This window comes from Calidris pugnax, unplaced genomic scaffold (assembly GCF_001431845.1).
Source record: "Calidris pugnax isolate Ruff unplaced genomic scaffold, ASM143184v1 scaffold183, whole genome shotgun sequence".
Taxonomy (NCBI): Eukaryota; Metazoa; Chordata; class Aves; order Charadriiformes; family Scolopacidae; genus Calidris; species Calidris pugnax.
In genome coordinates this window covers 617,515-689,603 of record NW_015090930.1, presented here as the reverse complement: position 1 = coordinate 689,603, position 72,089 = coordinate 617,515, and the positions used below count along the sequence as shown (strand labels likewise).

General features: G+C 40.5%; 1 protein-coding gene across 9 annotated transcripts; it reads left to right on the top strand.

Annotated features, from left to right (window-relative positions):
* The first annotated feature begins 11,911 nt into the window (after positions 1 to 11,911).
* On the top strand, positions 11,912 to 71,791 carry ANO5 (anoctamin 5). Of its 9 annotated transcripts, none has more exons than XM_014951625.1 (24): positions 11,912 to 12,088; positions 23,291 to 23,335; positions 25,869 to 25,939; positions 32,492 to 32,539; positions 37,018 to 37,062; positions 38,185 to 38,298; positions 44,275 to 44,343; positions 45,521 to 45,805; positions 46,122 to 46,235; positions 48,481 to 48,540; positions 49,093 to 49,148; positions 50,169 to 50,303; positions 51,722 to 51,827; positions 51,917 to 51,977; positions 53,595 to 53,746; positions 58,016 to 58,090; positions 58,741 to 58,963; positions 60,981 to 61,150; positions 62,397 to 62,494; positions 62,761 to 62,891; positions 64,431 to 64,636; positions 65,687 to 65,868; positions 66,992 to 67,097; positions 67,992 to 71,791. In XM_014951625.1, exons 1-24 carry the CDS (start codon positions 12,028 to 12,030, stop codon positions 68,211 to 68,213), a joined length of 2,835 nt encoding a protein of 944 aa, XP_014807111.1. In that variant the 5' UTR covers positions 11,912 to 12,027; the 3' UTR covers positions 68,214 to 71,791. The 9 variants fall into 9 exon arrangements, with proteins under 9 accessions (XP_014807111.1, XP_014807110.1, XP_014807105.1 ...); XM_014951624.1 differs by lacking the exon at positions 49,093 to 49,148 and adding an exon at positions 49,216 to 49,261 and having other exon boundaries at positions 48,481 to 48,550; XM_014951619.1 differs by having other exon boundaries at positions 48,430 to 48,540.
* The last annotated feature ends 298 nt before the right edge of the window (positions 71,792 to 72,089 follow it).

The following is a 72,089-nucleotide window of genomic DNA, read 5'->3' as shown; positions in this document are numbered from 1 at the left end:
CTGTTTGATTAGTAATCACTTCGAGAACGGCTTGTAGCCTAATTATTCTATTGAGCATATAAACAGGTGTTTGATATCCACAGCAGCCATCCTGTGCCCATGTTGCTGGGCCATAAGTTTCTATGATGCATTCATCCTGTCCCCATTTTTGAGTCCCTCCTCTCTCGATAGTTGACCATTTCTCCCTCAATCCATCATATAACTGGACACCCAGCCCAGCGGCCTGTGTATCAGACAGCAGGAAGAAGAAAGGCATTATGTATCCAACATAAGATATTCCTGACCAATTTGAGTGTAATCTCCGATAAGCGTGGTTCCCACAAATCCAATAATACTCCTCTAAAGCCCAAGCCCCATTAGCAAATGGACGGTCCCATGTTTCATCATCTTGTGGTGCCTCATAATACAGTGGGTTTCCAAGGCCCAAAGGTCCTCCCGATATGCTTCGATCTCCACTGGAGTCACAGTAGGCACATTCAAAGGCCTCTGCATCTGGATCCCATTTACAGTTGCATCCCTTCTTTTTTGTTCAATTTGTGGCTGACCAAAATTTGGTGAAATATTTCCTAGTCCCATTCGGATTTTGCCAAGCCCATTGATAAACTTATTACATGATTTTTGCTAGTAGTGTTGTCCCTCTGGCAAGCCAAGAACAAAGAATCTTTAAACCCTCCCTTTTTGCCAACTTCTCTACCTGCCACCCTGCATCCTGCATGCCAAGGTTCATAGAAGGAACACCTTACCCAAGTACCATCTCTAAGTTTCACATGCGTTTGATTCCATCTTCCTCAGTACCTTTGACAATTATAGGGGGTACACAGTGAACTGTAACAATCCATTCCTAACAGGTATTCCCACCTCTGTACTTTAGGGAGCTCTGTGTAATCCACCTGGATACTCTGGAATGGTCTGAAGGCTAATCTTCACCCTCCACTAGGGCCTTTTCTCGTTACTTTCTTATTTACTTTTTGGCAGACTATACAGTGATCTCCTATCTGTTTGGCCACAGCATATACATAAAGCTTGTGTCAATTTCTTCTGGTTTGTCCAAAGCTTCCAGTACTTCTGACACCAGTTTGTCATGCGCTAATCCTTTCCCCCTAGATGAGACTAACCCCCTTTCCTTCCATATCTTCCCAAAGGTATGAACTACTCCAAAGGCATATTTAGAGTCTGTGTATATTGTTCCATTTTCCCTTTCCAATAACTTCAGAACTCACTTTAAGGCATATAATTCACACATCTGAGTTGACCAGGTGTTAGGCAGTCTTTCTTTCTCGACAACACCGTTTTGCTCACCATCTACAATTGCATATCCACCGTGATGCTTTCCATTTATACACTGAGATGATCCACCTATAAAGATTCTTTTTCCCTCAGGCGATGGTTTCTCTCTTAAATCCTCCTGAACTCTAGTTTGGTATTCTATGATATCAAGACAATTATGTTCTGGTACCCCCTCTTCAATTTGCCCATACAAATATTGAGAAGGGTTGAGACTTTTGTTAGTCACTTTTTCCATTAAGATGGCTTCATATTTCAGAACCCTAGAATCAGTCAGCCACCTTCCGGACTTCTGGCTTAATATTGTTCTCACTACGTGAGGAGTGGATACTATCAATGTCCCCCCAAAGGTCAGTTTCCTGCTTTTCTCCACCAGTACAGCATTTGCCACCACTGCTTGCACACAGGTTGGCCACCCTCGTGACACCGGGTCCAATACTTTGGATAGATAGGCTACTGGTTGTTTCTGCCCTCCCCAGGCCTGAGCTAACACTCCATAGGCTATCTCACTCTCAGCATTTACACAGGGATGAAACAGCTTCTCTAGGGAGGGAAGAGACAATACAGGTGCCTGTATTAGCTTTTGTTTGGATCCTTCAAACTGCTGCTCCTCTGCTGTCCACTCAGGCCTTTCTGCCTCTTTCTGCAATTTTTCATATAAGAATTTAACATGTTGGCTGAAATTATCAATCCATAATCTGCAGTATCTGAGAAGGCCCAGAAATTTTCTTATTTCTTTTTTGCTTTTTGGAATTGGGGTTGCTGCAATACCAGAAATTCGTTCTGGGTTTATTTTCCTTTCCAATAGTAATCTCACTGCATTACTCGGAGCACTCCATCTTCCCTCTGCCTCACTGGACAATCCCTCCTAAAGTGTCCCTCTCTCCCACAATGAAAACACTTTCTAGGACCTGCTCGTCACCCGTGAGGGTTCTCTCTCTCAGTCAACTGAGCCCTGTATTCTCCGCGACAATCTCTCTCTCTTTCTCTCTCTGGCTATTGCTCCGCTTTCACTTTACTTTCTCTTCACCTTCACTTCACTTTCTCCTCATCCCTCCCGAAATATACTTTCTGAGTCCCTCACAACAAATCATTCTACACTGTTGTCCACGACTGGGACCTCTGCCATGATCTGACAATCTCTCTCTCTGGCTGCCACTTCACTTTCATTTCACTTTCTCTTTACCTTCGCTTCACCTTCTCGTCATCCTTCCTGATACACACTTTCTGAGCCCCTCACAACAAATCATTCTACACTGTTGTCCACGACTGGGACCTCTGCCATGATCTGACAATCTCTCTCTCTGGCTGCCACTTCACTTTCATTTCACTTTCTCTTTACCTTCGCTTCACCTTCTCGTCATCCTTCCTGATACACACTTTCTGAGCCCCTCACAACAAATCATTCTAATCTTGTTGTAATCAGACATATGATTCCTCCCTTCAACATTATTCTGATTCCAGGCAGGTCTTGTCTTAGGGAACTTCTGTTCTGCTAGGATTCCCCCTGGGACATCAGGAGGGTTTTCTTGTTCTCAAATTCTAATACTAGCAGTTCGGATTGTTTGCCTTTCTTCTGGTGCGAACAGGCCTCCTAAAATAAACTGCATTTTGTCCTAAGTGTAAATATTAGAACCCAGAAACTGCTCTGACAACCTCAAAGGGGTCCTCTAATAACTTTTTCATATCTTTGTTAAATTCCGTACCTCGGTGCTAGTCAGAGGTACATTCACAAAGCCCACCCCTCTCCCCATGGCTCCCAGCATGGGTACCTCTCTTAAAGGGGATATAACTTCTCTGAATTCCTTTTTAGGGTAGGACAAAGGGAAATCCTGAATAGCCTTCATAATCTGATTTAATCTTGTTGTCCAGACCCTCTGAGTTTCCTCAAGTGGAGGAGCACAGGGTCTCTCAGGGTCAACTCGCTCTTCCATATTATCATATTTCTTCTCCCCCTCACAGATCTCATGCTACAAATAAGGGGTGAGAGATTCTCCAGCACAAAGCATATTACAAACCAGTCCAGGCTCATACAGCCTAATTCCCTTCTGATTCACAGCAGCAGCCCATGCTGCCACAGCACGGCTGTGAACAGCGCTGTCTTTACGCATTGCGCTCGGCCCAATGCCACAGGCTCATTAATTTTTAGAGCCCAGCATTCCCAGTTCTCCACTGGCCTGAACTGTGGCCAATACAACCGGTCAGATCCAATGGGTTCTTTCACCCATTCAAACAACAGTACTGTATCATTGTTTTCTTATCTTTTCCCCAGGTGCGACCTTGTCCCCAACTTCTGAGCATCACCCCTAGAGGACTGTCGGGTGGAAAGCTCCAACCGGGATTATCAGATCCCGATTCAGCGCTGAATCGGGCCCACCAAAAATAGATGCAGGCTGATCTTTCAGCTTTCAGGTATTTTATACCCTTATCCCGGCTGCCTGAGTTTCTGTCTCTCTTCTCACAGGCTGAGAAGTCAGAGCTCACATTCTTCCCAACCACCCGACCTATTACAGGTTTAGTTCACACCTTTTCCCCATCTAAGGCGCACACACACCTACTCTACAAAATCATTATCCTTTGATTATGCTACATGTTATTTCACAGTCTTGCTACCATCTACTTGGCAGATTTACTGTCCAAGACTGGTTGGTTTTTTTTTGGCCTAACTGATACTCCCCTCCCCTCTGGGTTCCTGTGTTGAAGGCCATGTTCCAGTCTGTTTCTCTTCACCTAAATAACGCTCTGCTAACACAGATCCCTTGACAGACCAGGAGCATTTCTGAGGATTAACTGGATACAATTTATTAGACTCTACTATCACTAAGACTCCTTTGTTAGTACTGACACACTAAAAAGAAACTATCAATTAGCTGAAGCAAAACTCAGCTCATTTCCCACACTACATAACAACAGCATATGTGGAACATTATTTAAAGCTTGCATTGTAACTACTGTTATTCTTCACGGAGAATTTTATAAACAGCAGAGAAGACCACACTCATCAATACTGCCCATAGGATTGGGCAATCACTTGTACCACAATTTTGATTATTCTCACCAGCCTGCCAGCTAAATAAGTTGTGGTTGAATATCTTGCACAAAATAAGTTGTGCTTGAATACCTTGAAGGGCTTTTTCTGTATTTTTTGACAATGCTGCTAATCTCTTGATACAGTTTTTATACACTTTTAAATAAAATATGTAATCAAGGACAATTCAAATTTGCATATATGACAGATGCACAAAAAAATTAAAAGGTGTATACAAAAATTTGTCATTACCACAAACTTATTTGTGATGACACAATATTATTTGTGTGCATCTCATACGTAACTGCATTTTTTTGTTCTCTTGTACTTTTATGGTGCCTTTATCATTCAGTTCTGCTTTACTGTCTAAGCTGGTTAATGCACACTGAACTGAACAAAACATGGTAATATTTTTGCTACAGCTGCTGAGCTCCCTGCATCATTTCAGTGCTCTGCCTTTTACACATCAGCCTCATTTATTCAGTCTACAATTATCTGTGTTTAAAAAAAATATATAATTCGGTTTTATTTATCCATTTTTCATTCTAGGATAATCAACAGATACAGCTAAAAAAACCCCAAAATTAAGCATGAGGTGTCAGTATATCAAGTTTCTCAGGAAACATATCACCACCAGAGGGCACTAAACCCTGAGAAACTAAATCGTCTACAAAAGCAGAAGAGAGAAAATGGATGATCTCACTAGAAGCACACAAGAATTTACTAAGATGATGCAACTTCTTATCTTAACGTGGTCATTTAAGTGCCAGAACTGACGAAGTGGCTTTATCCCAACCCTACCACATTCAATAATCTTTTATGTGAGTGTACCTATCAGTGCACAACCCATCAGAATCAAATAGTGATCTTCACTCATGCTGTTTAGAAGCAGTTTAGCAAAATCAATGGAACTATATCCACGGAGATATGATGAGAGTGAAGAATGATTTCTCAGACATTGTCAGTGAATAGACTTTGTACATATTCAAGTACCCTTAAGAATGTCTCTACCAGCAGGAGAGAGACTAATTCTTTCTACTCCCCAAAACACACCAAAGTAATTTTTTCTTGTCATATTTTTTGTGGTGTCTTTGGATTACTTTTTTAAGAAGGCTTTGATGGCAGCTTTAAAGCAGGCAATCCAGTTTGTGGGAGTGTGACTGCAAGATTACTGAAAAAAAGAACTAAAATGTCTGCTTGTGGTTGAAAGGGGATACAGGTTTCTGTTAAGATTACCTTGATCTCTCAAACTTGCTGTTGCTCACGCAGAGCCAGTGTCCCCGGTCTCCTCAGGCTTTCCTTCTCCAGCAGCTGGCACGGCCAGGAGATGGCTTGGCTTAGTGGGGACCGCACCCAGGCAGTTTCCTTGCCCTGGGGAGAGTGCAAACCGGGTAGTGTGTTTTAGTTCTACTGCTGCAAATGTGTACTAACTCCAGCCAAGAAAAAGGTAAAGTCATCTGTTTGTTTAGACATCATAGGTGTTATTCTTACTCGCACTGCTTTCGATAAACAGCTGACTAACTGAAAAGTGATGGAGTAGCAAAAAAATGCAGTGAGTAATGATGAACTTTTGCATACTATGTAAAACTTTTTACTTCCTTTGGAAGTGTTTGCATTCTGCTGCTCTTTATGACACTTTCATTTCATTTCCTGACAGCTTTAGTGCTGTGTGGCAGCACGAACAAAGAATCAGCTGTCCTGGTATACAAATTCAAATGCCTGTCCCATCAGCAAGCACTGCTGCATTTCTTAGTGCCTGACCCTGGAATGGTATTCAAGCAGCTGGGTTTAGCTTCAGGAACTAAGCGGGAGGGGCAGAGTCGGATGTCAAACAGCCCCTGCGTAAAATGCAGAAAGAGTTTAGGGAGCCCATATTACATTTCCAGACAGTCACAACCTCCCTTGGGCTTTCGCTCTGGCCAGTGACTGTTATAGCCCTTTCTTTGCAGTGGCAATCCTCACAGGAGAGCACACAGCACTTCCCCAGCACCCCTGCTTGGGGCTCACTCCCTCCCACACCTACCCCAGCCTGCAGCCTCACACCAGGAGTACACCAGGAGAGGCTAAACCCCCTCCTTCCAAGTCACAGTCACACTCCAGGCAGTTGCTGAAACTTTAACTGCTGTTAATGCCTGGGATACAGAAACTGTGCTTCCTTTCCAGTGCTTCTTAAAACAAACAAACAAAAAGCCTGTGGAAGTTCCAAGTTTACGTGATAACTGAACAGCAGTTTTGGGTAGCATAATGCTGGATTTGGGCACCTAACTTTCATCTCTTTACCTTTCCAAGCCTGTTTGGTATCTGGCCCTACTGATCTCTAAAAGATACATTTCTTTCCAAATGACACTATTACTTATATTCTAAAGGGCTACTTCAAAGACAGGGAAAGAAATTGATTAGCTCTTCAACTAGAAAACCTTAACAGCCTTTAATGGGCTGACAAGAGCACACTCATGAAGATGTGGGAGGCAGCAACATTTGTTTCTGGGATGCAGCCCCCATGCACTGAAATTGCACAGCAAAGCGACCACCCATGCGGTTGTTCAGCCATCGGAGGGGAAAAAGCAGGTTGAAGAGACTGGGAAGGAGATACACCACTTCCCTTTGGTTCCTGTATTGGCTTCAAGTTTGTGGTTTGTTGTTGTATCTATTTCTAACTTGTCCTCACGGCCTGATTTGAAAACTTACGAAAACTCAGAATGTATATAAAACTTTTTTAAACAAAAGGAGGGTATGCAATACACATATCTTCAATAACAGAGAGTTGCTGCACCTTCTGAGACTGTGACATGGATATATGGCATGCACAGCATAGGGAATCCTGAAAGCATATGTTATCTGAACAACTTATAGGTAAGTACCCAAATGGTAAATTCAAAAGCTGTATATACTAGAAGACCAGAAGACAGATAATAGAGAGTGAAATTTTTCAAAGCATCTAATTGACAGACACAAAAGTTCTGTTTTCCACATCATTTAAGACTCAGGGTCATATTTTCAAAGATACTTTGGTGCCAGAAGGTTTAGACAATCCTCTAACAGGACTTTCAAAAGTTTGGATCTCAGGTTGTAAGTTGTGAGTGGTTTTGAACAGGCCCTGGGGTACCTACCTGAGACAGTAAAGGGTGATGGGATATCTTTAAAATCTGGCCCTCCAATCCCACCAATTCTCTGTGTTTAAATAATAACTATTTAAAATATGAAATCAGTTCCATGCTTTTGAAAAAGCCCAACAGTGGAAAGCAAGACTTTATAAGAGCTACTAATTATTCACTCTCCTTTAGCACACACAATTAAGGATTATGCTTTGGTGCTGAACATCCTAAGTGTGATCACTGCTAGTAATTTCTGGTGATGCTTGTTACCTACACTCATAGCCTTCTAGGTATTTTTGCTATTTTTAGCTTTATTAGAAACAGTATTTGAACTTCAGACCACCAAAAGCAGAAATACTACGGTGTACCTGGTTATCATGTTGATATTTCAGAAATAAAATGGTTCTGCTGTTGTGTGGTTCTCCTTTTCTTCCTTTTAGAATCACAGAATCATAGAATTGTCTAGGTTGGAAGGGACCTTTCAGATCATCTAGTCCAACCATCAACCTAACACTGACAAAAACCATCACTAAACCATATCACATCTACCTGTCTTTTAAATTCCTCCAGTGATGACAATTTCACCACTTCCCTGGGCAGCCTATTCCAATGCTCGATAACCCTGTCAGTGTAAAAATATTTCCTAATATCCAATCTAAACCTCACCTGATGCCACTTGAGGCCATTTCCTCTTGTCCTATTGCCTGTTACTTGGGAGAAGAGACTGACCCCCACTTCTCTACGACCTCCTTTCAGGTAGTTGTAGAGAGCAACTCAGGCAGTTTGAGCAGTAGCTGTTGCCTGCAGCGAATCATGGAACTGAAAACACAGAAAAAAAGAAAAAGATCCATCAGTGTAACAGTTTGATGTGACTCATTGTATCGCCTTACAATCCATCAGTAGTAAAAATGCACGGTGGGAGGGAAAAAGGTCTGTGCCTTTTGCAGGAGGCATGGTCCTGGATCACTTAGGCTTACTGTGAAACCACCCAGTCAGACAATAGCTGCTTAAACTCTGAAACCTCATACAAGAAATATACAAGAAACCTCAGGGCCTGGTATTGCATGGACCTCCACGTGCGCAAGGCCTTCCACAGATGGCTCCTGCTGGGAGAGCAGACCTCTGTCCCCACCCTGACACAGGCCACCGTGCCATTTACACAAATTCAGTGCCTCAGCAAGCCATGAGCCTGTCCAATTACAGAGATCCCCAAAATAGTCTTTGGCATCCTAGAAGTGGCCCTTACACAGCTTTAGGTACGGTTGGCTTCCCCGCTGCACGTGCTGGGGGAGCTGGGCAGAGCGAGCGTGTAATTAGAAGGCAAAACCCAGCCATGGCCGCTGCAATTGCTGCTGTTCCTGGCTCCTGTTGAATACCGTCTCTAATTGCACCCTCTGCGGGCATAACAGCATTTATCCGAGATATATAATGCTGTGAGGAAATGAAAGGCCTAGAAAATACAACTTTGGAACCGAACCTTGTATGTTGTGTGCAGTTACAAGCTGCTTAAAGGTGTCCTTTGGAGCGCCGTGCCCGGCCTCTTTGTTCCTGCCACCCTGCAGCGTGAGACTGAAAACCAAACTCAACATTTCTGACTTTGGAAAGCAACCAGACACATTTTTTGGTCTTGCTCCTGACTAAAAATATACTTCTCGCAGCAGGAATGCAGCATGATGTGAATAAAGGCCGAATACTGCACGTAGATCTAAACACAGGCCCAGCACCTGACTGACTCACTTTACTTGATTAACTTCGTGATTAAGAAACCCTCTCATGAAACCTCTGTTGTGTTACAGTTGCCAGAGTAACAAAACTCTCTATCAGTTTGGTGCATTAAATAGTTACTTAGGCAGTAAAAGCTGAATATACAAGAAGTTAATCTGAAAGAAGGCCCGAGACGATATTAACGAACAAAAAACATGCAAAATAGGGGAGTTGGATTAGATGATCTCTATGGTCCCGTCTAACTCTAAAAAAAATTCAGTGAAATTCAGTGAAATACATACACCAAACAAACAAGCCTGTTGGAAATTACCTCAGAGGATTGAAGGCAGCGCTGAGGAGAGGCGGAAATGGCGCCGGCCTCGGGAGAGCAGCTGTGACTGGAGCCCCACGTCCTCCCTGGCACCCCTGGATCCTGAGGGAGCCTGCCTTGGATTTGGCCAGACTGGCGGACCAAGATGGCGTCTCTTTCCCCACACCTGGAGTGAAAGACTGATCTTTCTTCCTCTGCCCCCTTTTCAGGCCTCATTTCCCCTTCCTCAGGCTATAGTCTTATTTATTTCTCTCTCCCGACTACTGTAAAGGACCCAAAAGCAATGTTTTCGCTAGCTCTGAGCCTGTAATCAGGCCAGCGAACGGCATTATCCTTTATTGCCTGACACAAGCTTAATTTTGCCCCGTGGGCAGGAGGAACTGCCTGCTGCTCTCAGCGTCCCTGCAGGGTCAGTAAGAGCAAGGAACAGCAAATTTATCCTCAGTACGGAAGAATCAGTGACTGTCCTGGTTTTCAATGAATTTTTCACTGAATTTTTAGAGTTGGAAGGGACCATAGAGATCATCTAGTCCAAATCCCCTGCTGAAGCAGGGTTGCCCAGAGCTTGTCAGAGCATGTTAGTCAGGATGGCATCCAGGCGGGTCTTGAAAATCTCCAAAGAAGGGGACTCCACAACCTCCCTGGGCAGCCTCTTCCAGGGCTCTGCCACCCTCACCATGAAGAATTTTTTTCTCATATTTGAGTGGAACCTCCTATGTTCCAACTTGTGCCTGTTGTCCCTCGTCCTCTCACTGGCAACCACTGAAAAGGGTCTGGCTCCCTCCTCCTTCAACCCACCCTTCAGATACTTATAAGCATTGAGAAGGTCTCCCCTCAGCCTTCTCTTCTCCAGGCTAAAGAGTCCCAGCTCTCTCAGCCTTTCTTTGTAAGGGAGAAGATCCAATCCTTGAATCATCTTCGTTTTGATTTGGATAGAGGTAAATTTCTTCACAGTAGCTTGCGTGGGGCTGCCTTCTGGGTTTGTGAGGAAAACAGTGTTGATAACATGCTGATGTTTAAGTTATCGGTGGGCAGCACTTGAGCTAAATCAGGGCTTTTTCTGCTCCTCACACCGTCCCGGCCGTGAGGAGGCTGGGGATGCACAAGAAGCTGGGAGGAGACCCAGCTGGGACAGCTGACCCCGACTGACCAAAGGGATATCCCATGCCATATGACACCATGCCCAGAAATAAAACCCGTGGGGGTGGAGGTTGGCAACTCACCATCAGTGAGTTGGTGGTGAGCAGTTGTTTTCTTTTGCATCACTTGCTTTTCTTGTTTGCTTTTTCTCTCTCTCTGCGGTTTAGGTTTTTTTTTGCCTTTTTTGGTTTTGGTTGGTGTTTTTTTTTTGTTTGTTTGTTTTAAAATTATTAAACTGTATTTATATCAACACACCAGTTTTCTCAATTATACTCTTCAGATTCTGCCTCCCATGCCACTGCTCACTCGCTGGGGGCTCTGTGGGACCCAGTTACCTGCCAAAATTACGGGGCATGTTTAGTTCGGAGAGGAGGAGGCTGAGGGGAGACCTCATTGCCCTCTACAACTCCCTGAAAGGAGGGTGTAGAGAGGTGGGGGTTGGCCTCTTCTCCCAAGGGAATAATGACAGGAGCAGAGGAAATGGTCTGAAGTTGGGGCAGGGGAGGTTTAGATTAGATCTTAGGAAGAATTCCTTTACTGAGAGGGTGGTCAGGCACTGGAATGGCCTGCCCAAGGAGGTGGTGGAGTCACCATCCCTGGAGGTTTTTAAGAAACATGGAGATGTGGAACCTCAGGGCATGCTCTAGTGGCTGAGATTGTTAGTTTGTGTCTGTTTGTGAGGGTTTTGTTTGGTTTGGGTTTTTTTCTTTTGTTTGTTTGTTTGTTTTGGACGTGATGATCTCAAAGGTCCCTTCCAACCATGAAGATTCTGTGATTCTGCAATTCAACACCGACCCACAAAGGGTGCATTGCTTTACCCCATTTTCTTTCCCCTCTCCTCTCCTGAAAGATCAACATTAAAAGCATATGCAAACTATCAACTACCACAGGATAGGCCAAAAAAAAGGCGCACACACACATTAAAAAAACCCAAAACACAACCTACATCTGAACGGACAAATAAAATTGTACAGAGGAGTTGCTCTTGCCAAATGCCACTCAAAGGGGCGCCGAAACGCTGGAGAGTTAATCAATATTCACGTTTTGGACGTTTTCCCACTTTGTCTTCGGTCATTGCTCTCTGTGTAACGGAAAGGCAAAAGGTCTAACGGAGATACACCGGGGTAAAGACCTTCCCGGGGGCAGGAGGCGCCCGCCGGCCGGTCGGGCGGGGTTCCCTCCCGGGAGCGGCGGACGGGGGAGTCCCCAAGGCGGGAACGGTCGGCGGGCGGCCTCCGGTTTCCCCTCCCTCCTCCGGTCCCCCCTTCTCCGCGCTCCGCCTCTGCGGGCAGTGCGCATGTATGGGGCGGCCACTCCGGCCCTGACTCACCCCCTCTTCTCCCATCCCTTCCCGGGAGGCATCATCATCACCCTCCCCTCCGCACCACCACCACCACCTCCTCCTGCTTCTTCTTCCACGCCGCGGGCGAGAAAAGGCGGCCACCATGAATCGTTTGGGGAAGAAAGCCAACGAGACCCTTATCGAGATGGCTCTGTCGGGGGATGGTAGGAGGTGGTGGGGAAGGGAGGGGGCGGCTGCTTTGTTTCGCTTCTCCGGTGTCCCGGTGGAGAACACCCGCCTGACGGTAGTGGGGTGGTGGTGGGGGTGGTGGGGGTCGGGTTCCCCCCCGGGGGTCCGCAGGCGGGCGGGCCGGGAGATGGGGATGATTCTCCGGTTTCCCGCTGAGAACGGCGAAAACCCAACCCCGTTTGCAGGAGCCTGAGCGCGGTTTGATTAGGTCTTGATGAACCCCCGAAAATAAACCTTGGGAAAAATGGCTCCTCCATCCGCACGCCGCTCAGAACCAGCGCCAAGAGAGAGCCCTTCGTTTTTATTTTTAAACAAACCTAGAAGGCAAAGGCTGCCTTGGCCCGAGCAGCAAAGTTTTAGCCCCTCGGAAAGCAGCAGCTGGGGCCGGGCTGGGAGGAGTCGGTGGCTGAGATTGTGGCGACTGGAAGGGACAGAGCGGGTCGCCTCGCTGCGGGAGGTGGGAGCTGCCCCTCTCCTCCTGCCCGGCTCCAGCCCAGGGCGAGTTGTGCTGGGGCTTGGCTTTTTGGGTTTTTTTTGGTTTTGTTTTTGTTTTTTTTCTAATGAGTCGTGTCAGTATGTGATGTCATTATAATAGTGTGGTTCCGTAAAGTACCGTGGCTCAAACACAAAGTGTATGTGTGTGTGTTTATCGGTTCCTCCACCTGGCAACACCAATCAACAGTCAGATGGAAGGTAGTGCTTTGATGCTCTCACAAAGATGATGAGATATTTAAAAACAGAAGAAAAATGGTGACCTAGGAAAAAAATTCTATATGAGAATCATGCTTGGGTGAAGTCCTAGAAGTGATGTAGTTTCCTAATGTAGGAAAGAATCGCTAAGAGCTGCTGAGTTGGCTGCTTGGGATGTGTGTTTTCCCTCGCAGCATGAGTACACTGCCTCTCTTAGAAAAATATATAAATACTAGTGTAAAATCATGATTTTTCAAAATACTTGACAATCTTGTTTCAGGGAGCTATGACAGCAGCTAATAGCCATGAAAATTACCCGAAAAGAAACTGTTTACATTGACAGCAAGGAGCAGTGACCACCTGCAGCGAGGCGGGCGTCCGCGGCAAGTGTCAGACGAAGATTTGTCCTCTCGGTGCGAGCCCGGTGGAGCTGGCAGGCTTGCCCAGAACCTGAGCAGATGGGTGTCCCAGACTCTTGGCCAGCAAAGCCCTTCCAGAGGCTTGTGGGGAGACCTGAGTCATTGCCTGTCCCGCTGCCTGCCGGCAGGGAAAAAAAAGTGCTCAGGACCGAGCTGTTCTAACCAGTGGTTGTTCTACTGAAGTACTTGAGGCTAAAAAATATTTACAAAATACAACCACTCGGGGGCTGATGTTGGAAGCTAGCTTTGTGCATTTAATTCCACAGCATTCAGCGTTCCCATGAGCGTCTTGAGGGTTTTTTATACTCATAAACATCAAATATAAGGAGATTTGAGGGGTTTCAGTGAACGAGGATGATTTAGTAGGATTTCCCATACGGCAGCACATAACTGTGCACGCAGGATCTTGCACCACAGAATCTTCTAGGTTGGAAGGGACCATAAAGATCACCAGCTCAATTCATTCTTTTTAATCAACCACTTTTCTCAAGCAGAAACAAATGGAATGTGGGGTAAAGTGAGTAGACTTTTTGAAGTTTATTTGTTATCCAAAAATCTCTCAAGGTTAGGAAAAAAAAAAGTCTTCCTTAAATTATGGATTAGAAAAGTTAACAGTATGCATATATTGCCACTAGGACTTCTCAAAGATCTAAACATCTGCTTTGTGCTTTTAAGAAAAAGATTGCCTCTTAAGCAGGCTCTGAGCTACAGATGCCTGACATGCAGAAGCAGGGTCTGTGTGAGTCGGTAAGAACAAGGCAGAAGAAAAAACATCTGTGACTTATTCTCCTTAACGATGTGTATTTAATTCTGGATTACTACTGCATTTCATTAAACCTGAAGGCTGAAGAACAGGTTGTGGGTGTGAGAAGCTACTTAACAGCGGTGGAAAGTTTAGCTTGCAGAGTCTGTGTTCAGAGACTGTGCGCCAAAACTCCTACCTTGAAGGAAGCTTTCTGGCTTCCTGTTGAATTACACCCGCATGAGGTAATAAGTTCCATTTTCGTGGGTGATTTTACTTTCAGTTGGAAGCTGAGTGGTGTTTACCTCAAATATTGAAAACTAAGGCAAGTGAACTTGCTAAATCAGAATGTAAATATCAGAAGAAGAAGAAGACCACAGTGTGTTAGGAATATTTCTTTATGTCTACAGTGTCGTTCAGCGTTATTTTTGCAGCATGAGATGTTAATACTACACTGGCTGGTTGTGGGATATATCCCCAAGGCTGTGGGTCTTCTGGAAACTCGTAATTGGCTCCATGCCGTGATTTGAAATACACTACCTATATACACATGGCTCCTTTTTCAAAACTTCCAGTAGTGTGTTTTGAACTCAAAATGCTCTAAGACTGATGTAAATTCAAATGCTTGCTTAGGTTAGTTGTCACCTTGCTCATCTTCCCTCTGAGAAAGCCTTCCTGGTGTTTTTACTGCCTGATGGCATGATGTGCCTCAGTACTCAAGACCAAATACTGTTGTCGTTTAATAGAATGATACTTCACTTATTTAGTCAAAATGATTATGATTCATATGAGTAACATAAAATACAGGCTTCTGTTCCAAACTACATTTGTCTTTAATTACCGGAGAAACGTATGTAGTAATTTCTGATCTATTTGTGGAAACGCTGAATGGGATATCATGTTCCCACAGGGCTGAAGCAGAGGGTTTCTTAACGTGGAAGCTTTTTTTTTTAAAGATTATTCCTAGGTAATGAAATAAAAGCTCTGAGAAATTTAAACATGGTTCAGAATATAAAAGGTAGGGGAGAAAATACTCCCCTAGCCCAACCGACGTGCAGTTCCTGAGTGGAATTTCTTTACTGGCTGCGATGCGTCACTGCGAGGGCACAGTGTAAATACAGGTTGGTTATTGGAAGGTAAACCTCATTTTAACCGAAAACTCCAGTTTGGAGTAGGAAAGCCTGCTTTTGGGAACCGAGCCCAACAGCTTGCATAGTATCCCCTTGTATACATCCTGTGGTGCTTTTAATGAGAAAATGAAAACATCAAGTCCATTCCACCACAGCTGTTAAATACGGATTTAACCCAGAGATTGTGTCAGTTTAAAAAATAAAAAAAAATGACCCTTGAACCGGAGACTGAGAGTTTTAACTTTTCTTTTAGATAAGAGCCCTGTGTGTGATGTTAAAGTCACTGTTATACCCTTTCTCTGCGACCTGGTGAGTGGCAAAGCGGGGCAGCTCCTGAGGAGGGATGAAGAGTCCCTGGCATACCTCGTCAGCCCAGTAGCAATTATGTGGGAAGTTCAGGCCACACTTGGGAGAGCTGGGCAATATTGCTGAGCTCCCTCGGGTCAAGAACTGAGCGACCGTCCCGCCCAGCGCTGGTGAATGCTGATTAACCTCTATTTAATAATGGATCCACAGCTTCACCTTTTTGCTGAGAAAATGGAAGGAAATGCTCAGCAGCTGATCTCCCTCGCACAGGTTCCTGGAGGAAGGGCTGGGTTCCAGCTGCGGGCAGAGGTTCTGGGCTGGGAGTGCCAAATAAATGCTAAGAAAGGAACTGAAACTGTGCTGCAGTGTAAAGCAGAGGGATGTTCTCTCAGGGTTTCCTTCTCAGGCAGTTTTTAGCTAAGGTAGTGTCTGGGGGGGTGTCCCATTCTAGGTTCTAAAGGGTTAAAGGCAGGCTTCCAGCACATAAGGGTTTCCCCTCCTTTTTTTTTTTTTTTTTTTTTTAATAAAAATTTGGCTTTTGATCTGAGTAAAATTCAAAATTTTGAAGGTATAACTGCAACTGGAAACTTTCCAGTCTTTGCTGGTTAATGAAATTGTACTGTAAATATGATGTTGCACCCTGGAAGGTGTTTGTAACTGGTTCTTCCCAATTTCTAAACAAAATTCAAAGTTACTTTGCCTTTCAAGCTTTTTTTTTAGCAGGTGCATTAACAGCATGTGTTGAGAACTGAAAGCTGTGTTCAGATGTGAGTGTTTGCACTTTGGAAAAGTCTACAGAAAGGAGATAACTGTATCATAAACAAGAAGGGCCCTTTAACAGCTATCTACAAATGATTAATGATTACTTCGATGCAAGGAAAAACTAGGATAAGATATCAGGGCACTACTGAAAATGTGCTTTTAAAATGATGCTGAGAACTGTTGGCAGATACTTTGTTAAAAAAGCCCATTCATTGTCTTCATATTTCATATCTGTAACCTAATGAATGAGTTGTAAATGCACATGGAGGAGGGGTACAGTCATCTAATACAAACATGTAATTAAGAAGGTATAGGTAATGTAAAAATGCATCAAGAGTTGCTGTGTTAGATGCTAAGAGGCAAGGTAATAACACAGTGGACTTTTCCACTAGTTTTTCATTGTTATCTGGGGGTTGAACTGAAGAGCAATGTGTTCGCCAGGTTGTGCTTCGTTATCTGGCAGTAATTTCAGTGTATGTGGTAGTAGGTTTTCACGTGTGCCTATGTATAAATGGAGAAAGGGGAAGGAAGATCCTTGTGCCGTATTGTTAGGGATAGCACTTGCAATTATAATGTAGATACAGAGGATTTTGAGGTGTTGACTCTCTGCAGAAAGCTGAATAACATCAGAAATTATTTATAGGTTATTGTTTGGGGAAGAGTTGATTCGAGGTTGGGAGTTGGTTACTTGCGTTGCACTATAGAGACGTGTGGTTTTCTTTGAAGGGCCTCCTGCAAGACCCTACAGCTGTAAAACTTTGGCTGTTCATTGCTTTACTTGATGCATGCCAGGAGAAGGCGTGCTGGCAGACCAGTTGGCTGCCACTGATAAAAAGGTGCAGAATAAGGCAAGACACCTGAACTGATGCTTGAAACTGCACGTCTTGTGCAACTGCACTGACATGCATTGTAAGCAATAATTATCTCTCTGAATGTAACATAATACAGGATCTAATTTAACTATCTCATGGTACATTGAGGGCTGTAACATGAAAATCTACGTGTAAGCGTGGTTTTCCGGAGCAGCTGAGAAAATACGTCAATTCCATACTGTGCTCGTATTGCAGTAACCCAGTGAAGGCTTCTGAATCTGTTTCTGTGCATTCAGAATACATGCACGTGTAAATTTGGATGGCTCTTTCCACCCCATCAAGGCAGAACTAGCATTTACTCGCACACACTGTAGGCCTGCCTTCGTTGCTCTCTCTAGCCCCTGTCTCCATCATTTGTTTCTGCTTATGTAGGGCTTCTGCTTTAGCTGTGCCCAAGAAATGAGGAGAGAAATTGTCTTAGGTTTCCTTTGCACAATTGTAATCTGGAATTTTCAATAGATCGTGTTAGAGCTTCTGGTGGATGAAGAGCTGGACATGAGCCAGCAACGTGCGCTGGTAGCCCAGAAACCCAACCGCATCCTGGGCTGCATCAAAAGAAGCGTGGCCAGCAGGGTGAGGGAAGAGATTCTGCTCCTCTGCTCTGCCCTGGTGAGGACTCATCTGGAGTACTGTGTCCTGGAGATCTCAACTTGGACCTGTTGGAGGAAGTCCAGTGGAGAACCACGAAGATGATCAGAGGGCTGGAGCACCTCTGCTATGAGAACAGGCTGGGAGAATGGGGGATGTTCAGCCTGGAGAAGAGAAGGCTCCGGGGAGACCTTCTAGTGCCTTCCAGAACCTGAAGGGGGCTTATAAGAAAGATGGTGACAAACTTTTTAGCGGGCCCTGTTGCGATAGGACAAGGGGTGATGGCTTTAAACTAAAAGAGGAAAGATTTAGACGAGATATAAGGCAGGACTGTGTTACGCTGAGTGGTGAAACACTGGCCCAGGTTGCCCAGAGAGGTGGTAGGTGCCCCATCCCTGGAAACATTCAAGGTCAGATGAGATGGGGTCTGAGCAACCTGATCTGGTGGAAGATGTCCCTGCTTATTCAGGGAGGTTGGACTAGATGACCTTTAAAAGTCCCAACCCAAACTGTTCTACGGTTCTGTAGGTTAATGGGTTATGGGATTTACAACTACCTTTTTTTTTTTTTCATTTGTAATGTAGTAGCCTGTTACAGATCTGTCCATTAAGAATAGACCAACATTTGATGTTACTTGTGTTAAAAACTTCATTCCAGGCTACTGTTCCAAATCAGAGGTTGTGGAGTCCCCTTCTTTGGAGATTTTCAAGACCTGCCTGGATGCAGTCCTGAGTGACATGCTCTGACAAGCTCTAGGCAATCCTGCTTCAGCAGCGGAATTGGACTAGATGATCTCTATGGTCCCTTCCAACTCTTAAAAAAAAAATAAAATCTTACTCGTTTACACATAACAGTATAAGTACCTTATTATTTAATCTTGTCTGGTTTGCCTGCGTATTTTGGTACTTTCAGAACCGTTCTCCACTCGTTTTCGGTGAGGAGCAGTAGAGGTGGTGAAGTTCCAACTGTTGTTTTTTCAGGAAGTGAGAGTATCTTTGAGTGGAGTGCAGTTTTATAACTGGAAATCCCAAGTGATCCCTTTGTCTTCTTTAGCAGGCTTCCAAGGGTAAATGTGAAATGTGAGGCCTTTGGCAAGAGAGAAGCCCGGCAAGCCATGTGGGTAGGGCTCGTGATGCAGATGGCTGGCCTTTAATTTTCTGCACTAGCCCAAAATTAGAAAGGGCCCTGTGGTTTGTTATTCGAAGGGGTTTTCTTAACTATCAGGTAAGAAATCAGAGAGCCTATGTTTGGAAAATTTATGGTGTGCTAGAAATATACCGTGCTAACGAGTAGTGGCTATCAGACGTGGCCTGAGGCCATGGGCAAGTTGGATGCCTTTTAGTACATACTTCAGTCCTGTTAATTTACTGGGGCTTCCATAAAAAACTCTTAAGTGGTGGGAGCCATGGTCCAGTGCTCATTTTCTTGATTGAAAGGAGCTGTTTCTCTCTGGGGTCAGTATGACTTGCAGAGTTATCCTGTTGTCTTTAAAATAATTTGGGCAGAAAATGTCTTGCAAACTCGTACTTCAGAAAAAAAAAAAAAGATTTGTTTGTAAAAAAATTTCTCTATACTAGTATATATTTATGTTCCCACTGTTTTTTCACTGTTTCCCCATCATTAGTTCCCTGTTCCTGTAGCACTTTTCTCTTACAGCATCTACAGAAGGTCTCATACAAGGGTGGGAATGTGCTGTGTGTCCATAGAATGGATAACATATTGGGCCCTCCACCAGTGTGTACAATTTGTATATTGCAAATACTGAAAGAAACCAGAGATTTTGTTGCTTCAGGGTTACCTTGGTGATTTCAGTGGAAGTTGGAAAAATGCTTCAGTGAATTATTCTGTAAGATTTGAAGTGTGCCTCTGGGAACACTGGGAAAGCAAGTCTCTACCTAACACTTTGTGAAGGGCTTGCAATTCCCTCGGGCTGTGTTGAAAAGCAATACACCACTCCCCTTTCTTCATCTGATCTTGAAGGAGATGTGAGAGCACCATTCACATACTTGCAAGGCCACTGCCCGAGCTGTTTGTCTGCCTCTGCATCAGATAGTGCTGATGAACTCTGGCACTGCACATCTAATTAGTCCACGTGCCAAAAAGCACAGCCGGAGCACTTCATGAGTTGTCTGCATTTCTGCAGTCTGGTGTTTCACCACCCTGCTCTGCTGAGGTTTATTTGCCATTCAGTTCCCCTTTACTTAACATGCACCTAAATACTACACAAAATATCTGATTTTTATCCAGCTCTCACCGGTCTGGGCCTTCTTTCTTTTTAATTACATTTAAACCTATTAATCATTTTTTGTCTGTCATTCTGCAAAGTGATAATACCTAAAAAGTGTAAGTGCTAACTTCAGTGCTCACAGTGTGCTTTAGGTCTTGTCTATGCTGGTATGTACAACACAGTAATGGTTATTGCCTTAACCACATTAAAATGCCATTCCGGTTCTGTATTACAACACTATGCTTGTGGCTTTTTGCTAAAAACAGATTTACACAACTTTGTTTTTTTTTTTTCCTTTTTTTAAACCTGGAGCCTTTTAATCAAACAGGGTGTTTTATGGTTCTTTAAAACGATGGCAGCTCAGGGTAAACCTCCATTCTGATTTAAAATACCCTTGTGCTGTATTAGAGATTAGGACTGAGGACTTCATGTCTTTTCCAAATGCTAAATGAGATCTTATTGTTAGGAACAGATTTCTCTTCTGTATATTTCTGGCTATATAAAATACTGTTGCTTTTTCTTTTACTTTCTGTGTGTTGATAAATACCTTTTCTCTAGAATTGGTTATTTAATAATAAAACACATTCTGAAAATTAATATGTCCATGAAGCAGACTATACTTGAATGTAATTTTTTTTCTTTTTTTTTTTTTTTAAGGGAGTCATAACATTCTTTTAAAATGTTCCCAATAAATTTTCTTGGATTTACTGAGAATTTAATGTTTTCATTTTCAGGAATAGTTTTAAATTTTTAGGAGCTGCGCTGAATGTGCATAAACCACCACTTCAAGTGTAATTTTGAGGTGGAATTTTTGGTTCAGCAGTGCAGTTATTACTCTTCAGATGATGCCAGATGAAGTAATAAACTTATTTTACTTGCTCAGGAGCCAGCATACTAGGTGGCTCCTCAGTTCCCCTTGGCAACCCAGTCATCCAGCTCTGGGAGGATATGGCCAACATATGCATAAATTTAGTTATTAAGTCATTTTAAAGACATATTTTTCTTAGACATGGAAGAGCTTACAATACTCATCATGAAGCTTACTTGGAGGAGTGACCTTATTGTGGAGAGGTCTTTGTTCATTATGCATTTTTGTTAGTGACTCAGTGCTGAATCAGATTCCTTATTAAAGATGGAAATTGGTCAGAGTAGATCCCACTGCAGCAGGGATCTCACAGGTATCTTTTGGGAGCAAAGGACACAGTACTGTAAACAGCACATTGATTTAGTGATAAATAATCATGTTCCAAATTGAATTCTCATTTCTGTCAGGCAGGCCAGGTTATTGAATAATGGCAGAGCTTTATTAACATGGTAACTTCAAGACATCTAGAAATAAAATCTAGGAATATTAGGAAGCTTTTTATAGTGCAAAGTAGCTACTTCATAGCGACTGCCATGTAAGTTTGGTTTTGTTTGTTTTCGTTTTACCTGGACTATCAAAAATTTGCTCGAGGGATATGTGTCCGTGTAAACTGATACGCGGAAGGCATCAGATACGTGTGGGACAGTATGACAAGTCTGAGAGTTATTTTTACCTGCTTGGTTTTGTTGACTAACAGGGATGCTGTTACTGTGTCTAAGAAAATCGTGGCAATAAACGGAAGCAGTATTTTGGAAACAGTACTGAAGTAATAGCGGTACCAGCAGTGATACTGTCTTACTGCTGCTAAACAATAAACAGTGTTTCAGCATCTGCATGAGAATCCTAGCTCTGACTTTGCCTTTGGAATAGCTCTGTCAGAGGTCTTAGGTGTGCTGGTCTTAAACAGCACTTGTCAAAATAAACAGAATTCATTTTGAGCTGCTTGTTTTGATGCAGCTGACTTTAATTTTTAATTTTATAAAGCCTCTATTACCATTCTAGTCGTCAAAGAGAGTTTTCCACTTTGTCATGCTGTGGTATAAGGGGTGAGTAGGCCATGCTGTGGTCTCCCATCCATTTATCTGATCTTAAGCATGTGATGGTCAGTTGTACTTGAACAGCTCATGTGGCAGTTCTGTAAGTTGCAGATACAGTAGTGTCTCTGTACCGCTGTGAGCATGTTGGCATCTGGACCACTAAAGGGTTTGTATCTTCCATCATGGAATGAATTGGAAGGTCTTGAAGGATAACTTTTTGATTCCTGAAATTTCCTGAAATTCCCTAATCATATTTAACCACTTCTTTTAACCATTAGGTCCAGATGTGAAATGAAATTCCTTTTATTTTTTCATAAAATGGCAGTTTTGCCATGTAGATCAAAGAAAGTAATGCAGCGTGAACCAAGCTAAGCTATTGTAGAATGACTAATCCTCTCATTACACAAGGAGCCACTTTTCATGCCAGTTACAGACAGCATAAGATTGCACTAATAAAAGTACCTTTTTTTGTGGGGTAAACGACTTACATTTGAAGAGGCGAAATCTGTCTTGATCATGTTCCCCAGTCTTCAGTTCTGAATGTTGATTTCTGTGAGCTGTTTTGGATTACTGCTGATCTGATCATCTGGATCTGTAATTGAAATAGAAAGGCTCTGTAATTCCTAGGGGTGGCGTACCGAAAGTTTATAAGTAGGTTGGTTGCCCTGTGGTACAGTGTAGTTTGGGACAGCATATGTTAATATTGCAAAATTATAGGCCACGTGAAGTTTACTTACTTCCAAGAATGTGCAAACTCCCAAGACATGTGTGTTTAAGGAGTTGCAAATAGCTGTGTGCAGAACTATAACATTACATTGGGAAAGAGGTATTTCTTTCAGATGGGATATGTGCATGCCCATAGAAGGCCACTGATTTGAATGACTACTAAAATTATGTGAATCTTAATTAAGATTTTAATGAATTGAGATTCATTAAAATGAAATGAAATTCATTAAAATGAAACAATTTTAATGGGCTTCGATAGTCATAGTGCGGTTCTGGGATTAATTTTGAACAAAAAATTCGCAAGGAGTGACTGTAATCTGTACAAACATATTTTGTATTGAAGGGCCACTTATAGTTAGTAGATGTCCTCATTCGTTCCTCTTGGTGTGCAGAAGTTTCCCGATCTCCTTATGTACACTAGAACATGTAGTGTCGAAGAACAAGGCCATTCCCTTAAATGTGGTGGTTTTATCAGAATATGATTGATTTACTCTCATCTTAAGATATGAAGTTGTAATTACTTGAAGAATTTTAATGGTGTTTTCTTGGCTAGCAGAAACTATTATAGTCCTTCCTGCTGCTGGCACAGGAAAAGAGCATCCTTGTTTGTATTGTGCCTTGACAAAAAAGATGAATGATGGTGTTTCAAGAGGAACCTGTTCCGTGCTTTTGTCTAAGCCTGCTTTCCAGGGCTTATTCTTTTATTGGATATAGTGGCCATATTGTAAAGGACAGAGGAGAATTATTAAATGGGTTCATGTTAAAAGTGGATTGTACTTCTGGTTCTTACTGAAGTGTTTTTTCCTTTTAAAGATGACATTGCGATTCTCACCAAGTTCAAGCCCTCACGGTCAGAAGGTATTGTACTAACCAGCGTTACGCCTTCGTCCCTTTTGTGTCTGTCTGCTGTCCTAATTTTTTTTCATTCTTCTGAGAGCCTCTTGGAAATCAGACTTCAGTTTATGAGTCATGGATATCACATATGAGCCAAGCTTTTTGCAACGGGATTTACAAGTCAATTTTTAGCTATCTGTGGGCAGCTCTCTTGGTTAAGAACTAACTGGTGTCTCCATTCCTGGTGCTTGTTGCAGTTCTGGGTTGTGGCTCTTTTATACCTTCCTACGTGACTTTGGCGTGCATTTCTTACACTGCTTGGTGTAAGAAATGTTTATGTGTTTTTCATCGAGTGGCCGTATTAAGTGTGTTGTACTTCTCAGTGAATACATGTTTTGCATTCTCTTTTTGCCTTCTTGTGTGCTGCACTAGGGTTATTTGGTTTTACTCCCCTGGATCAGAGATACCAAGAGGATTTCCATCCACAAGTTGCCTAACTAATCTGCTGTGATACTGGGAGAGTATTTAAAATGTAGAAATCTGAATTGTGCTTGTTCCTGAGGTTAAACTTTCACAACTCAGAAAGGAAATCCAGAAAAAACAACCACCAAGGCTGCTGTTGTAGGCCAGGGAAGTGGTTCGAGTCCTCTCAGCAGCACAGACAAATTGAATGTTACTGCTCCAGGGATGAGGTGCCAAGCTGCTCTTGCCACGGAGGGTTGCCAGATGTTTGGGCTTTCTGCTCCTGGGCTGGCTACCTTTGGCCAAAGCTGCAGCAGCCACCTGCTCCCCAGGGCCATGGGCAGCAGAGCCTGATGGTGAGGACCCCTTTCTTCTGGTGGTCTACTGGCCTGGGCAGCCCTGTATGAAACCTTCTGTTTAGGAATATTCTTGCAGAAGCAATTTTTCAAATAAATTAATCTGAGTATTGCGATAGTTGTTTTTTTGAGTCGAGATTCCTGTGTTCTTACTATAATATTCTCCCATTACGTGCCATTTGTTTCTCGTACATGTTGAACGCTTGTGCTGTGTTGGGGGTGAAGGGAATTCAGTTCTGTGCTGAAGCTGTTCCTGTAAACCTTTGCTGTGTTTGCTGGTCTCTCTTGCAGCATAGTCCTTGTACCTTTTTTAGTACATTTGGGTAGGCACAATGATCCCAACTTGTTTATTTCCATGCTAACTTTTTAGAGGTGACTTAACACTGGTGGTATCTCCCAACGTGTATCAGCGTATGCAGACCTCTTTCTGCAGGTGCATAAATAAAACAAGTGTTCAAATTATATCAACTAATGCAGATTTTGCAGGCATAGTTTGCTTTAGCAAAATGGCATGCAACAACTTGGAATGTCTTAGCATTCAGAAACCTCTTCATTATGTGTTCTATACTATTATATACTATTGCCCAGTTTCTCATCACATCGTACGTACAGTTATAAATTACAGAGACTATTTTCTGTAAGTGATCTTAAACACAGCTTGAGAGCATTTTGTTTCCTCTAGTGTTTTTCTTTCAATACTTTCTTGGCTGTTTGATGGAGAAAAGAAGTATGGTTAATCCTTTTTTTGGAAGAAAGAGGCAACTTTATTAGATGCCTGCTCTAAGTTGTGGTGAGCTGTTTTCAAAACTGCTTATGCCTTTACATTTGTGGTAGGTTTATTTAGATGCCTGATTTAGGAGACTGGTCTGTCTCTCTAATCAGCACAGATGGTTGTTTACAAAAACTTTTTTGAGCCAGGAGCCCTGCTTATGGGCTCCGAATTGCTCTTCGGAGACAATTGTTGACAGAGTAGGTTCAGAGCCACAAACCCAGCAAACTTCTCAGTATGATTTAGGGATCTAAAGATACTCAATGTGACTTTTCCCTAAAATGTTAACATTTAAGTAACAATGTCCTTGGTGGACTGACTATATTTACAGTCATATTCAAGTTCAGTGCTGGTCTTAAAATGATGGCAGGGATTTTTCTTGGTTTGGGTTTTTGTTGTGTTTGTTGTTTTTTTTTTTAACAACAAGAAGCTTGTTAATTTAATGATATTACTATTCCTGATCCTGCCATCATATCTCCATTATGTGGGAGATCTCTAATCCTGTGGTTATGCACCATTAATCCCTTGGCAACAAAAAGAATTAATTTAATTTCTAGCAAGCAACCCCAGAGATAATTGAACTGATAATTGAAGGTAATTCATAACTGAGGCAGCAAAGCTCCAGGTGTGAGACTTTCATAGACAGTCACCTATCAGACAGTTGAGACAAGAGGGAATTTTATCTCATCAAATATGTGATGATGACATTTTTGTTTGCCACATTTAAAAAGATATTTCTGTGACTTCAAGGTTACAACCAGGTAGAACCACAGGATACTTAACCTGTAAGAGTATATTGTATCTAACCCTTCAGAGAACCATTCTTGAAGATTTTACGTAGCTGAGTATTATTTTCCAGCTTTTGCTTGTTCGTAGTTCCATGCCTTCAAGGTTCACTTCATTTTCAGATATAATCACACTTTAAAATAAGGAATGCATTTATTTGAATCTTTCTTTCAATGTTCCTTAGGGGAAGAATGCAATGGACCTCTATGTGAAACTGTTTCAACCACAGGATCAGAAGCCCCAAGCAGCTCTGAGGTAAGGTACAATGCCAATGGCGTTAATGTACTAGTGGTAGGAAGAAAGAGGACTAGTTGCTGTGAAAAAGAGAATTAGTTTTAAAAATATTTCCTTTAGGTTATATCATACTTCCTTTCTTATCCATGTGAACGTTTTCTTCCTCTAGTGTTCTGAAGGAGCAAAACCACAGAAGTAATACTGCTACCCATTGAGTTTTATAAGAGATTTCTAGGTGTTAGTGCCACAACACGGTAGAGGCAGAAGACAGGGTGGGCCTAACAGTGTTTCCAATATCAATCTTGAAAAGAGAATCACAGGAGAGTGTTTTGGCAATTGGAAAAACATAATGCTTTTGCACAAACCCAACACTTTGTTTTATGCTGCATTTTATATTGCTGGCTTAATAGGGAAATCAATGCGCTCTTGATTTCCTGTGCTCTGGGAGCTTTCTGACGGTGCAGCAAGATTTATGAGAAAGCAGATAAAGATTCGAGTTACAAGGAAACCCCTTCCTTGCAATGTGTGCAGTATGAAAAGCATCATCATCTCTTCATTTTTTCACAGTACCTCATTTCTTAAGATGTACAGTACACAGTATCTTAAATAGACAGCAGTGTGTGGTTAAAATTCAGTTAAGAAACCGAGTTAAGAATAACATTGAAATTGTGCATTCTTAAAATTGGTATTTTATTTTAATTTCTATCGTCTGATTTCTTTGTTATGGTTATTATATGCTTAGAGGAAGATAGGAAGAATTTTATATAGGAAAAGAAATAGTTGCTCTGTCAAAGTAGAGTCTCATACTGGCCATGAGCCTCCATCAGAAGTGAAATCTGTTGAATTGAGTGCTGAAAAACCCTAGCTGTTCTGCAGAACATCTTAGGATTAAAACACATCCTCACCTATCTCTAAGAGGAAAATTTAGAGATGGCCCTGTGAAGACAGAACTTGGAAGTGCTTCCTAGATTACAGAGATCTTTATTTTGCTAGCATATGAAACCATGTCATCTAACTGTTTTCATAAATCTGCCAGTTCCATCTTAAAAATTGATAGTATGTTCACCCTGCTACGTTCTCTATCTATTGTAGGAGTTGTAATTTCTTTCTCCAGGAAAATTTTCAGTGAAGAGCCATATCAAATACTATGCTGAACCCTGGGCAGATATGATTTCAAATTATAGCATATGAGTCATCACACCATGATAAGTGTCAGAGTCTGGGGCTGATTCTGAGTTCCTTTTGAGTGACTCTGAGAAGATGGAGAGGACCTATTTCACCAAAGCCTGAAAGAATTCACTTCATGACTCAGGACACAGGAAAAGACAGGAAACATGGGAGAAAGGGTGCAACGCATGTGTCTTATGGAGAGACATGGGATTTGTAGAGATGTGGGATATGAACCTTGCTTGAAGGGTGAAAGATTCATGATGGGGTAGAAAAGGAGGCTTTGATTTTCAGCACTTTCTTGTCTGGGACATGGTCTCCTTATGAAACATGTATCTGGTTACCCTCTCAAAAAATCTCTCCTTGGTAACTTTATGCTGCCTTTTCTCTTATTTTGTACTACATAATTTTTTTTTTCTTCATGATTTGTTCTTAAATATCACAAAGTATTGTTATATTAGCCACATTAGTCCTTAGTTGACTTGATGACTCTGTGGTTTTTGTTCTGTTATTTTCCCCTCTCCCCTTAAGACGACACTGCTTATTTGGTCTTAGATACTGTGTTTCTCCAGATCAGCCAGTTATCTGGTGCTTGCTTACATTTAAGTTAGTATTTTTCTGGGCTTTGCGTTATCCCACTCTGTGTCTGCTAATACAGTTACATTTATCTGATTTTTGCTTTTTATGCAGTAGCCAGACATAAAGTTACACTTAATCTTCTTGCCCAGTTTCACACTCTTATCAGCCACGACAGGCTTAGTTCTTGATGATTAATGTCTTAGATATTCAGGTTAAGTCTCTCCTTACAGTTTTTCCAGGAGTTCATTCCAACAGTAAGACAGCCCTCTTTTTTTTTTTTTTTTTTTTTTTTTTTTTTTTTTTATATGAATAAATCTCTCTTCTTTTAGTTTTGTGCTCACCTGATAAACAGAAATTCAAAACGTCACCAGCTTCTTCATCAGTTTTTGAGAAAAAAATATTTACACCCCAGCTGAACGAAGCTGCTTTGCAGCCGAACCCTGGCAATTTTTTTTTTTTTTTTTTTTTTTTTTTTTTTCGTATAATGCTAATCCTCTATCTTCATGTGTTGTCACAACTTCAGTTTTCTTCTCTACAAGCTGGAAGAATTTCTTTTCCTTCAGTTCTTCACTAGGCTGCCTTTTGACATCCTTGATTCATTCCTGAAAGAATTGAGCAGGGTCATCTATCCCAGCATGAAAGACAATCCATGGTTTCTCCACTTTTAACCAAGACCCTTTTGAGCTCAGGTCTTGTTCTTGTTTTGACAGATAGCACATCACTCTGTTTTATAATTTTACTCTGGTAATAGGTTGGTAATTTTCCTGTTACTTAACGATGTACTTAACTTTGTTCCTGCAATGGGAAAATATGAACACTTTGAAGTCTTAAAACAATTTAAGTCAGGTAATTTAAAAACGGAAATAGAATTCATTCATAAAAAGACCATTGGGAAAGAGTTAAATGAGTTTACATTCAGGTCACGATTTCATTATGTTTGGGTTGTCTTTTCTTTTGGAAGAGAAGAAATGTAACATACAATAACAGTATGCTTCTGCTCAGCAGTGGGGAGAAAAAGCTATAGCCTTATGGTTGATTTACCAACAGAGGAGGACAGAAAAAGAAGTCTATATTAAAATATGGAGAGCAGAAAACATTACCTATCCGTAATTCAATGGCTTTTTTTTCCTTTTGTAATCTATAAGGGAATATGTGATTTGTACATAAAGAATGATGCAAGTAAAACAAAAATGAAGGTGAAAAGTAGCCTGGAGTGAAGCCTGCCAACATATATACAAAAGTCGGATGAAGTCCAGGACTCAAAAAGCAATTGCATCTCTAATCGACAGTGCATTTGGTCCTTCCCTATGATTTTGCATTTTTGCTCGAATCCACTGCTTCCTTCTTACTTTTATCCTGTTGTTTTTTTATTTGCTTCCTCTTGAGTCTCCTTATTTTTTTGCTTTTTAATCTCCCACAGAGGCAAAAGAAACAGGATCGCTTGGAATTCAACAGCTTTTCCTATTAGAAGCCTTCTAGCGTGCATCGTTTCTAGATGCTTTGTCATGCAGGGAGGCAACAAGATGCTTTCAGCAAAGAGCAGACTGGAGAGGAAAAAAAAATAAGCATATCATAGGCATGTTTTCCAATAGGTGCTGCAGTGGGAACTGCTTCAAATTATGTTGTTGTTAAAGCAATAATTCACAGACAGCTGCTTCCGTTAGGGATAAGCAACTGTCCTAATTGAGTCTCTGGGTATAATCTATCTGAATCAGTCTTTATGGAGTTCTTGTTCCAAGAAATACATAAATGCCTCTAAAAGTCCTTTCAAACAAATTGGAAGATGAATGAAATTAAACCTGAGAGTCCCTCTTTTCCTCTGTGCTTTATATTTATGCAAAGTGAGAGCTAGAAATATACATAATGGCACAATTCTGTTTTGATGGCACGGTACATCTCTGTGCCCTGATTAGCCTAAGTTGTTCAAGTTGCAGATTAAATGAGGATGAGACCCACTGACAAAATAGAGTTCATATTCTTAAGAGGGAAGAAGGTCAGATAAATAATTCATGATTGGGAGAAAGGTTACAAAAAATAGAATTGATATTAAATTTCCTGATAGTACAATTTTAGGACTTTGAAGTGGGATAATTGTAAAATTAGTACAGATTTTTTGGAAGATTAAATCACTAACTAGTTTGTCATTTATTGATGTCTGTACGAGGTGTATACTGAGGACTGTTTGTCTGCTATTCCAATTAAGTAGTACAGAGTCACTTAAAATGTTTACTTTGCATGTAAGTGACCCTGGGTTTCTCACCCTCATAAAAGGCAGGTGGTTGCACTGCTCCCTGAGTAAATCTGCAGGACTCTGCCCTGTTCTAGCTCTGGGAAGGCAGGAATTAACTTTGCACACTTATATATGAAATTTTCACCTTTCCTGTTAATTTCACACCAATGAAATGCTCACTAAAAAGTCCTATTAATCAGGATTTTTTCCATGTTGTAATTTGATCGTGAGAAAAACTGAGAACAGTCTTTACTTAAAACAGGTTAGCAGAAGTGAATTGGCAGAGTTCCATCAAATGTATTAAAGCAACGCTTTTTACCAAAATTAGGGGTATGACACATAGATTTTTTTTTTTTTTGGAAAGTAGCAGGTGTTGCAGGTATTCCAAATAAATTGTTTGTTTGGTTTTTTTTCTTCTGAAGAAGCACCATCACAATGTACATTACTTTTCGTGCTTGTTCACTTTTTCAGTTCAGACCAGTGGGTTTCAAGTAGAGAGAAATGAAATACCATTATTAGTATTGTGAAGACAGACCAAATCGGTTCCAAAATCTAGAAGCAAATACAAAAAGGCTTCTTTGAAGTTTAACTACAAAACACAATCTGAGAAATATTTTGGAGAGAGAGAGCGAGCACGCGAGAGCAAGCATTAAAGATTTACGAGAGTGGATTTCGGCAGTATGAAGGACCAGCCCAACACTGCTGCCACCACTGCCAACCTTCTGTAGTCTTGGTTTTCATCACAACAAAGTTGGACTATTTGAGTGTTTCTGAAAGCACTGGTCGGTTCTTGTTTGTGGGGTCACGCGTTATCAAGATTGGAGCACCTTTGTGCTGTACGTAGATTTTGGCATATAATGAAAAAGTGGTGTCTCTCCATGAGAGTTCTCACATTTTTAACGTGCAGGAAGAGGTGTGGGAGGGGGGCCAGCTTGGAGGTGGGGGGAGCCTGCAATGGAGAGGTCAGGAGCCACAGAGCAGTGAGGAAAAGCAAGGCTGCGCTTTCATTGATGTCAAATTTGTACAGTACCTTAAATGGCAGATAATTTCAGTGTGTAAGTGGAGAAAAACTTGCCCCTTAAGCGCCTCAGCCCTTAGCTCTCTACAGATAGTGCAGGTTTTTCCAGCAGCACCAGTGACGTGAGGATTAGACTTCTAAAGCCAGTTCAGACTATCTTAGGGTAAGAGCACAGGGCAGCTATTTATATTTGCACAGTTTGTGGATTCCTTGCCAAGAACCGGATCGATCTTTGTTTATTTGACTGAATTCTGAAAAAGGTGTTTTTATCTTATCCAGATAAGAAATACTCAGAGATGGCATCGTTAAGAAAGAATGTGAAGAAGTGTGTATGTGATGTAACGCAATGTAAACAGGAACAAAAATAGCATGTTTGTTTCAGAGAATTACAGGAATGGGCCTGTGTGGTTTCTCTCAAATAAAACGGTAATAAAAGTGAAAAATATTCATTTCTAATTTCAAAAATCATAGACAGTAGTTTATGAAAATTGAATTTTGGGACATACACTTTTTAAAACTCTAAACCAACAGATGATGATACAATCATGAAATGAAGTTAGCATTCTGCTTCTGTGTAAAGTTAATTTAATTCCATAGAGAACTGTCATTTTCCTAATGCGCTCACCCTGTTTGGTTGCACTATTTTAACTTGTGTTTTGCTTTCAGTTGCAAAACAACAGAACAGTGGGAGAAATACTTGACTAACAGAATTAGATATTGAGAAACAGCTTAGGTATTGCAAACCGTTCTTCATTCCAGTAGCAAACCCTGATCTCAAAATCCTTTTCTCGTCCAAGCCCATGGATGTGTCTCTGGAGGATAACTGGGCCCTGCAGGGTCCTCTGCTGTTGGTGTTCCCGTCACCCCTGTGTAGGGTCAGGCTGGAAGATGTTGCAGCTACCTCTAGGTCCATATACAGGAAAATAATGAGCACCCAGATCTTGTGCAATTAAAATCAGGGCAGAGCCTCACCAGGCATGGATCAGAACTGGAAGCTGGGAAGCCCTCACTAGTCTCATTAGGCGTGACAACTGCAATTACTGATACCAATTTGCCTTGTCTACACTATGAGATTAATGATTTATGTCCTGGCATTTGTGTTCCTTCAGTTCACATGGTGTAATTTCAGCTTGTCTTGAAAAAATAGCTAAGTGAGGGATGTCACGTTTGTTCTGAACGCAGGTGCAGCCTTCTATGCTATGTACATTTTCTCTCTTTGCTATTAAAATAATAACAAGTACTGTTAAAAGTTGTTCTTTATCAGCTTGTAAACAGAGATCTGTGCCAGGTTGTTTAGTCTTTATTATGGAAATGCTGAGGAATACTGTGTAGTTTTTATTAAGAGTTATTAATATCCAAAAATCAATATGGGCCATGTTAAAGTCGGTGGTGTAGGCTAGAGACCCGGCTCATCTGAGGAAGTAGAGGTTTGACTGAAAATCCAGTTGTCCCTCAGCATAGCTTGTCAGCAGCTTACAACCAGAAGCTGCCCTGTTTCTTCTGAAATAGCCTTTTATTTTCAAGCATCCTTTGCATCATCGCTAACAACATTATGTTTTTCCCGTGATGCCACTGGCAGGGCCTAAACAGCACTGAGACTACTTTACTCATCCCCGAACATCAAGTGGTAAGCAGTAAGCAATATTCATGCTGCCTTGCATGAATTTGTGTGGCGTCTTCTATTACCGTATGCCAAAACGTCCCTCACCAGAAAAATTTTCCAGTTTCAAGGAAGCCATCCTTCCAAGAAGAATTGTCTTGCTAGTGCGTAAATACGAATGTGGTTTTTGAGTTTATTCCTAGTGATGGCTTAAACAATAAATTCAAGCAAATCAAAAGGATAAGAGACAAAATTGAACGGTTAAGTCTTGGTGGAGTAAACTGGAAAGTTTGCTTTTTTATCATTGTTTTGGTTTGATGGGATATAGGGTATATTCTGACTGTGGTGTTATTAACAAATGTGGGATTCCTTTTTATCATAATACTCTGGTGGGCTCTCTGAGTCAGCATGGTACTTTAAAATGTTTTAAAGAGCAAGAAACAAACACTGACACTTTGAAATGTGTTGCCTTTTTTTTCTTATTGTAGTAAATAATAAGGAAAGGCTCAAAATATCCTCTTACTGAAATTCACAGACAAGATAATTGTATTAATTACCAAATACGTCAGAAAACCATTATTCTTTTATGGAGAAAAAAAATTACACAACTCATTTAAGATAATTGAAGAAGTACATGCTGAGGTGTATTAAAACTGTCTGCTTGCTTACATGGGGCTCTGGTGTCTTACATTAACACATATGCTCTCAGCATATTTTTTTATTTTCCTTTGTTCTGTTCTTGTTTAATGTGTTCTTTTATGCAGAGAGACTTTTTCTGCGCATTTCAATTTCAGTGCAAACATCTTGGTGTCTTAAACAGCTTTGAAATGCATGTTTTCAAGCTTTCAGATTTTGATGTGGTTCAGAATTAAAATACAAGTGTGATGATGGCGCAAAAAGTAGCTTGCAAGTTTTAGCTACAAGAAATACACGGAGTTTTGTGTTTCTTTGAATGGGAAAGGTTATGGTTCTGTGTGCAGCTTTGTAGCCTGCATGAAGCATAACTGGAAATGAGAATGTGTGGTGTGAAAAGTGTTGTTAATGCACTTCTCTGAAGTGGGTAAGTAAGGACTTCAATTGCATGGATTCCTCCGAGGAAGAATATTGAAGAGAACTTCATGCCAAGGTGATCTCTGGTATAACGGGAAGGGAATTTGCTGTGCATAGACCAGGAATTTGCCTTTTTGATTTTCAGGAGAGTGCCTGTATATTTTCATATGTTGTGGAAATGCATTTCCAGGAGCTTTTTGCTTTAGGAAATAAATTTTATCAAATGGTTATTTTTAGTACAGTGGCACTTTAATCAGCATGTTTCTCCTACAGCTGTAAGCATGTTTAATTATGTGAAAAGGGGAGTATGTAGATATTCTGTGTGAACTGGGGATCTGAGGGTGATAATTTTGTTTTTAAGCCATTGAATGTTTCCCACCCATGTACTTAGGGAGGTTTTTCTTGTCTTTTGATTCAGCTTTCAAACCCTTATGTTTTTGTCCATATCTATATTCTGAAAATTTTTCTGCAGTGGGTTGTTAATTCAGAAGTTAACGAATTGCTTTGTAATGTATTCTGGTTTATTACGTTGTCTGTGATAAAAACTAATTTGCCTGTATGCTTATCAAAGGTATGCAGTAAATGAAAGAAATATTTGGTCTGTAGACTGTATCTTGTAAGTAAGCAAAATGTTGCAATTTGGTTTTGTAATTTCAGGAAATTTCTTGTCTGCTAATGTAGGATTATGATAATATAACTCCGTGCTGGTGGGGATCATGTTGTTGACAGAACTCAGAATACCCATTACTCGTAGCCAGAGATTCTTCACTGTGCTATAACTCTTAATGAAGTTAATTTATGGGGTTCCTCTATCTCAGGTTAGTGTTGGTTAGTGCTTTGTTACTGAAATTGCTGCTCTAAACCTCTTCCCACTCTGAGGTACAAAAAGCAGAAGGTGAAGGTGAAGGCCACTGAGGTCTGAACCTCAGTCCCAGGTCTGTGAGGTTGGACGCTTGTGAGAACTTGAACTCTGGGGAGTAGAATTTGGGAAGGGTGTTTCTGAATGCAGGCCCCTAAGAAACTTGCAGTTTTCTGACTGAATATTAATCTGAAAAGCATTGCTGTAAGCCAAGTTCCTCCAACTTTGAAGTATGGATATGGAGAGGGCTAGGATATGTACTAGCAAGATGTATTTGGAGGAAGCTCCAGGGCCTGCAAGGAGAGAGCTGTGCTAAGTGGCCTGTAAGGACATAAATTTCCTCCTACGTGGATGACCAGAAATAGAAATCCCACTGAGTCCTGTGAAAATATACAGGATTAAATCATTCAGGTATAATCTGCAAAATATATTTGCTTCTCAGGCATCGTGATATCATTAGACCACTGAAGGCCAGCTGATTGTGCTGCCCGAGGGCAGCTATCTGGGTGCTTTGGTGGGTGAGCAGGGCCACAGAAATGTGGACCGCAATCTATTCAGCTTCAATCCAAAGTCGTTTCTCTGAAGCACTTTCTGTCAGTGTTTAGCAGTTGGTGCCACATCCAGCAGCTCGTTTTCCCATCTCCTCTTTGCGGTGACTGGCTTGCTTGTTTTGGCCCTGGAGAAACCTCTCGGAGCCACCTGTGGAAGTGAGGTGGCCAAGGTTTGCTCATCAAGTATTCAGCAGTGTGGGAGAGTTTTGCTGGGTTTGAATATAGCATGATACCACCAGCCAGCGTTTACACGCTTTACCCAAACCAGTTTGGGCAGAACTGAACGTGGGGTGTTCCAGCCTTATTTCATCTTCAGCTGTGCTTTGTTTTCCATACTGACGTCTGGGTCTTCCCTGTAACCTCTCCTATTTGCGTCAGGGTTTCCTACTGCAGAGTTTTAGTTGGTGTCTAACGTGAGGATTCCAAGTCCAGATACTTAGAGGGTTGTTCAGTGCAACACAATACAATCTCCTGATCTGGATGTCTAGACAGAAGATAACAATGATGGGATAACTAGGAATGTTAATATAATTCTGTATGAAGCCACTAGGTTTGCACTTACGTAGCCACATGAAAAGAAAGTGTAGCTCTTCATGATAGACCATGACAGCGTTCAGTTAGCAGATTTATCTGCAGGCTGTGAAATCACCCACTTCTTAACAGAGACAATTCCACTACTGAAAATGGAAAGTTACTGCAGGAAAATAGGAAGGTAGTATTTGTTTTTAAACATGTAGTTTTTAGTAAACCTGCTTTGTAACTAATGGATTTATATAACTTTTGGAAGCACTGGTAGATGCTAAACACCTGTGGTAACACCATTTTATGGAATCATATAGTGACTTGGATTGGAAAGCACCTCTGCAGGTCTCCTTGGCCAACCTTCTGCTCAAGACGAGAGATTCAGACTTGGATCAGGTTGCTCAGTCAGGGCCTTGCTTGGTCAAGCTGACTGGTCTCTGAGGATGGAGATTATGCAGTCTGTCTGGGCAACCTGTTGTACCTGTTCCTGCTCACCCACACCCTCCCATCCAGTAGGAATTTCCCTTGTTGCAACTTGTGGGTGTTGCCTCTCGAGTTTTCACCATACGCCTCGGGGCTCCATCTCTTTTGTAATTCCTCAGTGGGAATCCAGTTATTCAAAAGCTTCTGTTTGCTATCTGTGCTGCCTTGGAAATTTCTAATTTGGTTACTTGTATTCCAGAAGGTACAGGTCATAGAATATCTGCTCTGATGAGGTGTGACTTTGTTTAATAACTGCAGGTTGTCTAAGATCAATTAATTTGAATACAGTTCTGGAAAGAGCTGTTAAGAAATAAGATGTACTAATCTGTAATGTTTTATGATTCACTGATGCAACCAATGCAAATTAGTAACATTTTATATATTTTAAACCTGTAAGTGCACATTTCTGCACAGAACTGCATGAATATGCAAGGCTGGTCTTGTTCTTCTTGTGAAATCTGAATGCAGCAAAACGGAAAGGAATAATTTATGGGTTTAATAAGTAGGCCTGTCACTATCCATGATGAATAATCCTATGTACAGAGGCAGAAAGAAGTGATGAGTATTCCCCTACCCAAAGCAGATCCAAGGATGACTACTGCACCTTCTGAAATTGCTAGTCAGACCCTTAATGACTGAGCAGGATTCTGCTATAGCTTAGAAAATGAGCAAACTTTGATGGCACTAAAGATAAAGTATTACTTCAATTGTATGGAATAATCTAATTATAACTCTGCTACCCAAAGAATTTGGGAGACGCCTTTGGCAGGAACTATGTTCTGAAGTAAATATTACTTAAAAGTACCTGAGCTTATTATCAAAATGGTTGGCAGCACAGCTTTGCCTTTGATAAAAAAGACTTTATAGTCATAATGTTTGTGGCTGCTTGTGTTTTTCTAATAGTTGGTGGCTTTTCCTGGCTTTCTTAAAGAGACAGATTTCTCACTGTCTCTAGTTCGGGGGGTATGTGCTTGAAGGAGTTGGTTTGGGTCTTGGAGAGAACAGTGGGCTTGCTAACTAATTGTTGTTGGTTATTCCAGCAGAGAGGAAGGAGATATAATCTGTTCCTGAAGCAACGTCTCAGGGTAAAACAGTGATGAATGATATTGCAAGTGGCTTGGATGGCTGCAGTAATAACATGCTTCACTGTGTGATGCCTGTTGGTGACTGGGAGCAAGGTTCACGGTTACAAAGTTCTTTGAGAATATTTTTCACGTGCATCCTTGCATGGCTTAAGAGAGAGAAGAGGGAGGCATATCCCTCTGAGTTACTCTTTTTTGTTCCTTCACTAACAAAATGAAAACCTAATCCAGTCCTACAAAAAACCAATTTTGCTGATGGGTGTGGTTAAAAAAAAACACCAACAACCTCCCTTAGCATAGAGTTAAATTTAGAGCAGAGTATTGGCATCTACAGACAGTACTTCGCTGTATGAACCTCTTGTCTTGTAAACAATATTGGGAGAGCTACATATTGATATGATAATAAATAATATTACCTAATATTATATTAACGTTCCTAGAAGAATAAAGTAATAGATGTTTTTATTATGACATTCTAACATGCTGATAAATGAAAATATGACCTTTAATAGATCAATTTGGATACTAATTACCCTATTCCTTTGGTACATTTTATTAGATTTTTTTTTTTCCCCCCAAGAAAGTAAATACTAAATTTTGAAATGTAACCCCTGTATCATTTGTGTGCATTTTCATATGTAGTCATTGCTGGGACGTATTTCTTTGTGGTGGTTGGTTTAGTGAGTTATGTTATGGAGAAGAAAATGCATGGAACTTACTTTTTGCTGCCTGCTTCAAATCAATGAACTGTGCCCTAGCTGGCTGCTGTGCTGCGTGGCATTTTCCTGCAGAAAAAAAATCATGATGTCAAATAACACATCATGATACTTTATGACACACTGTAAAGACTGTGAAAGAATAAATGGTAGCATTGTTCACAGGTATTGCTACACTAACATATATTTATTCTTCACATACCAATTATTTACATGTAGTGTTCATGTATATAAGCAGTTGATTTGGAAATTATTTTAACTGGATATATAGCCCTTGTTAAAACTTGCACAAGTGTATGTTCAACTATGAAGAAACTCAAGAAATGGGGCAATTTGGGGAACTTCTGTTATATTGTAGAGCAACAACAATACTTGGGTTTTTTTAATCATATGCCTGTATCTTCCACAGATTGATAAAAGACATCAAAGCAAAGATTCTATTTTCTTCAGGGACGGTGTCAGGAGAATAGATTTTGTTCTCTCCTATGTGGATGATCTTAATAAGGAATGGGAAAAAAAGTTGGTAAGTTTATCTTTTTGAGGTCCTCTTAATTCTTACCTATCATAACCTGAATATCAATTACTAAGCCTTTCAAATCACTACACTCAGTTGGAACGGGACTTAGCTAAACATTTTGCAGCTGTGTAAAAAGCCATTCCAGGTACTAAAATTTCTGTGTAATTTACTGTTGTGCATTAGGACCCAATTTTATTAGATTTTTGGGGCTTTATTTACTGAGTTTATCCTCTCCTTTACTTAGACTCCTCAATATATTATACAATCAATGCAAAGTAATCTAAATGATTTTGCTTTCTTCATTAAACAGTCTTGTAGTTAGCTGTGGCTTTGGTGAAATTATGTTTGCAAATACTGTTAAATGAAGGAGGTTTCTTCTAAATAAGCAAAAACCATTATCCAAATGAGATGTAATAATAACTATTTTTTCCCCTGTCCTTTGACTCGGAGCAGAATTAGATTTTCAGGTCCAAGAATCCATGCAATTTTCCTCTTAAGACTTTTAAGACCTCTTTTTTTGTATACTCTGAGTAAAACAAACATTGTCTCCTCTTTGAGCTTTTCCCTGTCCTTGGCTTGCTCTCTACACGTGTGTATTCATTCTTCTAGAAGAATACTTAAAGTGACTTTGATAAGAGACCTCCTATGTAACAGAGCCCAAAGCACAGGCTTTCTCTATAATGCCGGTCAGTGATCATCCCTGCGCTCCCCAGTGAGACCCAGTTGCTTAAATGGTAACAGTAGGTCAGGCAGAATCGGTAAAAGACATGTATTTGGGCCTTGCTCACACTGATACTCGAGTTCTAACTTGGCTAATATGTAAATTCAAGCTATTTAAATAATCCTGTACTAATCCTAGATGCAGTCAAGACAATAAACTTTATTTAAAGCATAATATTTTTAAAAAGTAATAACTGCAGGAATTTTAATTATTTTGTTTCCTCTTTATTCGCTGCCTTCTTCCTGAGCCAGCAGACGTTACATTTACAAACTAGTCTCTGCAATATATATCTCCAAAGTTTGTTCTTAAAAAAAAAAAAAAAGACCAAAAGACTTGTTTCTAATGTAATCACATTATTTTGAAAGACAAGACTTTCTGAAGAAAACTGATTATACTGAGGCTCATGGCAAAATAACATTGAAAACTAAGTATCTGTGACGTAAAGTACGTTTCTTATCTATATCTTGTCCTATTAAAATGTTTCATAATTAAAAATTATCATGTCCTTTGAACAAAAACTACAAGATTAGGCTGTTCAGAAAAATGCTTACTGCTTAAAACTGCTTTATGAAGGAAACACTGTTTTCATTAAGGACTTATGTTGCCTATATGCAAATATCATCCAGTGCAGAACGCAGCCCCTGCATCATCATCTTGTTACCTTAAAAAAAAGCCAGAATCCCTGTCATATCACTGCTGCTTTTCCCAACTGAAGCATCTCCCAATCTGCTTCCCCGGGCTAGCCACGTTCAGGAGGTTTGCTTGGGAGACCAGGGCTAGGTTATAGCTACGGTACCATAGGTTTATATAAAGGCATTCCTTTTCACACCCACACTGATTGTGTGCCAGGCAGCAATCCTAACTGCATTCCTCCTTCTGCCATAAAGCCAAACGCATTTAAAAAAAGAAGGAAGAGGAGACGAATTGGTGTAGAGAGAAGAAAAAGATATCCATGCAAAATATGTGAAAGCAACTCTTAAAATAAACTTTTCCATTAGTCATATCTAAATAACATAAGGAAGAAAGGGAGGCTATTTATGTAATGTTTCAAGTGGGAAGGAAAACAAGCCAGATGCTTACTATTGTAGGTAAAAATGCACGTAGTTAGGAAGAAACATCTCTCTCTTGCAAGAGAGTAGAACATCTACATCAAGTTTGGTGAGATTTAATTCTGTATATGTCTGTTACTCGCACAAGAGTTTATGGCCCCACGGAAGAAGGCGTTTGGTCTGTGTCCCTTTAGATTAGCTCTGTGGTCGCAGGACAGACGGGCATAAAGATAATCGATGTTATGACGCATCAGTTTTCACACAGTTCCTGAGGAATCTGCTAAGAAAATTAAACTTGCCCAATATGTGTGTCATTTATACAATGATTATGCCTGAAAATCAATGCAGACTTCTTAGCGTAGCAGTACTATGCTGTTGGCTTTATGGAAATAGTGATGCACTGCAGCCTTTGGAATTTGTCTGACATACTGTACTTGCTGTTGTACAGTCATGGCTGGAAAGAAATGTGAATTTCTTTTACTGTGGTGTGATGAGACAGCAAAATGCAACAGCTAAGAATAGAAATGTTCACAGAAACAAGAATAACAGTTGTGACAAAGGGGTTTATTTCCTTGTCTCAAGGAAACAGCTTTATTCTGCATGTATAGGAAAGGGAAGAATAACTTGTGTGCTTCAACACAGCCCTGATACAGATGTAAGAGGCGGTCTGCTCATCTTCTCCCTTCGCTTCATGCAGAACAAATGCATTAATTTCTTTGATGTTCATCAGAAACTTTGCAGCTTAAACTCTGTTTTGAACTTGCCTTCTATAAGCTACATGAATAAATCCTAACCACAAAGTCTCTGTAAACAGAAATTAGGATTACATTTTTGTGTGATGATACTTTATATTTTTCTTCAAAGCCTCTAGCAGATAGGTGGAAATATTTTACTCATATATGAAACGCATGTGACCATGGAAAAATAAATATGTGTTAAAAATGTGTAACAAATTATTAATATACTAACAGGACATGATCTTTAATGCCTCTAAGTGTATTTCTTCACAAGATAGTCCAGAGCACAAACAAGTCTTATGAGGAGTGGCTGAGGGAACTGGGGTTGTCTAGCCTGGAGAAAAGGAGACTGACCTTATCACTCTCTACAACTACCTTAAAGGAGGGTGTAGTGAGGTGGGGTCGGTCTCTTCTCCCAAGTAACAAGCAATAGAACAAGAGGAAATGGCCTCAAGTTGTGCCAGGGGAGGTTTAGGATGGATATTAGGAAATATCCTTAGGATGGATATTAGGAAAATTTTCTTCACAGAAAGGGTTATCAAACATTGGAACGGGCTGTCCAGGGAAGAGGTTGAGTCACCATCACAAGGGGTATTTAAAAGTAGTAGGGGTAGATGTGGTGCTTAGGGACATGGTTTAGTAGTGGTTTTGGCAGCAATAGGTTAGTGGTTGGACCTCATGATCTTCAAGGTCCCTTCTAACCTAGACGATTCTATGATCAGGATGCTGGTATCTCTTTGCAAAGTAATGTGTTCCTATGTTTACTGGAAGTCCCCTTGTCCCCAATGGGGCGTGGAGACGCAGGAAGAAACTCTTATCTAGTCCCTTTCTTCATCTCGGACAGAAACTTCTGCTTTCTCCCAGCCACCAGAAAGTCCAAAGTTAGGGGCAGCAAAATATGAGATGCTTGTTGCTCCTGCTGCACTGTTAGGCTGCTGACTGGGAGAAGCCGTGTCCCCAGCTCTGCAGGAGCAGCTGAAAACTGGGCTGGAGCCAAACTGGGTGCCTGTTCAACAGCCTGGCTGGTACTTGCAGAAGGAAGATGTTTGGCACCTCCTGTGCATCAGAGGGCACGCAGAGCACCCCCTGTTACTAGCAGTGAGAGCACTGTTATCAAGAAGCAGGTTTCTAACAGTTGTCCATCGTCCATAGGTAGCCGATTGTGCAGTGTTGCATCTGCACTGGGCACGTTAGTGCTGCTGGACTTTGGATCTTGCTTTGTTAATCTTATCGGGGTGGTTCATTACAGCCCAGCATGTGTTGATGGCAGGTTACTGTGTACAGGCATGCGGGATGTCCCCAGCGGTGTTTGGAGACTGGCCTCTCTCCTACGTAGGCCACACTGGTCTCAGAAAATGGGTTTTCAGGCTCTTAGAGATGCTTTGGAGAGGCTTAAGAACTGTATTAAACAAAATGTGAGGAAGGGCCTTAGCCCGCTATTACTGGTCTTCACTAATGTGATTAATGATGATGTTTCCCTCTTCCCTCTGTGACTGCTGAGTGGCATCTATAGCAGAGTCTCAAATGTACACACCAGGCCTAGCTTTTTAGGGCTGGCACAGTAAGTTTAAAATTGTTACAAGTTTGTATTAAAAGAAACCGGCACTGGTCCAAGGGTACATTTTGTCTTTTTTAAGCCTTCGACAGCAACATGAAGAAATGCAGAATTTGGCAAGAAAAGTGGGAGTGTTGGGGTTTTTTGCAGCAGATTTATTCCCTTTTAAAGATGGTTGTTTGAAGAGACTGGAAAATCTGGTACACTCACTTGGGATTCAGAGAAAGGGGCTTATGGGAAGAGAGCAAGGTGGTAAAAAGAGCATAATTTCTATTAGAGCACTGCGATTTATCACACAAAGTATAGAGTAAGGAAGGGTCAGTAAGATGGGGCCAGACCCTTGGGCTCTGCCTGTCGTTAAGCTGCACAGCTGGAGGAGGAGCTGGCTGGTGTCTCTGGGGGCAGAGAACCCTCCGAGCTGTTTCGCTTGGCTCTCCCCCAGTGATTGCTGGGGAAAGAGCACAGGCCAGCATGCTTGCTTTGGAGAAAAATTAATCCAGAATAGCACACAGCTTTGGTCAGGCCTAAATGTCAGTTTCTATATACCGCTTTTGAATGTAATCATAAATCACCTTTTAGTTGTATTGTTCTCTATTAGATCAGCAACCAAGAGTTCTCAGGTGTGTTTATACAGGTGCATGTAGGCAAATTTGGGACAGATAAATAAAAAAATAATGTATTGAATTGCATTTGTCCCCAGCATGTACTACAATTCAGGAATTATTATATTTGCAAGATTATCTAGGGCAGTGTCTAATTTGATATCAGACGCGAGAGGTAAAAGTGCAAGGCCAAGGAAAATATATCAACATATTTTAACGTAGATTTGAGGGCCGTTACAGCTATTCTTCAGGCTGTAGGCATTTATCTGAGTGGTTTATGCAAATAGGGCAGCCTGCTTCTCACAGACACACAGGGAAAAAAAATTGGCTGAAAATGGTGGCATCTTGTTTTTTTTAAGGGGGTTTGAAAAACATCATTTAAGACTTTTCAGTAGAGAACACCTCACACAGCATTGCAGATTTTAGCTAGAAAGAAAACTGGTAGTCTAGCTAGTGCTTTCTGAAGAGGCCAGGGCTCAATATTTAGCTTAGCTTGTGGTTATCCTGGCAGCTCTTCAGCAAATTTTATATAATTAAAGGGAAATAAATACAGTCTCCCAATAGGAGCAAAAAACAAAGAAAGAGGGGAAGAAAATGTTCTTGCCTTAAGACACCACCTCTGAATTACCTGGCAAAATACAGAGTTCAAGAAGGGTCACAGGCTCCCAGAAGTCATGCAGCCATCGTGCTCTGCCACAGGCTGGACTCTTTATCTCTGCCTGGAGCCCACACCAACTTTATGCAAGCTAAGCACGTGTAACAGGTCATCACATGGAAGCTTATCTAGTTTTACAGTTCTGTTGTTTGTGAAGCACACTATTGGACTCGTCTGTAATCAGTACTTGAACATCAGTATCAGGCATGACTGTTACACTGATAAATAGATGTAACTGTAAGCGATCAGTCTTCCAGAATTTTTCTTCTCATCTGGTTTTAACGTTCTCTTAGAAATTTAGCTGAACTAGAACCACAACACCCAACACCCTCACGAAGAGTCAGAAATGCTCAAGACACATGACTTCATTTCCTTCTCTGGTTAACAAGATGGGACAGTTTATGAGCCCTGTTCCTGACTAACAATTAGGTTTCCTGTTGCTAATTAAGGCAATTCCCGATGGGCTGCCAGCACTAGGGAGAAGTGTCTGGTCTGCATCAGCTGGGGTTTGTCTGTTGGTCTGCTTTCTTCTGCAAAGGTCACATAGCAGCGAGGGGTTGTCATCGGGGCAGTCGGGAGGAGCGAAACTCAGTGAGGTCATCAGTGAGTGACCAGTTAGTTACTAACTTCATCACTTAATCAAGTGTGTTTCTTTCTCTTCAGGAAAGAAGAAAAGAATTTGAGAGCAATCTGCAAAAGGCTGGTTTGGAACTAGAAATAGAAGATAAGAAGGTAAAAAAAAAAAAAGAGAGAGAGAAAAAGTAGGACCAAAGCAATAGATCTGCAAATTGTTAATTAGCGTCCACCACTTTGTTTCTTTGGGCAAAATTATAAATTATTCTAGCAGATTTCAGTGGATTGTAACTAATTTAGGTCACGCCAGCTAATGTGTTTAGTTGAGTTATTTCTCCAGGTACATTCATAAGAATTGAGGATGCAAAGTAATTCAGGAGGAAGCGATGGCTTTTGATCTCACAACAGAAAGGAAGCAGTTGTAAAAAAGCTGTGCCTTCATTTAGACCCATGTAAATGGGCAGTATGCTCACAGTTAGACTTAATCCCACCTAACAAATAGTGACATGTTTGCAAGTCAGTGAATGGATCAGCATGTGCCCACTGGATGTTGTAATTGCAAGAAGGAAGGACTCTGGTGTAATGACTTAAGGATGTGTGATTAATGTAACTGTTTTGTTCAATAACTCGAGAACATGGGATGCTGACGCCGGTCAGCATGCTCTTTTGTTTTTTTCTAAGTGAGGCAATATAACTCTTGATGAAGTTTAGACTCTGTAGCATCCATAGATGGGGATTCATTGAGCAACATGTTGAAAAGACCTCCTGGTTGCCATTTTCTCCAGCGTACGCAGAGGAACGCTAGAAGAACACACACTGTGGGGTGAGGAGGCCTCTGCTAAGATCAGTCCTTATCGTAGCTGTAAGGCTGTAACTGGTCTCAGCTCTGGTTGGTGACTCCTTTTTGCAAGGAGTCCCGTGTGCTCTACTCCACTGTATGAAAGAGAACAACTTTGCAGTCCAGCCGGGTGGCCTGCAGCACACCTGGGCTGCCGAGTGGCCAGGCTGGCACAGCAAACCCTTGCATTTCCAACACACTCGGGCTGTAATGAGAGTTTTCAGGCTTCAATATACGAGATTAACGTACTTTGAAAAGCCTTTGTGAGCTTTTATTAGTGCAGAGGTTATCTGTATGAACAATTAACCACTCGGTAAGACTTTCAGGTAATAAATAAATGAATAAATAAATAAACCCCAAGTCCCCTCTCCATTTTTTTTTCCTTTTAAGCTTTCAAAAATATATAGAAGGCAATAAATTTTGTCTAACAACTATTCTCCTAAATCTTACATCGGACATCAGACTAAACTGTGCTTTATTGTAACTTTCCTGGGGCAGGAATCTGAAGATGGCAAGATTTATTTTGTGAAGATCCATGCCCCGTGGGAGGTTCTGATCACGTATGCGGAAGTGCTGAACATTAAAGTTCCCATCAAGGAAAACGACATTCCCTGCACGGTGGAGAACCCCCTGGACTGTATGCTTGCACCACTCAGGCTTCCTGAGAAGGTGATGCACCCTGAACCGGATTATTTCACGGCCCCGTTCAGCAAGGAGAAGCAGGAGCTGTACCTCATTAATGACCAGAGCACTTTCTTCTCACCATCCATGCGAAACAGAATAGTACGTATGGGAATTTGTCTACTTACATTTACATGTAGATTTACACGGTCCTGTAGGAATATTTGTGCAAGAGGGAGTATATAAACTGTGCCATCTTTCTTACAAGGCTGGAATAGCACTTGTTGAGATGGATCTTCTAGGTGTCTACATGACAAGTGTGCCCTCAACGATCTCACACAGGGCAGAGCCTCCTGAATAAACTCTTTTGCTTTTGTGTATTATTCCTGCAGATTATACACAGTGCACAACCATTAAAGGTTTCTGTTAAATGGCCTTAAAGCGGGAAAGGTCTGAAATCCTTGTGTTTGAATCTCAGGTTAATTATATTCTTACACGTTGCCCGTATGGAACAGAAGAAGGAAAGAAGAAATTTGGCATTAAGAGACTGCTAAATAATGGCACCTATTCAGCTGCATATCCTCTTCACGATGTAAGTATTTTAGCTTTCTGCTCCCTTGAGCATTTCCCAGTGTTTTTACTCTTTTACCCAGTGTGACACTGCTGTTTCCAGCAGAAATGAAAACACACTCAAACCCTTCCATTTGTCCCAGTAATTGATTCTGATTTATAATACACAAGACACATATATCTGCCAGCCCTACTATTTGCCTTTTATGTGCTGAAATGTTTCTTCCTGTGCATGCACAGGGGAGATGTTAGGATTTGTGTCAGTCAGGCTCTATACTGTTGGGACTACAAAAAGTACAGATAATGAAAAGCAGTTGTAGAAGAATCTCTTCTATACAAATACAACCAACCTTAAATACTAAGAAATCATATGAAAAATTCCAAAGCCACGAGACAGATTCAGAAATCATTGTCTAAAAAATAACTACCAAACCTTTTAAAATATTTTAAAAAAGCAAACTGTATGTTGTTTGAACTTCTTGGTGTCTATTTAGAAACCAGTTTTCATGCTTTTCTTTGTGATTGAGAAACATTCAGGAAAAGGAAAACTAAGATCACAAGCTGAGTATTTGACAGAACCAAATATTTCTAAAAGCAGAGTTCTACAACACAAAATAAAATTACAAGAGCTGTCAGAAACTGCAGTTATTTTGTGCAGGAAACAGATTTTCAGGAAATCATTGTCTAAAAAATAACTACCAAACCTTTTAAAATATTTTAAAAAAGCAAACTGTATGTTGTTTGAACTTCTTGGTGTCTATTTAGAAACCAGTTTTCATGCTTTTCTTTGTGATTGAGAAACATTCAGGAAAAGGAAAACTAAGATCACAAACTGAGTATTTGACAGAACCAAATATTTCTAAAAGCAGAGTTCTACAACACAAAATAAAATTACAAGAGCTGTCAGAAACTGCAGTTATTTTGTGCAGGAAACAGATTTTCAGGAAACAGATGAATTTCCAAAATTTTCTTACTATTTGACAGGTAGATACATGATGGTGATGAATGCCAGTGAAGTTAATTAGTGTCAGAATTTCTTTGTGCACGTCCTCGCGTGGCAGCTTGAGGAAAGCACAGCACAGAGTACATCATGGTGTTATGGCTGGAGGCAGGAAACTAATTTATATCCCCTAGTTTATGTCTCTTGGCGAACAGATGAATTTCCAAAATTTTCTTACTATTTGACAGGTAGATACATGATGGTGATGAATGCCAGTGAAGTTAATTAGTGTCAGAATTTCTTTGTGCACGTCCTCGCGTGGCAGCTTGAGGAAAGCACAGCACAGAGTACATCATGGTGTTATGCCTGGAGGCAGGAAACAACTTTAATTTATATCCCCTAGTTTACGTCTCTCGGCAAAATGCTTTTGGCTTTGCAATTTACAATGAGAATGTGATTCAGAAGTAGAGAGAACAGGATTTGAATCTGCATTATGTGTGATTCAGAAGTAGAGAGAACAGGATTTGCATTTGCATTATGTTGAGCAGCCTGGTCTAGTGGGAAGTGTCCCTGCCCAGGGCAGGGGGGTTGGAACAAGATGATCTTCAAGGTCCCTTCCAACCCAAACCATCCTATGATTCTATGATTATTTTCAATGAAGCAGGAGTAAAATGATAGTTTTCTACTTTAGAAAAGCTTGAAATTCTACAGTTGCATATGCTACACCAGTGTAAAGGAACAAACCATTCACTGCAGTAATCAACCAGTGGAAACGCATATGTTAAACCAGCGTAACGCCAGCAAACCAACACCAATAAACAACAAGTGTTGGTGTAATCAACCCAAACCATCCTATGATTCTATGATTATTTTCAATGAAGCAGGAGTAAAATGATAGTTTTCTACTTTAGAAAAGCTTGAAATTCTACAGTTGCATATGCTACACCGGTGTAAAGGAACAAACCATTCACTGCAGTAATCAACCAGTGGAAACGCATACGTTAAACCAGCGTAACGCCAACAAACCAACACCAATACACAACAAATGTTGGTGTAACGTAACATGATGTGGTTACAGTACGGGTTGACTTAATGTCTAAAATTGATAAATATTTTCTGAAAACATGTATTGTATTATTTTAAGACATATTTTAAAAAGGGTCTACTTAAAGTGGTGAAGTAGAGTGCTAAGTTTGAATTTAAGTTTAGTTTAATTAGCATAATGTTAAGAGGGATGCATCATCATCATCATTAATGTTCGTTTCTTTCAATGTAGTCTTTGAGTCTGTCGATGAGGTGTTTTGCCTTTACTCTGATTTGCTCACAGTGTCAGTACTGGAAAAAGGCAAATGACCCAAACTGTGACAACGAGAGGTACACGCTGTACATGGAGTGGGCCCCATCCTATGATTCTATGATTATTTTCAATGAAGCAGGAGTAAAATGATAGTTTTCTACTTTAGAAAAGCTTGAAATTCTACAGTTGCATATGCTACACCGGTGTAAAGGAACAAACCATTCACTGCAGTAATCAACCAGTGGAAACGCATACGTTAAACCAGCGTAACGCCAACAAACCAACACCAATACACAACAAATGTTGGTGTAACGTAACATGATGTGGTTACAGTACGGGTTGACTTAATGTCTAAAATTGATAAATATTTTCTGAAAACATGTATTGTATTATTTTAAGACATATTTTAAAAAGGGTCTACTTAAAGTGGTGAAGTAGAGTGCTAAGTTTGAATTTAAGTTTAGTTTAATTAGCATAATGTTAAGAGGGATGCATCATCATCATCATTAATGTTCGTTTCTTTCAATGTAGTCTTTGAGTCTGTCGATGAGGTGTTTTGCCTTTACTCTGATTTGCTCACAGTGTCAGTACTGGAAAAAGGCAAATGACCCAAACTGTGACAACGAGAGATACACGCTGTACATGGAGTGGGCCCGTTTCTTGCGCTTCTACAAAGAACAGCCCTTAGACCTCATCAGGTAACATTCCCCCTGTGTTTTATTACATTTACTTGGTTTTCACTGTAATAGAAGCATGTATTCATTTCCCGTTTCTTGCGCTTCTACAAAGAACAGCCTTTAGACCTCATCAGGTAACATTCCCCCTTGTGTTTTATTACATTTACTTGGCTTTCACTGTAATACAAGCGTGTATTCATTGGTAGCTTGATCCTGCTGGGAAATTTTTACTACTTTTAAGCTCCGACAAGAATTGGATACTTAATTGGGCACTAAGGTCCTTGGAGAACATGACGCAAGTTTTTATGAGCAACTGGAAAATTGCCAGTTTTTCAATCCGCTTTCAATCCGCTTTCAATCCGGCCAGTTCTGGGGTCAGGTATATTACAGATTATTCAGCTGTAGAGGAACACATGGGAAGAATACCTTCCACATTATAATCAATATCTGCCACAATTTTTAAAGATTGGTTTGAAATTTTTAAATTTCAAAACAGACCAGAAAAAAAACAACACTGATAAAATCATCGCTAAACCCAAATTTAAACCGACCTTACCCAAGATCTCTTTGATTCAACTCATATGGTAAAACAAAAATGTTACTTCATTCACACATTACAGTCGCCCCATTCGTAACACAACCAGATGTATTTCTGTGAATTACCCAGTCACTCTAACCGTATGGTCGGAACTGTTGTGCTTAGTTTAAATTATAGAGCTCCTTGGAAAATAAAAAAAATAAATCTTCATGTACATTATCCCATGGGAAGGGGAAAGAGTGATTTTTAAAGCTGGAGCTTCTGCTAGGAGGAGAAAAAGGGTCAAAAGAGGCCATATATTTTGCTCATGCAGCTTGCATAACTTCTCACAGCGAGCTTCAAATCTCATTTTTCCAGTGTGTATCAATGCATTTACTCTTCTGCTAAATGAGAATTTTACCAAGTGTTTCATTTGGACTCTTCCTGTTTTCTCTATTGCCGTTTTAAACTTTGCTTTGTACTCCTATTAATTGTATTATTTTTTTATATTTTTTTGTATCCAGGAAGTACTATGGTGAAAAGATTGGAATCTATTTTGCCTGGCTAGGTTTTTACACCGAGATGTTATTCCTTGCAGCAGTTGTTGGCTTAATCTGTTTTCTTTATGGCTTGTTTACAATGGATGAAAATATGAGCAGGTGAGTGTAATGTTGAAAATTTCCTGGGCTTATTATGATGAAATTATCATATCATATCATATAACTTAATAATATAGGCTTATTATGATGAAATTATCATATCATATAACTTAATAATATGAAAAGCTAAGTAATATGAAAATTTTGTTCTTGCAGAAAACAATCTTCTAAAGCTTGTCAGAGCAGACAAATTTGTTCTTCACTTTTCTTTGACTGAAATGGTGGTGGACAGCTAACGCAGAACTTGTGACTGTTAATTAGTAAGACTCAATTTGTAGGTGAAAAACAGTATATTTATGGCCATTTGGCAATAGCTTTTTATATTGGCATACCTGCCAATATAAAGTCCTGCCTTAAAGTCCTAAGAGTACCACTGACATCTCTCAAAATTGTTTGCTTCAAGCGTTTATTGTTGCCTTAAGCTTTTCTATTTTAATCTGTCTTGCAGAGTAGTCTGTTGACCTTTTTGTGTAGGTCATCATTTGTACTAACTACCAACAGCTGAGGTTCTCCCATCAGAGGAACCCAGTATCTCAGAAGCCAGAGTTTGCTTCTTTTTAAATAAGAGTTGTATTTTTTTCTTCAAGGATCCCAAGATTTATTGTGTTCAGGGATTTTGGGGTGTTGGGGTGGGGAGAGGAAAAGAGGGTTGACATTCCATTGCTCACTGCTTTTTGTAAGAAATCTTCCAGAAAAATTTGAGTTTTAACCATAAAACATGAATGACAGGTTAAAATTCTCAACCGTTCTATTGAATTATGTCATTTTAAGATTTCCATTTTAGCTAGGTTCAGAATTCACCTGGGAATACTGCTATACATGTTCAGATTTCTCTGGATGCTGAAGGACTATCATAAGATTGTAAACTTCGCTCACCATAGTAGTTAAATTGAAGTAGCAAATTTTAGTGTAGATAGCAAAGCTGAATTAATACCTCTGCTTTTTAGAAAAGGCATTTTGAATTCATTACTAACTTGATGCAAAATAGCAGGGTTTGTATCTCGTAGCAAATTTTAGTGTAGATAGCAAAGCTGAATTAATACCTCTGCTTTTTAGAAAAGGCCTTTTGAACTCATTACTAACCTGATGCAAAATAGCAGGGTTTGTATCTGCCCTGAAAGCAGTGCATGTGAGTACAGCTCCTCACAGGCTTGTGATTCATTACTGGCAGAATCGGAAAGCTCGTACCGACTGAATTCTAGTTTTTCTCCTCGTAACAGCTGCTACATTTCTTGGCTTGCCCTGACCACCTACAGGTCAACACCAGTGAATGTGACAAGATTTGGCATCTTCTCTGTGAAGCTGCAGATGTTGAGCTTTGAACAAATGAAGCTCTTAATTATTTTTTAAAAATAGATTTCATATAGCAGCTCTTAAGGTGCTATGAAGGCAGATACTGTACAGTATTTTCTCCTCAGCAAAGAAATCTGTGACCCGGCCATTGGAGGAGAGATCATCATGTGCCCTCTTTGTGACCGGGAGTGCGAGTACTGGAGGCTGAACACCACCTGTGAGTCCTCACAGGTCTGTATCTGGTTCTCCAGCCACTCCTCATTTTTGTTCCTACTGAAAACCGTTTTAGTACTGACCTGTTCACATCTGTTCTCTTGCAGTATTCCCATTTGTTTGACAACGTGGCAACTCTCTTTTTTGCCATTTTCATGGGCATATGGGGTGAGTACGTTTGATAAGTTTTATGTCAAGCAATTAGGAGATCTTAACCAAGCTGCTGAGGGACACTGGAGGTGGGAAGGAGAGTGATGGCTTTGCTTTAATATTCTCCCTCAGATGCAAAAGTGATGAAAGAATTAAAATAACTAAAGCTACAGAGGGATTTGACTTAACCAAAATTGAAAAAAAAATCTAGTGGGTGTCTAGAATGTCATAAGCATTGCATTCTCTGTCTGCTGACATTTGTTCCTTTCCTTAGTAACCTAGGACAGAGTGGTCCTTGTCAGAGTCCTCTCTCTAATGGGTGCTCCCAGTTATCAGTGTCCTCATGAGAGAGTAGAGAGCTTTTGTGGCCTTTCCCTGGATGGTGGTTCAGCATTACCACTTTATTAGCAGCACTTTTAGGGTGGGATTTAGTTGGCTTCTGTTCCAGTGAAGTTCATACATTATAGTAGGTTTTGATGGAAATAGGTGGATTTCCTGACTCTGTAAACATGGTTTCACACCAAGTGGTACTTCTTTGGGTTTTAACATTGTGTTGTCTTGAATACACATTCTTTTCTTAAGCTCTGTGAGAGTTTATAGATTCAGCATAGTGCAGTTCTTGTTTCTTATTTCCTTAATGTCTTGTCTCCTGTTTCATACTGTTCGTATGAAATACCATAACTAAACCTTCAATTTAAATATAGGTATTTCATCACCACACAAAGATCTCTCTGTGCTCATAGAAAATCTGTGCATTTATTATCGAAGGATCGAGCCACTAACTTCTGTAGAGAATTCTCAAGAACAATTCAAATAAGATGATGTTGTGTGGCTGTTTTCCTTAACTTTTCTTGGTTTAATCACTAGCATTTGAATGATGTGGGTTAGTCATTCAGGAAGTACCGGGAAAAGATTTCAGAACTGCAGAAGATAAGCTTTCCTGTGTTTGTGCAAACTGTAAAACCTCTACAGTTCAAATAAGAACAATCAGATTGCTGAAGGTTTACATTTTAAAGTAGTTTATAGAGGGGTTTTAAAGTGTTATATAGTGTTATAACTTTTATAGTTGTTTATTTTACATACAAAACCTGTTCTGTCTAGTGTCTTAGAGATTTCTTAAGCCAGCCTCACTCTTGATCATATGAAAAGCATCAGACATTCACTGTCTTTAAAATTACCGTGATATCAAATAATCATCAAAAAGCAACAGAGATCTTTGAACATAGAACTTGACAACAGTTCTGCTTATTTGTAATTGTTCTTCACGTGCTCCAGGTTTATACACAAGCAATTAGTTGCATTATCACATTCCTTTATTAACTCTGTATTGCTATTTGCGTATGAAAAAATAGTGAAGCTGTAATTGAGCGTGGTTGCCATAACCATGACAATACCCACATCCTGTCTTGGTGTCTTCCTCGTCACCTGCTTCTGGAATTCAATTAGCTAAGAAATTACTTAATCCATATTATGCTCTTAGCTGTGAATGGGAATGAATCAATAAAAATGGATGGGTCACCTTGTGAGGGTAAATAATAGACAGCAGAATAGGAGCCAGCACAGAAACAAGTTTAACTTTGTTCATTAACTTGTTCATTTCTCCCTTAACTACGTTTTAATATTTCCAAATTGCAGTTACGCTTTTCTTGGAGTTTTGGAAGAGACGGCAAGCTAGACTGAAATATGAGTGGGATTTGGTTGATTTCGAAGAGGAACAGCAACAACTTCAGCTGAGGCCTGAGTACGAGGCAAAATGTACCCAAAAGAAGAAGAATCCCGTAACTCAGGTATTGATGCTGCTGGGTTGGCAGGTGTGCAAATCCGGTCGTGTGCTGAAAGATAGTTTGATAATGCGAGGATTCTGCCTCAGGAGGGCCTGTATCTCGTGGCTGGGTAAAGGTTTGGGACACAGACACAAGCAATGCCCTTGGCTATCGCATCTCCACAGAGCAGGGTTGATGGCAGCAGTGAGCTTGGCTGAAATACGTAGAATGTGGTGCCAACCACACCCTGACTGAACACAATAGGTTGCGTCAAACATCAGAGCAGAACCCAGTAACGCGTTGTTTTCTCGCTGAAGGCGTCGGGTTGGTGAGTGCTGAGGTTTGTGCTCTTTGATTGACAGGTATCAGAGATAAACACTGCAGCGTGGCTGTGCTAGTGTCAGTAGATCCAGGAGTGTGTTTACCCTGGCACAGAGCCACTGCCGGGTGGCTGTCCCGCTCCCCCGTCCGACGGGACCAGCGACTGACAGCTGTCATGGAATAATAGAACCATAGAATCATATGGGGTTGGAAGAGACCTCTGGAGATCATCTAGTCCAACCCCACCACCGGAGCGGGTCTACCTAGAGCAGGTTGCACAGGAATGTGTCCAGGCGGTTTTTGAATGTCTCCAGAGAAGGAGACTCCACCACCTCCCTGGGCAGCCTCTTCTAGGGCTCTGCCACCCTCACAGGAAAGAAGTTCCTCCTCACGTTTAGGTGGAACTTCTTATACTCAAGTATACAGCAAGAGGCTGCTGTCACCAAAGTAGCCTCTTACACATGACAAACGTGCCCCATCTCTTAGGCCACAGCTCTCTTCCCGCAGATGTCTTTTGTTATCTAGGCTTTTGACACAGAATAAATGAGAACCTGGAGGTTTTGCCTCTGGAGCGTGTGCATAAATTTAATTATCCTCTGTTGGTTTTAATTTCCACTGGAAACTGATCCACTAAATAGGGAATACAAAGGCAAAGTTTACAGCTTTCACTCGGCTAATGCCATCTTCACAGTGTCCTTCACGTTTCAAGGTGACAGTCTCTGAAATGACACCTTTGAAAGCCCTCTTTCTCGTCCCTCCACAACAGAGAGGACGCAGGCATCTTGATCTAAGGATACAGAGGTGGGACTGGCTGTGGGTTTGCTCCTGATAGACAACTGCTTTGTTTGGGGGATGCTAGAGGGATGAAGGCTGCTGAAGCCCTGTGTCTGAAATCTGATTGAGGTACAATTAACCATGCTATTTAACTCTGTTAAATGCTGTACGGAAATGCCTGCTAGAAGTTAAATCATCTACGTTTAAATTTAGTTTAGGTAGGAGTTATTTGACAAATTTAGGGATCAGATGGTTGCATTCCAATACAACATCTACCACCTCACTTTGACGCAATTTTAAATCATCCTTCCTCTTCCTAGAGCTATATATAAATAACTTATTTTCACTAGTCGTGAGTACACTAAGATAACATAGTCTCTGGAAAAGAAACAGAAGCTTAGCCAAAACACAGAAAGCATCATTGTTATATAAAGATATATAATGACTCCTGTCATTCAGGGCTTATACATTAGGAAATTAATCGTATTTACGATTAGGAAATATATACATTAATTAGGTTAGGAAATATATACATTAATCGTATTTCTTATGAGAGACAGTGTTTCTGTCTCTCCTGCTTCTGCACATGCAGCATGAATGTTGTTCTCCTTACCCCTGTAGCTTGTACACTGTACAAGTTACGCAGAGGTCTTTGATAACAGCGCACTATGGTTTTGAGTGTAGCTCTGCCAAGACTGATTCCTGCACACTCAGGAAAACGGCTTCAGATAAATCAGTTATTGATTAGCTCATTCAGCTAATTGAAAACAGATGCCTGCCTGTTGCATGTTTTTTGCTACTTTGCACCCCTGTGTACGCTCAGTCTCAAAACCTCTATTTTCTGACACGGCTGCACAGTGACCAAAACCGGTTGGACCGTGGTGGTTTTGCTGCAGTTGAAGGAAGGAGCAGGGGGAGATCCCGCAGGTGGTTCATGGCCCTTGTGTGCCCCGAAGGATGGGGCTGCAGCTGAGGGTGATGGTGTGAGGAGAGGGAAGCCATGGGCTCACTCGCAGGCAGTGGTTATGGTCAGCGTGGACCAAACCCCATCGTCTGGCGAGGTGAATGAGCTGCAGCAGATGGCAGCCAAAGATGGTATGGGTGAAGGGCATTTGTACAACTGTCCTGAGGGAGAAGATGGTTCTCTCTCTAAATTAGTCCAGATCTCTTAGGTAGGATGGTTTATTTGGACTTTATTCAGGGAATAGATGTTGGACTATAATATACTTTTCTTATCTCAGAGAGAGATACTGCACTGTACTGTGCTTTCTAAGAATGCATTAACAATTACCATAAAAATTCAATGACCGTACAATCCTTTATTTTATGACACATCAATATATTACTCTGGTGGATCTTTAGAAGCTTTTGTGTGGCAGGGTTTAGGAGTGATCCATATCAATAACCTGTTAAAGCAAACCATGCGGATTAGCCACGCTGTGGTGTAATTTCCTTTCATTAGATAATGTGCAATCCTGAACACGTGAAAGGACGGGGATTTCAAATCAGTTAATTCTGCAGAGTGATAAGTTAATACATGTACAGGTCACTGAGTAGCTTGCATCCAAAGGCTGCTTTTGCTTCACTCAGCAAATTATTTCCTCATTATTCCTGGCCATGATTCAAAGCTCTAGGTGCACTGAAATAGAAATGCCCATCTTGAGGCCTTAATTAACACCTCATTTCGTCACTCTGCTAAGCTACCTGGCTAGATGATAGCTAAAATCTGGTTTTGCTGCTTGCAATAGAATCTTAATTTACGTAAATAGTGAAACATTCCGTTCAAACCTAGGCTCTGTCATTGCACGTTATTGTCTATGTTTTGTTCTAAAGTAGAAAACTTTTGAATAGCCCAGAATGTGCGAAACATTTCTTAGTATAGAATATATGTATTACTTATTAATACATAACAGGTATAAAATGTTATGAGCTTACGTAAAGCCACCTGGTATCTGTGCTTGTATCTTATCTTCAGCTGTTTTTTATAGTGCTGTTATTAGAGCCTTTATTGTCATCAAACAACTTGTTGTGACTTGAGACTACAATATTATGTTTCGTAAGTATACTTAGGCAGATACAGGCAGTGTATCTCTCCTGAGGGAATAGCACGTTGCACTTGACACAAAATCACATTGCTATGAGCTGATTGACTGAAGAATATCCCCATCAAGAAGAAATGCTTGTGAAACAACTGCCATCCCTTGGTGGCCTCAGAGACGAGCGCACAGCTCAGTTGTGGCCATTGTATTCAGCGTAATTACACCGAGTTATGTGCGTTGGGCACACTCTGGGCTTGGGTGCAACAGAAAAGAAACTCTTTTCAACAACATTTGACAGGTTCAGTATCTTCTGTTGTCAAAACAAGCATTTCCTGGTTTAATATTGATAATATACTTAATATTGTGCTCGCCTCTAGTAATGGGTGCCCCTTTGTCCAAGAGGAGCATAATCATACTGCAATGCCTTGTCCCAAGAGTTATCAAATTCAGATGATTTTTTACTACATCTTCTTCCACTGGCGTTAGTTCTTAAACGATCCTTTCTTAATATGTATAATCTGATGTTTTAGGAATTAGAATTGGTTGCGAAAAAGAGAACTTTACACCACCATGGGAAATTGTTCATGTGCTATATGGGGATACTCTCTTGGGTAAGATGGAGCTGCCCTGTGCTGCAGCAGAGATTGGCAACTAATGAATGTAGCCATTTCTTCAATTAAAAAAAAATAAATTGAAGGAGTGGAGGAAAACACTCTCTGGCTGTGTGGAAAAATATGGTACGTCCAAGTAAATGACCATTTTAGGAAATCTCGACATAAAGAATTTCTTAAAATTCAGTCCAGTTGTGGCCTCAGAGCTGTATGACAGAGCATTACAGTAATACTTCTGTCCTGTTCATCTAATGAAGGAGGTGGTCTTTTTCCTTCAGCTACCGGTTGATTTTTGCAAAGGTTTAACCATTCTTTCCAAGTACTGTCTTTACTTTTGGCTTTGTTATGGCCACTTCTGTCCTAATCTTCCCACCCCCTCCCCACCGTATTCAAAATCATGTCTTATCTGCCCTTTTTGAGGGTGGGTCTGAATGGTTTTCCTCGGATGTGGGCACTTTCACACAGCTGATGAGAGCTCTGTGTGCTGCTTGATGTTGGAATAAGATGATGGATTTGTGAACTGTGCTGTGCTTGCTTGACTGTTTCAGGAGATGGAGCCTTATTTGCCTTTAACTAGCCAGGCTGTGCGGTTCTGCATCTCAGGAACTACAGTGTTGTTCTGGGTGAGCATCTTTTGGAATCATCATTTTAATATATATCAGAATTGCTGATCATAACTAATTATGACATTAACACAGTCCAGTTTCAATCACAACATTAACACATGCTTTTATTATTGTCCTGCTGATTTCCTGCGCTCATGCAAAATGCACTTCAATTCAGATTAAAAAAAAAAAAACGACCTTGGAAATCAGTCATTAATTAGTAATTTGATTGGACATTTTAGTATAGGGATCATTTTTTCTCTGCCTGTTAATAAACCATACTGAAAAAAAGGCAAAAAAAAAAAGATACTATTCACTACAATGAAATATCTACAGAGTGAATTTCAGGTGGACAATATAATCTAACTTCTCCCTTCCATCTCCATTTCTATGAGCTTGTATCCTTCTGCACTATTTATTTTTTATATATTGGCATTAGATTGTCTGGTTTTCTTGTGTTAATGAAATAATTTTGTTAGCTTTAATGTGTCTAATATAACAACATGTTCTGCCTTTGTACTTTGCATTTCAGCACTGCTGAACTCATACCCATAAAGAATAAAATTTTGAAAGTACAATGCATGTTGGTTTACGTTTCACTTCAAAAGTTGCATGTATACAGCTACACTGAGCTATAAGTACATTTCATATCTTTGTCCTTTCCTTAGGTGTCTCTGATTATAGCCAGCATGATAGCTGTGATCGTGTATCGTCTTGCGGTGTACGCTGCCTTTGCCAGCCTGATGGAGAACACTCAATCTCTAGAGTCCATCAGTGGATTACTGACCCCTCAGCTGGCAACTTCGGTCACGGCCTCATGCCTGAATTTTGTCATCATCATGATACTGAATTTCTTTTACGAGAGAATAGCCATCTGGATTACTGATATGGGTAAGCAGTGTACTTGAAGACACAACTTTCCAGGAGTTACCAAAGATAGAGACCATCTAAAGGTGCTCTGTGGAGTTGTTCTCACCTTGGGCCCGGTGGGAGCACTAAGACGTTGGTTGTGGCTTGCAGCAATGACTCTGTCCTATCCATGGCCATACTGAAGGTTTTCCCCTCAACTGAATAGTTATCATAAGCTGGTTTCTCTTAGTATAATGTTTACTTACATTAAAACTAGTCTACAGAAACAATTGTAGTTCTGAACATAATTAAAAAATATCATGTGTACATTTAAGTCACTAAAGCAAGAGCAAACTGTATTGATTTAGCAGTATTTCAACTAGAAATCCTGAAGATAGATATTTAAAAATAGATCACAGCTTTCACAGCCATCTTTACAAGAAAATGGACGAAATAATCACGTCTCTTACTTTGGGAGGAAAAGGTAGGAGGCTGGGGGATGGGATAGGACAGTAGATTTTCCAGGGTTTCTTTTTCTTGGCCCTGTTCCCCTTAGCTGGGGGTTTACAGGTTTGGAATTAATAGGGATTGAAGGCAAAGACTGAGCAGGTTGAGATGCTGGACCCAAGCCGTGTTACTGTGGCTGCAGCCACTGGTGGCTTTACCTGCAGATTGTAGCAGATTTCGTGTTTGACTCCTGCTTGCCTGTTGGAAATACCCTTCCCTAGAGCCTTAGAGTCTTTTTCTTTGTTTGCCCTTAATGATTTAGATGTACAAGTCCCTGCAGTCGCTTTATAGAAAGAAATAATTGCAGAATATTCAGCTGGAGATGGGAGAGCTGAAAGCATTATGTATTTGTAGTTTGTACAGCTGTCATAAACACAGTTGGGTGATCTTTGTTTTTTATGAGGTCTTACAAGGGGAATCAAGAATTGAAAGGTGTTTGTTGCAGAAACTTAACGGGGTGTTGCACTGGGTTTATTTTGATTTATCATGGACCATCTCTTGACTCAGAGATCTGTATTGTTTTTCTCACTTGGCAAAATTAGACCAAAGAAAGACAGAACAAGAAATAAGTAAAATTTCCCCTAGCAAAAAACCAAAACACAACAACAACACCACAACAACAAAAAAAAACCAAAACGGAAAATCATCATTTTTTAAATCTTTCTTTCTTGAAGGCCATAAATCATAAGCACAAAGCTTCAGCAATGTTATTTTGCTGCTTGCAAGTGTGGAGGAATAATTTCTTAAGTGTCGGCACTACCTGTGGGTCTCAATTACAGAGGCAAAGTAAATCTGTTTATTTTTGTGGGACTGCTGCCCTCCTCTGGTGGCCATGGCAGCTCTGCTTGCCCAGGCTCAGAGACACAGTTGGGTCCAGGGTATGAAATACATTGTCTGCTGTTGCCAGCAGTATCTGTTCTGACTCTTGTCACTCTTGAATTCCTTCAAAAGGTTAAGCCAGATTTTGTTCTTTCTGATTTTTGATCTCTTCTCCCTACTTACTCTAAGTCTCATATTCCAGAGGCACAGGGCCCATCCAGTTTCTGCTGATTTTCAAGATAAGTTACACACATACAACATATTGAAAAAATTAATACTGTAACATACTTCTCTACAGCAAAGAAAAAAAATAATTCTTTATCATGTGCACTGCTAACAGTGGAATTTTCATAGTCCAGGAGAGACTGCTAGTGTTAACGTTTGAGATACATCTTGGATCTCCTAAAAATTGTGTCAGATTTAAGGATGGTTAAGTGGTAGTGGACAGTACAAAAAAGGGGAAATTGAAGCTTATAAATGTTTCAAGAATGAATTTCACTTGCCTGCCTACTGAGAACATTGCATTGTAAATTAGTAAATTAAGGATAGGCTGTCTGAGAGCCAGAGCTCCATCTGCTGAACTGTTTGTAGGTGGTTTTCTTCTTTTTTCTTTATTTCTTTTTTTTTTTTTCCCTTTGGGATGTAAGGGCACTGTGGGTGATGAGTATTTATGAATCTGTATCCTTTTAAAGGTAATAAAAGAAAATAAAATCACTGTTTTCTGATTTTACAGAGATTCCCAGAACTCATATGGAATATGAGAACAGGCTCACGATGAAAATGTTTCTGTTCCAGTTTGTCAACTACTATTCATCCTGCTTCTACGTGGCCTTCTTTAAAGGAAAGTTTGTTGGTTACCCAGGTGCCTACACATACATGTTTAATCGCTGGCGAAATGAAGAGGTAGGACCTTCTTGATGAAGGTTGATTGAATAACAATAAACTAGTTTAAACTTTTATCTCCTCCAACCTGTGCACTCATAAGTCTCCAGGTGCAGGTTTGGTTTGGAGTGAGCTGGATCTCAGCTGGCCATTCTGAGGCTGATGGAGGGGCTTCCAAGGACTCTTCCTTCTGTTGCTAGTCAGGGAACCACCACCAGTGAAAATCTGTAGCTCTCAGTCACAAGGGTGAAAAAAAATCAAAAAAGCTTTTCTTTGCTCCAGTTCTCCTAAAATACCAGTGGATCTTGCCATAGGTCTTAAAAGTGATCCTCTAGGTTGAAGAAAGCTAGTATAAATGGAAGTGGTCTTTGGCTTTTGGGTGTCTTCATAAGCTTTTCGAGGCACTACGTTTTCAGAGAAACCATTTGATAAGAGGCATATGTATAAACTTTTGCTTTTTTCCCTGATTTCATTGCTGATGATGCTGTTTGTACGGAGATGTAATACAATATTTAATGTGAAGCATTGCTTGGGAGTCAACAGCGGAGGAAAAAGTTCATGCAAAACACAGTGAAGTAATGGAGTGCATTTACTGATAGAGTATCTCCTGTTACTGGTCTGGCTGTTACGTTCTAAGTTTGGGTAGAAGTGGTGCTGAGGGACGTGGTTTAGTGGTGGTTTTGGCAGTGCTAGGTTAATGGTTGGATTTGATGACCTTAAAGGTCTTCCAACCTACACAGTGCCTATGATTCTGCGATCCTGTTCTTGAGAAGGCCTCAATAAAGAGTTGAAACTTTAAAACTAGTGTTCTCAGCAAAGAGCAGAGACCAGATACTGGCAGGTATTTAAATACATCTGCTGTAGGGATATGAATAGAAAATGCAGGTGCTTGCTAGGACAGGGGTGGCCTGGTGCTGAGGGCTAACCGAGAGCCATAGCTTCACCTTGCTGGGGCTGTGGGGTGGCTGCTGCCTTCAGATCCTGCTGCCCCGTCTTTGTGTATCTGCACGGTGGTCAGCCTGAAGCATCTCTGAATTACTCTGTCTTTAAATGGTCACTATGTCTTGGTGTGTGTTTTATCAACACATTGATTGTGACAGCTTTCCTGAGAGGGTATCTTAGCTGGCAGTCAAGGTGGAAATTAATTATCGTCCTAACAAGTTTTAAGAATTCATCTTTCTTTCATTTATTCAGCAGTAGAATATAGGTTATCTGGGTTATGATGTCCATTATTCATGTCCATTAACCTCCAATTTGTCTCTGCCAGTGCGATCCTGCGGGCTGTTTGATAGAACTGACGACGCAGCTCACCATTGTCATGGCTGGCAAACAGATCTGGGGGAATATCCAGGAGGCCATTGTACCGTAAGTTCTCTCTTACACTGAGGTGCCCATAGTATAGACAGAAGAAATTCTTGGAAGGAGTGCTATCAAGTATTGCCATATGAAGAAACTAAGAAAATTTCTGTAAATTAAGCACAAATTCTGACAAATAGACACATTTCATGGAGGCTTTTGGCCTCTTTTTGTGAAAGCCATGCTTGTAAAAGCATGTTGCAACAAGGAGCTTGCTTAGAGAAATGGATTCTTGAACTGCTTCTCCCATTGTTAACTTTTTTCTGCATATACAGCTGGATTTGTAACTGGTGGGGTCGCCGGAAAGCCAGAAATAATCCAGAAAATTTATACAGTCGCTGGGAGCAAGACCATGATCTGCAGATATTTGGAGCCTTAGGGCTGTTCTATGAATATCTAGAAATGGGTAAGTTTAAAAATACATATTCGGAATTGAGGACAGGACATCTTGTACTGACACTTTAAAAAAAAAAAATAGCTTAGCAATTAATTGCTATGGGTTGATGCCACCAGTGTCATCTGGTAAACAGGAGACGATTAACTGCTGGAAATCATCAAATAGATCAGCCCGATTAAAAACAGAAAACAAAACCGAAAAAACCTGCCTTTGCATCTCAGACTGCAGGGAATTTCACTGCAAAGACTGCTTGTTTCCCTCATTTGAATGGGGAACTTTATTCTGGGTGCAGGCAGCTGTCTCCGTGTCTGTTCTCTTCTTGTTCCCAAGCACGCTGTGAGCTGGTGTCAGTGGGAGCTGTGTGTATGATGCCAACCATGCCCTAAGGATGGGTGCTGCAGATGGGAGATCTGCAGACTGGGTCCCAGAGAATCCTTTTCGTTGGAGGTTTGCACTGATGAGTGCTTTGATATGGTCCAGGAGACCAGCAGAGGGAGCATGGGTAACAGAGTGGGATTTTTCAAAGCTAAAAGCCAAAGCCAAACTAAATCTAAAAGACACTAAAAAAAAAAAAAAATTAACACTTTTCAAAGCTAAAAGCCAAAGCCAAACTAAATCTAAAAGACACTAAAAAAAAAATAAATTAGCATTTGTCTGTTAGAAGGCCGAAATTTGTCGAAGTGGACCCCCGTGCTGTTTTCTATGTACAGAAATAACTATTGTCTAGAGCTTTGCTAAGCTAGTAGGAACTTTGTTACTTCTCTAAGATAAAGAACTGATCACTGAAATCGTGGAAGAGCTGATGACTGGTGAATGGGAATTTATTTTTATCGGCTGCCTGAACCAGACAAGATGTTCTGTTTCCTGTCTTTAAAATATAGCAGCAGTACTGCCTGTGCACTGAGGGCTGTCACACTCTGTACCATTTTTGTGATGACTAAAGGGGTCATGCGTATTTTATCTGCAATTCTTAAACTAATGTTAAGACTCCCCAATGGAACTATTATATACAGAATTTGTATTAATATTTTGACTAAGCCAATAACAATAGGAGGAGGTAAGTGTGGAATAAAAGCGTTTCCTAGTTTTCATTTAGGAGAGCGGTCTTGCTCTGTACAAACTGCAGGACAGGAAAACTAGCCGTTTTATTATATTTTAAACTGCTCCTCTCTTGTAATTTAGAAATGTGATGTAGGAGCATGTTCCCATTCCCCTACAGATAAGTTCCATTCATGAGAGAACTGCAGCGTAATGAAAGAATGAGAACCCAGCACTGCTGGAAATTTTGGTATCCAGCATCACGAGACAGGACCCAAATGCCCCGTTCCCTTGGGTGCTGTGAAGAGCAGCCCTCGGGAACTCAAGAAGTCTTGGGCCTGAGGCACTTTGTCACTCAGCTCAGACCAGGGCTGGAGATGATTTATGCAGCCTGGTAGAAGTTTGCCATTTGTCTGCGAGTGGCAACCTGCATGTTTCACTGTCTCATTGTCACCCTGAGGGTGCTTTTGTAGAGGTAGATTTTGGCACTTTTCTTTTTCTCCCTTGCAGTCATTCAGTTTGGATTCATTACTCTCTTCGTGGCATCCTTTCCGCTGGCTCCCCTTCTTGCTCTGATGAATAACATCCTGGAGATTCGAGTAGACTCCTGGAAATTAACCACTCAGTACAGGAGACCCGTGGCTGCAAAAGCCCATAGCATAGGAGTTTGGCAAGAAATCCTGAACGGAATGGCCATATTGTCTGTTGTCACTAATGTAAGTATGCTAACTCTGCTACAGCAACTTTGATTCTTCCACGTGCTCAGAATTTGCCGATTTAAAAATCAACTGATGCTTTTTCTCCTTCATCAACACTGTTCACTTTATCACACGTTAACCCTACAGAGGTACAGCCAAACCATTTGGGTGGGTCAGCTTGTCCGTATATTGATGACGTGACGTGCAGCTCCCAATCCACATTTCGTTGGACCAGAATCTTTCATTCCCTTGTCTGTGGTTTCCAGCATTTTGGAAAAGCGTAAGCCAGTCTGAAGCGTAGTCTGAAGATCGTAGGGGACAGGAGAGGTGGATTAATTCTGTCGGCCAAGTGGCATTCCTGTCTCGTCGCTGTGAGGCCTATTCTGTGGGAATTCTGCCCATTCAACTGCTTCTGTATGGGGACAGTGGCTCAGAGTATTTTTTATAAACTGGAAACTAAATGCTGTGCTAGTAGTTCATCTGCAGTATAAAGTAAAGCAGGCTGCTGAGCAAAAGAATGGCTTCTTTTTAATGTAGAAGAGTAAACAGTATCAGATCTGCAGGTGTTTTAGGCAACAAACCCACTTGCAGGTATTGCCTAATTATTAAGGTACCTGGGCATCTTGGGCATCTCAGGTTTCTCGGTAAAATGTGCTGGTAGCCATTGTTTCCTTTTTAAATACTCCTGGAGAGAACGGCTCCCCTTCTTTCACAAAGTGATCACACTGGATTCCGGTTCATCCTTTCTCACAAGAATTCAAAACTGTATCTCTTCTTTCACTAAGGCGTGTTGTGATCACAGACAGAGGACACTTTGGTGTGAGGGGATATTTGGGATTTGGTGCCTCTTGTAAGGACTGTTCACATACTTGGTTCACCGAGCGCTGGTCCTCGCAGCAGAGGCTGCAGTCAGCACCTTTACCAAGGCAAAGTGCCCTAATCGTGCTCCCCCTTGCTTAAAAGATCCCGGGTTACGCCACAGAGTCACTGTACAAAAAACCCTTTATGGAGCTGCTCCCAAGTTTTGTGTGTCACTTCCTTAATTTCTTTTTCCCATTTCTTTTTCAGGCTTTTATTGTTGCATTCACATCAGATATGATTCCTCGTTTAGTTTACTACTATGCCTATTCTGAAAATGAAGACTCCCCTATGTCTGGATACATAAACAATAGTTTGTCAGTGTTTCAAATCTCAGATTTTCCTGACAGAAACAAGCCTAAAACGAATCCAGTAAACTTTGTCATATGCAGGTTGGTGTAATGATAAATATTCTTATCGCTTTGTTTAGAATGCAGCATAAGAAGTCAATGCAGGTCTAAGTAGTCCACTAGAGATGTCATTCTTATCATCCTAAAGTGTGAGAGGTGATGTTTAAGCTATTAAGAAGACAGTGCTTGTGATGGTAAGAGATCATGCCAGCAATAAAAAACAAATCGCCTTTTTGTTGCTTAAGAGTCTCATTGCTAACAGGTTTTTTGTTTGGTTTTTGTTTTTTACTTTAAATTAAACTATTGATTTTTGAGTGATGGAGAAGATTTACAGCTCTAAGGTGGCAAGCTTCAGCCTATATTTTCAAAGGTTTTTAGGCTGCAGTGTCTTAAGTGGACAAAGTATCACTAAGGGGATGTTTAGATTCCAAAGCTGAAAATGAGATATGGTATTGAAAGTCAATTGTTATTGTGCTAGATATCACCAAGGGTCTGGGCCATCCTGCTTTCATTTGAAAAATAGTCCTTTCTCAGTAGAAGAAACATTGGAGGTTCTAGAATAATTGAGAAAGAGCTTTGGAGAAGTACATGGTAAAAAAAAGAAAAGTATTGATTTGATGAAAAAAAGATAATTCCCAAACAAACAAACAAAAAATCAAAACTAAAAAGCCAGAACTTTAAGAAGAAGTTATATTTGTATGTTTTAGCTGTAAAGCCCCAGGAGTCTTTATCCTGCTTACACATGTGAGTGGAGAACGCATAGTCAAGACTGTCCTTCCATTAAACCCTGCATCTGCTCAGTCCACACTCTGTCAAATCTATCACACTTATTCAATACTTGTCCATTTCTGTGTGACACATTCCATCACTCTGACCTGTTATTATTTCATCACTGCCTGAAAAAAACGTAACCTGTGTATAAAACTGCACTTCTCACACCTCCTCTCTGCTCTCTTGCTGTGAATGCAAGGATGTTTAAGCAAAACATAAGATAGAAACAAATTGAGAGGCAACCTTTTTTCCTGCAAAATGAAACAGGCCATTTAAAACAAGATGAAAAGGTTCCTTAAGTGACAGCTGTATTTGCCTCTAAGTGTCACCGAGCTTGTAGCCTGTCTCAGACTGAATATGACATTTCACCTTCCCATGTCTTTCTATCCAACAGGTACAGAGACTATCGATATCCTCCAGATCATGAGAGGAAATATTTACACACTATGCAGTTCTGGCACATTCTTGCTGCAAAACTGGCCTTTATAATTATTATGGAGGTATGTTGCCTACAAAATTTCCTTCTGAAATCGGTACCTTATAGATTCTCTAGGTAGTTAATAATGTTAGTTACTAATGTTACAGAGAACAGAATTACTGAGAGTATAAAATAGTTTCTTCCTGAAGTAATAGCAAATATTCATGTCCTAAATGATTACTATAACTAGGTCTTTTAACTTCAGAAAGATAACCTCAGAGTAAAAACAAAGAAAACAGCTGAGCAGACTGCTAAATTTGATTGAAATAAAACGGCAGAATAACAAAGAAGGTCTTTATGCAGATGGAAGAGACATGAACCACGAGGACTAGCACTTTCACCCTGACTGGTTTCATTAAAGAGCTCTATGTGAGATGACTATTTAAAATCCAGAAGGCATTTTGCAGGGAGGTGTATTGGCTAAAATTACATAAATCAATAACTTCAGTAACTGGTACTTCAGTATTAAGCCACTGTCTTGCAAGTTTTGAAGGGAAAAGGAAGTTGTTCAAGTGCTTTTCTCATCACTTGCCCTGCTGTATCCTATCAGTTCTCAACAGCTGAGTGTTATCAGCACAGTCACATGAATTTCCTAAGAAACCACAGGGAGATATTCGAAAGCGATGCTAAGGATTCAGAATCTGACACTTAGGTTTGCTGATTCATAAATAGTTTGGAATTAAAGTTTCTGCATAAAAGGAAGCATTTTAATCTCAGTGCACATCTCAGATACACGTTAGTTTGTTATGTATTGTTCCAGGACAGCCAAATGAAATGTATTCTGTTTGTGAACAGAAAGTGATCAATTTTGCGTTAGATAAAAATAGGTGTTTCATGTGTTTCATTTGCTAATGAGATGTTACATCTCTCCTGGCTTCCTGTTTTATATCATTTGTCTGTTTGTTTTTTCTTTCAGCATGTTGTATTCATCGTCAAATTCTTTGTAGCATGGATGATTCCTGATGTCCCTGCAGACGTGAAAGCCAAAATAAAACGTGAAAAATACTTAACACAGAAAATCCTGCATGAATATGAACTTGAAAAACTGAAGGAGAAACTGTGTCAAGGTGATAAACTAGCCACGGAAAAGGAGTTCATCGCCACAGAAGGCAGAATGGAGTTATCCAGAGCAATGTAGTTGAAAAAACAACTGTTTGGGATTTAGCTCATACTAGCATTTTTATCTGTGTTTTGCTCAGTATGCAGCATCTTGAAAGCTATAGGACAGTTTCAACCCTTCGCTTTCAGTCCAAAGACTTTAGACTTTTCTTTAAAAGTCTTACTGAGCATTCTAGGTTTAGTAAAATCTACTTCACTGTATGACTTCAGCACTGTTTTCTATTTACCCTTCACTTGGAATAGTAAGTGTAGTCTTGTAATCCTAGAATTTGTATTCCCAGTATTGGGAATGTTACCCTCAAAGGGCTCACAGGATGTGATACGGTCATTACCACAGAGCTGTCCTCCTGTTGCTAAATGTGAGGTCCTAGGCTGTATCCCAGCTGAACGAAAAGGATATCAGAGAGGACTCCTGCTGTGGAAAATGCTGAGAATTATTATTTTTATGACATGATCATTTAAATAGGAGAACACTCCTGCTACAAGGGTTAGGGCTCGGGGCTTTTTTTGTATCTGCTATGTCTTACAAAGCATTTGTTTGCAGCTTTGAACTTCTATACGCTTTTTGGAAGGAATTCATTTTTAAAGATACATTGGCTTAATTCCACTTGGAATTATTTATAGGCGTAGAATTCAGTCAATACATACTAATGAAGGAAAAAACCACCATAATTTTATTTTTATGAAGATATCATCTGCCAAAGAGTTTGCTCATTTAATGCAAATATTGTGGAATCATCTAATTACAGGGGTTTCTTGGAAAGTTATATACAATGGGGAGAAGTACAGGAAAATTATTTTTTTTTCCTCAGTCTCTAAAACTGCCATTGGAAGATCATGCTTGACATTAGTTTTGGCCAAAGCTGCTCCTTTCTTTGGTTGCTTGGTTTGGATTCTCTGTGAATGCCAACAAAGGTCTAAAGCTTTTGTGTCTGTACTGGATGTACAGAGTGTGCCTGCACAGTGCCGGGCGCTGGGAGCTGCACCGCCACACTGATTCATCTAGCTGGATGCTTTCTATGTGGATTTTTATTCAAAAGGTTTTAAGCATGCTAAATAATCCATGTTTACGTTGTTGTTTTTGTCCTTATACATAGGCGCCTGGTTTTTCTCTTTTTAATCTTTAAGGTTTTTTAGGGTGGTTTTTTTTCTGTTTTGTCATGGGGCTTTTCTACAAAGTTACGGAGTTTATAAATATATAATAACTACTTGTGCAAAGTAGCTACCAGATGTTTGTGAATGTGCCCTCATTTTATAATTTGGAGCGGTTAGGCATTTTAATCATTTTGCTGTATATCCAAAACATATCAACACTTCCATGCTTAGTGCCTTGTTTATTTGCGTTTGGCAAAAGATGTGAAAGTGATGGCTACGGAGAAGCGCCTGTTTGCGAGGGGTGCTTGCAGGCATGGGGATACTGTGAACCTGCACGCGTGGCTGGACAGTGTCAGCCAAAACCATGCCTGCCTCCGCACGCTTCTGCTCTCGTGTCATGCAAACTGCTCACAGGGAGCAGCACGGACTGCTCAGCTATAAAGCAGCTTCAGACTGCTCAGATCAAGTAGCAGCAGACTGTTGAGTTCTCTCCTGCTGAAGTACACTAGCTAGAGAGATCAGAAACCGTACTATATTTGCACTTTGAAAGTTATACTTCCTTGCAAGTATACACAATAAAAAAAAAAATCAGATTTGTATTCCATATCAGCCAAATTATGTACTGTTTACTAGATGGACAAATTCAGGTTGCCGTATTTTGTTTTAGCAGCCCTAGCTGCTACATCTTGGGATGCTTGGCTAGGGACATTAAAGTTGTAACAGAGTTTTAAATCAATGTCTTGAGTCGAACTGTCATTATTAGCAAAAGTTTTGACATTGAAGTGCCTACCTCGAAGAAACATCCCCTGGTTTGGCTGCCAGTCTAGGAGTTGAAGCAGATGTACATTTCTCATTACTCTTAAGTTATTCAGCTTCGTTCTGTAAGTTTGCTTGATAAATCAAGCAGGTTGGCAGTTCGTGTTCGTGATGAACTGGCCGTGTTCTTGACTATTCAGATACATTTGAAGGAATGGATTTATTGGAGGAGTGCATGTATAAATAAATTTGCTCTGCTGCTTAATGTATAAGCCAAAGAAGAGTATCAGTCACTGTAATTATGTATGAGACACCAGAATTTACAGAATGCAAGCACTTTGCTGCTTCTTACACATATACTGTTAAATAAACTGCCTAATTTAGATTTCACGGTTTTGTAACTCTTAGCAATGCAAACAATTGCTTCAAATGGTAAGGTGATGAGATGCAAAATGATATTTCTATGCAAAACATACATTCTGATTGAAGCTGAAAACAGATTTGAAAATTGAGCATTAGATGCACTATTCCTGCTTACAGAACGTTAGTTTCTTCAGGTCCTGTAATAAAGTGTCCTAACGTACTGCACTTTAAAAGATGCCAGCAAAATAGATGTATTGTGAATGAATAATGCTATTTAGAAGCAAGATGGAGCAAACCAAGGAAATACCTTAGTTTGGGATACAGCATTGATGTGCAGAAGCACGGCATGAAGACCCTGAATTTGAATTGGTTTTTTTACCCCTACTTCTTGCTTCTTCAAAACTTATTTTTTAAGATCAGTTCCTATGTAATGCTATACAAACAGATGTTTTGCATATGTTGTATCATACAACAGAAAGTGAAAAAGACCTGGGATCAGCTTATTTGAAGAGAAATATTTATATCTTAAAAATATATCATTCTACTTCATAGCATTACTTCTTTGTATATAGAAACTGTTGAAAAGAGAATGTGTTATATTAAGAGCTAATGTCACATAACAAAATAAATCTTAAGACCTCTTTGTATAACAGTTTGCCTTTACTTGTCACTAAGCAGCATTTTGACAAAAGATTATTAGTATTATTAGGATTATAGTGGTTTACATACATATATACATTTCCTGAAGTGTTCTTGAAAAGTGACAAAACCAAGAAAAAGGGACTGGTCAGTTTGGGATGTGCTTATTATTACTGTTGGAATATTTGATTTTGATGTGTTTAATGTATGTATCTAAAAGTGTCCTTTAACCAAAGTGAAGATAGTTCTTTGTTGGAACTACTGTAATTTAAGCAACAGTAGATTGCTTCATTGCAATTAGTTAGAAAAAGCAAACTGGCCTTTCAAGTGTAATACAATCAGGGATTGTTATTTTTTTTCCCCCAATTAAAATTTAGTATTTTTGCCTTGGAAAGATTTGATGTGGTATGTTCTAAGCAAATGACTGCAAAGTAAGAGTGCTACTATGAGACACTATTTTTTCTAGAAGATTTTGTTATTATGCTTTTACTTTTTTATGTAATATGATCGGTTTTAGACAACAGAACGGGGTGAGAATAGGTGGACTTTCCAGCTGTTCTGTGTGTACTGCTTATTTTGACTTGTCATGTAGTCTGAGTGGCATTTTTGTCTGCTAAGTATGTTGCTGATATATACGACACACTAATGTTGGAATACATTTTTTTAAACATTGCATTCAGCTAACTTATATATGTACATTTAATAAGACCTAAATGTGGCAAATAAAGCAGTGTTTATTTTTAACGTGCTGTCAACTTGTTTTTTGGAAATTCCAAGAATTCAGAGAGGAGCTGATGTATTAAAAGTTCATTGCCCAGAGAGCCTCATGGAGAGCAGCAGTCATACAGATTTCTGCAACTCATTGCAGGATATCTGGGTGCCTTACAGAGTTTCCCTGCAGTTGTAACGTCACAGGATTTGACTCAGATAATTGAAGAAAACCTCCATCTGACTGCCATCTCCACTTGGTTAATCACATTGTGGAACTGGCTTTTCTCTCTTTGTGCATTTCCTAAGAATGAGTTACCAGGGAAAACCCGTT

Excerpts from the sequence above, each read along its gene's own strand:
- ANO5 (XM_014951619.1), top strand. The coding sequence starts at position 12,028 with ATGAATCGTTTGGGGAAGAAAGCCAACGAGACCCTTATCGAGATGGCT. Across the intron at positions 51,828-51,916 it reads CCACCTGTGAGTCCTCACAG|TATTCCCATTTGTTTGACAA; the intron begins GTCTGTATCTGG and ends GTTCTCTTGCAG. Across the intron at positions 65,869-66,991 it reads GTAAACTTTGTCATATGCAG|GTACAGAGACTATCGATATC; the intron begins GTTGGTGTAATG and ends TCTATCCAACAG.